Consider the following 59,486-nt stretch of genomic DNA (forward strand, 5'->3'; position numbering starts at 1 on the left):
GCAGTTTATATTTTTGTAAGTATTCATCTATTTCATTCAGATTGCCAAATTTATTGGCATATAGTTGGGCAAAATAGCATTTAATTATTGCTTTAATTTTCTCTTCATTGGTGGTGAGTTTGCCCTTTTCATTTTTGATGTTGTTAATTTTGTTTTCTTCTTTCTTTTTTTTTTTAAAATCAATTTAACCAAAGGTTTATATGTTTTATTGGATTTTTCATAGAACCCGTTCTTAGTTTTATTAATTTATTCTATAGTTTTCTTACTTTCAATTTTATTAATCTCTCCTTTAATTTTCAGAATTTCTAATCTGGTATTTTATTGGGGATTTTTAATTTGTTAATTTTCTAGCTTTTTAAGTTGCATAGCTAATTCATTGATCTCTTCTTTCTCTATTTTATTCATGTAGGCATTTAGAGATATAAAATTTCCCCTAAGAGCTGCTTTGGCTGCATCCTATAAGGTTTTTTTTTTTTTTTTGGTTTTTGCTGGGCAATGGGGGTTAAGTGACTTGCCCAGGGTCACACAGCTAGTAAGTGTCAAGTGTCTGAGGCCGGATTTGAACTCAGGTCCTCCTGAATCCAGGGCCGGTGCTTTATCCACTGTGCCACCTAGCTGCCCCTGCATCCTATAAGTTTTGATATGTTGTCTCAATATTGTCATTCTCTTGGATGAAATTATTGATCATTTCTATGATTTGTTGTTGGACCCATTCATTCTTTAGGATGAGATGATTCAGTTTACAATTAATTTTTGGTCTATCTTTCCATGGTCCTTTATTACACATAAATTTTATTGCATCGTGATCTGAAAAGAATGCATTTTCTATTTCTGCATTTGACTATGAGGTTTTTATGCCCTAATATATGGTCAATTTTTGTGTAGGTGCCATGTACTGCTGAGTAAAAGGTATATTCTTTTCTATCCCTATTCAGTTTTCTCCAGAGGTCTATCATATTTAATTTTTAAAAAATTCTATTTACCTCCTTAACTTCTTTTTTATTTATTTTGTAGTTAGATTTATCTAGTTCTGAGAGGGGGAGGTCAAGATCCACCATTAATATAGTTTTGCTGTCTATTTCTTCCTGTAACTCACTTAACTTCTCTAAGAATCTGGATGCTGTGTCACTTGGTGCTTATGTGTTTAGTATTGATATTACTTCATTGTCTATGGTACCTTTTAGCAAGATGTAGTTTCCTTCCTTATCTCTTTTTTTTTTTTTTTGGTGAGTCAATTGGGGTTAAATGACTTGCCCAAGGTCACACAGCTAGTAAGCATTAAGTGTCTGAGGCCGGAATTGAACTCAGGTCCTCCTGAATCCAGGGCCAGTGCTCTATCCACTGCGCCACCTAGCTGCCCCCCTTATCTCTTTTAATTCAATCTATTTTTGGTTTTGCTTTGTCTGAAATAAGGATTGTTACTCCTGCTCTTTTTAAAAAAAAAATTTTTTTTCACTTCTGCTGAAGCATAATTTGCTCCAGCCTTTTACCTTTACTCTGCATGTATCTGCTTCAAATGTGTTTCTTGTAAATAACATATCATAAGATTCTGGTTTTTAATTCATTCTGCTATCTGCTTCTGTTTTATGAGAGAGTTCATCCCATTCACATTCACAGTTATGACCACTAACTGTTTTTCCATGTATCCTATTTTTCTCCTTGTTTATACTTTTCTCTTTCTTTTCCCCCTGTCCCTTCTCACCAGTGTTTGGTTTCTGACCACCACCTCCCTCAGTCTATCCTCCCATTCTATCAGTCCCACCTCCTTTTTGTCCTAGATTCACCTCCCTTCTATCAGCACCCAACCCTTTTCCCCCCCTTTCTCCTTTTACTTCCCTATAGGGTAAGATAAATTTCTATACCAAACTGAGTGTGTATGTTATTCCTCTTTGAGCCAAATCAGCTGAGAGTAAGGCTGAAACAATGCTCATCTTCCCTTCTTTACCTCTATTGTAATAGGTCTTTTGTGCCTCTTCATGTGATGTGATTTATCCCATTTGGCCTTCCTTTTCCTCTTCTCCCAGTATAATCCTTTTTGTTACCCCTTAAGGTTTTTTTTTTTTAATATCATAACATCAGAATCAACTTATACCCACACCTTCTGCCTGTACTCCTCCTATCTGCCTTAACAAAGATACAGTCCTCAAGCTCTAAAAGTGCCAGAGTCGCAAATGAGAAGAGTAGGGGTCTCAATTCATGTACTGGAGACAAATTTTAATCATAGGATCCTGAATTCATATATACTCTCAGATTCATGCAGCTGGTCAGTGTGCCTATGCCAGTGGAACCAACTTATACAATATAACATAGAACTTTCACAATAATGCATACAGGAACAAAATATTCTTTATGGGGAATGGCTAGTTTTAACTGAAACACATTGTTCAGTGCATTCTATTTGATTAATATGTTCATTAATAAGTATCCTGGCTACAGACTTGGAGTCACATTGCCGGTCTTCCAGCTGGTGACCCTGAGGTATGTTGCTCAGGTACAGTAATCATGCTATATTTTGTTAACCCATTCCAATTTATCCCCTATATACAAGTATCTTCTTCCAGTGTAGTGTTAAGGGCTAAAATTCTGTCTAAAATATCTAATGAGTGGTCACCAATAAATTATAAGCTTTAGCAAGAGTTAGGCTTTAAGCATTTATTAAGGAGAATAAGAATTTGGTAAAGAGAGAGAGAAAAGGCCTAGATTCCTATCTATTAAAGGGAGAGTGCATTTCTAGCTCCCTTCTCCACCGGAGTCCTCAGGAAAGAGCCCCAGACTGAGCCCCAGTCTCTTCCCTCTTCCTCCCACTAGCCAACGTCACTTCCTGACGCCAGAGAAAAGACTCCTGGTCTTGCCCTCAAAGACCTTGGCTTCATGGGCGGAACTTTTCTACAGTAAGTCTCCAGCAGGTGGCGTCATTCCAATCGTTACACCACTACAAAAAGAGCTGTTATAACTATTTTTGTACAAATAGGTCTTTTTCTCTTTTTGGGGATGTCTTTGGGGTATAAACCTAGCAGTGGTATTGCTGGATCAAAGGATATGCACAGTTCTATAGCCCTTTGGGCATAGTTCCAAATCACTCTCCAGAATGGATGGATCTTTTCACAACTCCAACAACAGTGGATTAGCATCCCAGCTTTCCCACATCCCCTCCAACATCCAATATTTTTCTTTTGTTATATTTGCCACTCCGATAGTTGTGAGGTGATACCTCAAAGTTGTTTTAATTTACATTTCAAGAGTAACATTTTTGAAAATAAAAAAGTAGGATAGATAAAATAGGGGCTGGAGAAACATTGTATATTAAGAAGGTAAATGCATGTGGGTATGTCCACATTAAATAAATGAAATAAAACACCTAGAAATGAGAGCCAGGAACCATGACAGAGACTATTGGTGTGAAGATCAATAGAGGGGGAAACAGAAGGGTTTTTCTCTTTATAGTACACCACAGCCCATCTAGCCAGAAGAGCTTGGGAAACAGATCTGACATCTGGCAAAAATGTGTGATATAGCAGCCATCATCTAGATGTGGTTGGAGCTTGCTCACTGCTGAGTGATCACGTCTTGACTTTCAGTAATGACAATTTTCCCATCCAAAAGGGAAAGGAGTAGGACAGCTAGGTGGTACAGTGGATAGAGTACCACCCTTGCAGTCAGGAGGACCTGAGTTCAAATCTGGCCTCAGACACTTGACACTTACTAGCTGTGTGACCCTGGGCAAGTCATTTAACCCCAATTGTCTCACCAAAAAACCAAAACCAAAACCAAAACAAAACAAAAAGGTAAAGGAGAGACTCTTTCCTCACTTTGGTTCTCACTACTAGTGTTAGAGTAGAAACAATAGGAAACTTGATGTGGAACCACCATTGCCTTCCAGAGTTTGTGATAAGGAAGCAGAGAAGAACTGGACATGGCCTGACATCTTCCCTAGACTTGAGGAAGCCAGCTTCAAAGGGTTTCACATTTTTGTCTATGATTTTTGCCAAGAACACCAAGTTGGGAGAGTCAGAGAACCCTGAGAGAGTCAGGTTCTAAAATGGTGTTGACCAGTTAAAGCACTGGGCTGAATCTCCTAAGATGAAATTCCACAGGGACCAATAGAAAGTCTTCCTCTTGGGTTGGAAAAATCCCCTTTACAAGCACAACTTGGGGGAGGCCCAGTTAGATGAGCATTCTTCTTAAAAAATATGGATTTGTTCAGTATGATGTGGCAACCCCAAGGCTCATGGATTTGGGACGCTCCTGGAATAAAGAGGTGGGGTCCTATTATGCTGTGATCTGATCAGACTCCATTTGGAGTACTATTCTGGGGGCGGTCATAGAGGAAGAGAGTCCAGAGCAGAGCAGTGAGCACAGGGAAGGGCCTGGGGATGGGAAAGTAAAGGAAGGGAAGAAGCATTTATGAGCATCTACTATGTACAAGTCACTGTGCTAAGCACTTGACAAATGCTATCTTATTTGATCCTCACAACAACCTCAATTCACAGTTGAGGAAACCGAGGCAAATAGAAGCTAAGTGACTTTCCCAGGGTCACACAGCTAAGAAGTGCATGATGGGGGCAGCTAAGTGGCTCAGTAGATAAAGCACTGGCCTTGGATTCAGGAAGACCTGAGTTCAAATCTGGCCTTAGACACTTGACACTTATTAGCTGTGTGACCCTGGGCAAGTCACTTAACTCTCATTGTCTCACACACACACACAAAAGTACATGAGGCTGGATTTGAACTCAGGGCTTCCCCCACTGTTCCTGTGCATCATGGAGAAGAGAAGACTCAGGGGCTACATGTAAGCCTGTCTCCAGGTATTTGTAGGGCTGTCAGGACAGAGGGATCCACTTGGCTCTATTTGGCCCAATAGCCTGGAATCATGAGAAACACTGCATGGAAACTTCAAAGGCCCGATGGGCAGCACAAGATCTTAACAGGCACCAAGCTTTTTTTTTTTTCTGGGTCTTCAGTGCAAACATATGAAGTGTTTTGTGTAAAAGGAACTACCTCCCTCCCCCAAAAGACAATACTCCCAGGAGATGGGCCAGAAAAATGGAATACAGCAGTTGATTTTCTAGAAAAAAACAGACCTCGAGAATTTAATTTTTGATTTTCTGTAACTAAAAGGCCCAGGGAGGCCCCACAAAGCACCATTTGGCACCTCCAGATAGACTTTGCCCACCTCGGTTTTTAAAGTAATGAACATATTTATTTATAGTTTTGAGTTCCAATTTGTATCCCTCCTTCCTTCCCTGCTCTCCCCACTTCCTGAAGTGACTTTGCCCACATCTTGAACAAAAAGTGGCTGAAATGCCACGTCTTAAAACATTCACTAGCAGATATGTTGCGGACAAGTATACTCTGGGTGACAAAGGTGATGGACACAGATACAAAAGGCTTTCCTGCACACATTCCACGGTGACTTCCTCACAATCAAAGCTGTCTACAGACAGGATGGATGCCCTTCCCAGGCAGTGAGTTCTTCAGGCCAAGGCCAGATGACGTGCTGTGGAGGGGCTTCCCTTGGGGGTATCGCTGGCACTAGATGGCATTCTGTGACCATGTAGCCTTCAGAAGAGGACGTGAGATCAGTTGAATGAGACATTGTTGTGATCTCACACTGACCATTGTGGGGCTAACAAATAGACCACCTCCTCTTCCTACTCCTACCACTATACAGTTTTCCACAGTGACTGGACCAAGGTCTCGGCTTAGGCTTTGTTCGGCTTCTGTCCATGGTGATGACCTGTGGGGGAGACAGAGTCAGTCTGTGATACTCCTGAGCACATGGTGAACAATGCGGGCTCTTCACCCTTAGTGAAACTCCTCCCTTCTTTACTCAGGGATTCTCTCTTCTGGCCTCTTTGCCCCTCTCCGTGGACAGGGTCCTCCGGGCTTGGACTGGTGGTCAACCTGAAGACAAGTCCCCTTTAGGGTTGATGGGACTAATGATAGCAGGACCGACAGGAATGTGAGCATGGACCAGGCATACTGCTGTCGCCAGCAAGAAAGGCAAGAGGCAGGAGGCTCCCAACAGACCCTGCTGGACGTGCCTCTGCCAAGGAGAGGTCTCTCTCTGACTCCTCACTTCCCCCTCCCCCTCGTAGAGTGGCCCAGCTAGGGCCACAGGGACTTTGTTCTAATTGGCCGCGTGGTGTGGTCACATCTGGGCGGCTTGGGGAATCAGCACCCAAGAGCCCCTGAGCTTCAGTAGAAAAAAATCACGTCTGTGCACAGTGAAGGCAGAGGATAGTCGGCCCTTGCCAGCCAGTCTTCCTTCCTTCCCTCCCTCCCTTCTGATCCTGAAGCACCACACTGGGATGACTTGGGGGCCACTTCCCATCGAAGAAGCAGGGCAAGGATTCAGGGGAGAGGAAAGCCAGTCTCTGCAGCAGGTAAGGCATGGCTTCCCAGGCCTCCCAGCTCCTTCCTTCCTCCTTCCTCTCTGAAATCATGCCCAGTGGACGCCTCCCTCACTGCACCTCCTCTGCTGGGATAGCCATGAGGGAGACGGGAGAGTTTCCATCTTGGGATCATCTGGCTGGCCACTTTAGGAGCCAGAGACCTGGCCAGAGTCAGGGTCTATCCACTTGGCTCACATTCTCTGGCAGCTCTCAGCATGTCCCCAGGATGGTCAGCAGTGTGCCCCTCCTGCCTGGTCAGTACAGAAATAAAGTGGGCCGTGGCTTCTGAGCGATGATGGGGAAATGCAGGGGCAGTGTTCGTGTGGGAATGTGAGAGGAACAGGGAGGAGGCAGCAGAGGTCTCTCCTTGGCTCCCCTGCCTTTGCCCAAGCCTCTGGCTCCAAACAAACCTTCAAGAAGCTGTGCTGGGAAGGAGACTACCCACAGCTCTGAGGGTTGAGTAGGGGCTGAGATTGATGGCCACCCACAAGGAAATAAGCCACAGGGCATTTTCATAGACTTTAGGTCCTGGCTGAGGCTGAGGGCTGAGGCTGAGGGCTGCGTTTACACCTGTGCCCAGAAGTCTCCAAATGGAGGTTTATTCAGAAGGAGAGGGGGAGAGAGATTTAGGTAGAGTCACTAGAGGACTTAGAAGAAAGAAGGTGACAAGCCCCATGTCAGGTGCAGTCAGGTCCTGGGACCAGCACCATCACCCACCCTTTCCTGTGCCAACAGTCCTGGGTCAACAATCAGAGAGTTTGGGCTGGAATCCCAGCTTTGTTTGGATACCCTCTGGTGCCCACTCAAGCCTCTCCTCTCTTCTGCTTTCTCCTGCCCTTTTTTCTTCTATTCCACCCTCTCTGCTGGCCTGGATTTCTCCTGTCATCCTTTCCCCCTCTCCCAGATCCCCACCCACTGCCTCTTCCCATCCCCACCCCTCTCTCCATCATTTGAAGTTCATTCATTATCCCTTTCAGAGGGGTCCCAGGCATTTGCCTTCTTTATGGGGATTGCATAGAAAATGAAGCTTTGACTCTGCATGTCTGTGCCTAAGGTGAAGGTAATAGAGCACCCCCAAAGAGGACAGAACTCCCCTTCCCCCCAGATCTGACCCAATCAGTGCCTGTCTTTCACCCTCCTGGGCCTGGTTCAGCTGGCTGGAATTCCTGTTTAACTTCTTCTTAACAACTTCCAGTTGGTGGAAGTGGCCTAAAGGGAGGGATTGGGGCTCCCACAGTTAAGTCAGAGCTGCTTCTAGCTGAGATGCAGAGTTGGGTTTCAGGGCTCCAAGTCTATCCATCAGGCAGAGGCCGAGGTCCACCACACAGAACTCAGCATCATAGAGGAGGCAGATAAAGGTCAGATGTAGGTATTCCCAGCTGGGTAGCCTCATATCCAAAGCCTGGGTCATCCGGACTCTGCTTGCAGGCCTCCAGTAGAGTTCTCAAGGGCACCCCCAGGGAGGACAAAGCCAGAGGCTTTCACTGGCGTGGCAGCTGGTGCTCCTGCAAAAGTCACACCTGGGTATAGTTTTAACTGGGGCAAAAACAGTTTAATAGTGTGTGTGTGTGTGTGTGTGTGTGTGTGTGTGTGCATACACACACATGTGCATATGTGGGCATGGGCATATATGTATATCTCTGTGTGTGCATACTTGTGTACAGGTGTGTGCATGTGCATGCGTTTGCAGGGAGGGGGCTGACAGAGATGCAGATTACAAGTCAGCAGAAGGTGTGACCGAGCTGGAAGGAGGTCCAAACTTCCCTCATGGTCATGGGGATGGGGGAGGGGCTGGAGAAGATGGACTTTGGAAGATGATGATGAGAGGCAGGACCATGGTGAGGATGAAGGCAGCATCTTAAGCCCCATTGCGTCTGACTGGGGGGGGGCTTCTTCCCCAGGTGACTGTGAAGCCCAAATGTCCAGGCCGTCACTTTCCTGGGAGCTCCTGAAGTGCATCAGCGTTCCAATATATCCCATGGTACTGAGGCTACGGTTGTTGCTCAGTTGTCTCTGATTCTTTGTGACCACATGGTGTGGTGACCATCCGCAAGATTTTCTTGGCAAAGATACTGAGGTGGCTTGCCATTTCCTTCTCCAGTGGATGAAGGCAAACAGAAGTTAAGGGACTTTCCCAGGATTAGGAAGTTAGGAAGTGCCTGAGGCCAGGTCTACCACTCTATCCACTGAGTCACCTCACTGCCTCCTAGATCAGGGTTAGCTTTCCTTAAAATGACCCTGGGAAGCCGGTGATGGGTCACTGTCGCCCTTTCACAAATAAGAAAGTTGAGGCTCTGAGAGGATAGGTGATTTGCTATGGGTCACAGAGTAAATAAGGACCACCCTGGGAAAAGCATAGAGTCCAGGCATGGGGTCCACTTGTCCCTCATCAGATTTCACAGAGTATCATTCTGGGACAGCTTGGATCTGACTTCTTGAAATGGGGATCCATTTGCCCAGTGGGCTACCCTTCTCTAATGCTTTATGATCCAACTTTGGTCCTTGACAAGGACCAAACAAGGTCAGGAGAGGCAGGGGGTAGAGGAAAGATGGCTTTTGAAGTAAAAAGACCTCTGCCTGTCCTAGCAGGGGGACCCTGGGTAGACTATGTAACTTCTCATGGTCCCAAGGAACTCTCCAAGAGGGGAGCTGGCAGAAACCAGTCTGTGTCAGGGAGCAGAGAAAATCATGTCTGGAGCCCCCCTCCGCAAGCTTCCTCGCCCCCCTCCTCTCTGATCATCTCTCTGCCTCTGTCCCACTGTTTTTCAGCCTTACCCCAGAATGAGGGGAGAGAACGTGACTAACGTCAGGGAATTCATCCTTGTGGGCTTCCCCACGGCTCTGTGGCTGCAGTATGTGCTCTTCGCTTTCTTCCTCCTGGCCTATCTCTTTGTCCTGGCTGAGAACACCACTATTGTCCTGGTGGTCTGGGCCAGTGCTGCTCTCCACAAGCCCATGTATTACTTTCTGGCGAGCCTGTCCTTCCTGGAGGTCTGCTACGTCTCTGACATCCTCCCTAAGATGCTGGACAGTTTCCTCTTCCAGCGGAGAAGCATCTCATTCGCAGGCTGCATGACCCAGCTCTACTTCTTCAGCTCTCTGGTCTGCAGTGAGTGCGTTCTTCTGGCCTCCATGGCCTACGATCGCTACGTGGCCATTGGCCAACCTTTGCGCTACTCAGCCATCATGACCCCTGGCCTCTGTGTGCAACTGGTGACCTTGTCCTATGCTAGCGGCTTCACCATCTCCATGATTAAAGTCTATTTCATCTCCAGTGCCACATTCTGTGGCTCCAACATCATGAACCACTTTTTCTGTGACATCTCCCCCATCCTCAAACTGGCCTGCACAGACTTCTCCACTGCCGAGCTGGTGGACTTTGTCTTGGCTTTCATCATTCTGGTTTTCCCGCTCATTTCCACCATGCTCTCCTATGGACACATCTGCATGGCTGTGCTGAGAATGCCCTCCTCCAGTAACCGGTGGAAAGCCTTCTCCACCTGTGCCTCTCACCTCACGGTGGTGGTCATCTTCTACATGGCCATGATCTTCATGTACGTCCGTCCCCAGGCCATTGACTCTCGCAGCTCAAATAAATTTATTTCGGCCATCTACACAGTCCTAACTCCAATTGTGAACCCTCTCATCTACTGCCTGAGGAACAAAGAATTCAAGGGCAGCCTAAAAAAGAGCCTGGGCATTGATCAGGCTCTGGGGGAGGAACCCACCTTCCACCATTAGAAGCACTGTTTGACCCAGAATCCCAACTCAGCCACATTAGCTAACATGCAGAACCATAGTGATAACAAAGATCTCGGTGGTGCTGGACGCAAGTGAGACAGGTGTGCTAAGGTTCAGTCAAGGACCAGGGATGGGTGTGGCGTTAGATTTCTGGTCTGTCACAACCTGTCAACCACTGTCTTCATTTCAGTGGTGACTTTGAGGGCCCTTCTATAACACATCTGATATTGCCATGCAGCAATGAGCGTGAGAGGACTTTTGCTGACAATGCAGGGAGCCCCTTCTTCTGTTCTCTTCATCTGCACCTGGAGAATGTCCCCAGAGCTTCTGATCTCTCTTCACTGTGTTGAGTATTTATTGTTACTCTTGATTCCTTTTGTTTTTGCTAAGCATAGTAACTTGTAAAGGTTTTCTAAGAGGGAGAAGGGGCAGCTCCGAGGAGGATTATAAACATATAAATGCAGCCCCACTTCCACACAAACCTCAGGGCAGGTTCCCTGATGGACAACCCCTCAGATTGTATGGAGAACACTTCACAGAAGGAGACTGCAAGAGGTCTTTGAGGGGCAAGTGTGGATTTTTGAACGGCAAACTGGAGACCTCTCTAGAAATGCAGACACATGAGGAAACGAGCCTTCGACTTGGTCCTGAATTCCTGTGCTTGCAACCTTAGGGTAGGTTAAAAGTAGACTCCACTTCTGCTTTAACTTCTTTGAGAATTGTCTTGATTTGTTCTTTTGTTGATTGTCTAGATGTAAGTGGTATAATGGATAGAGCACCCTGCCTGGAATCAGTTATCATTATGAGTTCAAATCTGGTCTCAGACACTTACTAGCTGTGTGACCCTGGTCAAGTCACTTAGCCTGGTTTGCCTCAGTTTCTTCATCTGTAAAATGAGCTGGAGAAAGAAATGACAAACCACTACAGTATTTTTGCCAAGAAAACCTCAATGGGGTCACAAAAAGTCAGACTCCACTGAACAACAACAGTCCTTAAAAATGTTAATATTGCAGATTAAAGAGCATGTGTGGGGGCAGCTAGATGGTGCAGTGGATAGAGTACCAGCCCTGGATTCAGGAGTACCTGAGTTCAAATCCGACCTCAGACACTTAGCACTTTACTAGCTGTGTGACCCTGGGCAAGTCACTTAACCCCAATTGCCTCACAAAACAAACAAACAAAAAGAGTGTGTGTGACACATCCCCATCTTCCTTGATATGCATTGCTTGAGCTGAGCAATACAAGGCTCAAAGAATGAAGTCATCACCAATCTGGAGGCCTGGAGTCATTTCAGTCATGTCTCATTCCTTGTGACCCCATTTTAGGGTTATCTTGGTAAAGAGACTGGAATGGTTTGCCATTTCCTTCTCCAGCTCATTATACAGATGAAGAAACTGAGACAGGGTTAGGTGACTTGTCCAGGGTCACACAGCTAATAAGTGTCTGAAGCCAGATTTGAACTCAGGTCTTCCTGACTCTAGGTGTGGCACTCTATCCACTGAGCCACCTAGCTGCCTTCTGGGGACTGTAGGTTAATGATAATAGTAATAACTGACATTTATAGATCCCTTTAAGATTTGCAAAGGACTTTATATCCATCATCCCATTTGAGCTTCACGATGCCTTTGCTCCTCTCCTCCCTACCCCTCAATCTCTCCAACTCTAGTTTGTGTTGTGTTTTTTACAATCTTGTTCCTAAGTTGAAGGGCCTATTGACTCCAACGTATTCTATGGTGTACCCTAATTTGTGTGTCTTCTCTGATTTCTGATTACTAGTTGCTTTGATAAAGATATATTTCCGACAGTCTTTTTGTAAACAGCATTTGGTGGGAGAGAACTAAGCTGACAAGAGGACGCCAAGTCTATGTTCTCCTAGAGAGTAATTGAGGAAAGCTGCTTTTATTTTAATTTTTTATACATGTACAATCATGTTAGACATATTTCCACCTTCGTCATCTTGTGAAAGAAGAATCAGAACAAAAGGGGAAAATTAAGAGAAAGAAAAAAATAACAACAAAAGTGAAAATAGTACACTTTGATCTGTATTCAGAATCCATGGTTCTTTCTCTGGATGAGGGTGCCCAAAGACTGGTGCTAAAGCTTCTAATTTAAGGCAACCACACATTAGATTTTTTAGACAACACATTTAGATTTTAAACATCACACACTATAGCACAGACCCACCTCCCAAATCTAAAGTTCCCTTGGACTTGAGTCCCGAGGACCCTGGATTTTCAGGTCTTCCCTACTGGGCTGGCTGGTTCCAAGCATTCTAACTCTAACTCTAAATTTATGACTGAAGCTCCTGGACCCAGTAGGGATTATCCCTGCCCCACCCCACCCTACCCTCACACCTAGGACCAAAAAGGACAGATGAAATAGTTAGTTAACCCTAAAGCTTGTTTCTTGGGGCTGTGAAGTAGAAGGAGGAAGTGGAAGGGAAGGTGGCTTTTTCCACCTCACCAGCTGTGGTCATGATGCCTTATGATATATGTGGGTGAACTTGGATCTTTACCCTCTCTGGACACTGAGGGAAAGAAAGGATAACTTCCTCAGTCTGGCCATGCATCAAACCAAAAGAGGCTAACTATATGGCAGAGGAACACAGTTTGTCTTTGCCTAGAAGTAGGGTGATATGGGCATGCCCAAAGCTAAGCCAAGTCAGACCCTGGTCACAGATACAAGAGGTGAAGGAGAGCTCGCCTCCACAAGTGGAGCCCCTCTACCCTCAGGCTGCTGCTGGTGCCAACATGCAGCTCTTCCTACTCTCCACAAAGGTAGGAATTGGAACTCCTTGGGTGGTGGGAGTGGTCCAGGTCCTAGATCTTGTCTTTCCTCGCCAAACACAGCTCAGCTGCATCTGTAGATGAGAAAGCTGCCAATCCCATTGGTTAAGGAAGGTGGTTGGCAGGAACTACCCAGCGACATATTTTATGAGCTGCTTGGTCCTATATGTTTCAGAATAAACCTTTTTGCTTTCCATCTGTCCATGACATCAGGAGCCTGGTTTTCATTGATATTGGTAGTCATTACCTTGGGTGTCTCCCTTCTTGGTGAGCCCCTGAAGCTGGGCAGCTCCTCCATTCTCAGTTTCTGGGGAGTTGTAGTCTGAGGGCAAGGATCTAGTTGAGTGAGTCCCACCCTAGCTGGCCCATGAGGTAGAGACTGGGAAGTTTGGAGCTTTTCTTTGACCCTGCCCCTTTCTGTAGGAAGAGGTAGGAGTGAGGAGGGCACAGCCAGCTCACTCTATTAGCAACACCTAGGGGCTTTACTAACAAGGAATGTTATTACTCAGGTAACTTTTCTTCACCTTCCTCCTATCCTGAGAAGGGGCTTTCCCCCTTTACTTAGATACCATGGTGGGGGTGTGGTGTATATCACATTATAGATTCAAGAACTCAACTCCCATCATGATAAGTGATGTGCCCATCATCTCCCATTATGTATAATGCAGGGGAGTAGTTGCTGGCCACTAATCCTTTTGTCCAACATGGGGACGATTGTGTTCTTACCCCTCACCCATGGTAAGACCCTTAGTACCCTCTGTTCCTCCCCCCAATAAAGGAGGTACAGGGGAGTTCAAGTCACCCAAATCACTCTGCCAAAGTAAGGCCTGTGGTAAAGGCCAAAACCCCCCTTTCCCACTGGCAGGGAATTTGATGACTACCAGCTGCCAAGTCCCTAGGCATAGCAGATAGATGTAACTCACTGTGGGAGCTTTGCCCAAGCTGGAGAAAGGGGAAGGAAAAGAAGGGATCAGAGGAGGGGAATGGTCAAGATGAGAACTGGGAGGAAGGAGGGAAAGTTGTCAGATGTCTGATGTAGGTTGGATGTCTGGAGTGACTTTCTCACACTCAGATCTATTCTAGAGTAAAAGGGACTGCCTATGAAGGTAATGAGCCTCCCTATCCCTGGAAGTGTCCAAGCACACAGTGGATAACCCCTTGTTGTGATGTGGGATGGAATTTGGAGTCAAATTGATTGTGAGTCATCCCAAAAGAATTACAAGACTCAGTGACTCAGTTTCCCAAGTTTTATTGCAATACTGTGGGTGTCCACAGGGAGAGAACCAGAATAGTGTAAAGGTATCTCTCGAATAAGGAAAGACAGTTACATTTATAGTATAGATAAATTGATTATCAGTCTCATTATAATAATTTCCACCTTGGGGAGGTACAAGGGAGGGCCTGTCCTACTCATAATATTCTCCACCTATGGGTGTTACAAGGGAGGGCTTATCTTCATTTGGAGTTCCTGGGGTCCTAAGCCAATCCCCAAGGTGGGTACCTTTTTCAGTGGAGGTGTGTTTTGGGGGTTTACACATCATAAGGTGAATCTGGGGACAAATTTGGCCTTTTCTGTGCATGTCTCTTTCTGATTCCCATGGCTAGTTTCAAAATATAATCATTTTTCATTAGAATTTCTATAGGTTGTCTTTTTCCTTTATTGTTATTTTGACCTGACCCGTTCTGATCCGTTATGGATGTTGATCACTATGGGTATGAGAACCTAACATAAGTTATCCATTAACTGAGGTCTGACTCCCTTTTAGAGCTTGGGTCTTGGGTTTTTCTATTAACCCCTTTTTGACTCCTACATCAGTTGTGGATGGTGTAGCTGTGGGCATTGTTGGTTAGATACTGGTCAGAATTAGGGGATACTGAGGCAGTTTTGTGATTCTTTGAGGAGGTAGGGAGAAAAGAACATTGGGCTTATATTACAATTTGAGGACTGTAACCCTCTCTCCCATAGACCATAGGCCCCTTCACCTTTTTCCCCCTGTGCCCTTACTTCACCCACTCCCTGTTCCATCTCAACCCTTTTGTCACCCACACAGCTACTATGGTATGCTAGAGTTGGGTTGATTATTAAATTTTCATGAGCAATTACACTTAGAAATAGACAGCCAAATTTGACTTTCAAATACAAGACCCCAGAGAACCATAAAAGCCTGGAGCTGGGGAACATACCTGGGGTCGTACAGTAGGTGACTGTCTTATGTTTGAGGCCAGGTTTTGGCTGGGATCCCCCTGGGTCCAGGGGTGATGCCTTGTCCACTGTGTCACCTAGCTAGGTGATGACACCCTTAGGGTTAAATTGAGGGGTGAAGGGAATGCACTGGGGGAGAGGGAAGGGCAGAGGTGAAATCCTACATGAAAGAAACAGGAGAAGGCTTATGGAGTGGGGGAAGAGATGGGAGAGGAGCAGGGCAGTAAATGAATTTTACACTCAGAAAAGGCTCAAAGACCTTAAACTCGGGCAGCTAGGTGGTTTAGTGGATAAAGCACTGGCCTTGGATTCAGGAGGACCTGAGTTCAAATCCAGCCTCAGACACTTGACACTTACTAGCAGTGTGACCTTGGGCAAATCACTTAACCCTCATTGCCCCACAAAAAAAAAAAAAGACCTTAAACTCATCAGAGCTACCTCAAGGAGGGACTAACACACACTCCCAACTGGGTGGAGTAATCTATTTAATCTGGGCAGTAAATGAGCCTAACATTCATCAGAATTGGCTCAAAGACCTCAATCTCATTAGAATTGGCTCAAGGAGGGAATAATGTAAACACTCAATTGGGTGAAGTAAACTCTCTAACCCTGCAGGAAAATAGGAGGGGAAGGGGATAAAGGGAGAGGGGCAAAAGAAGGAAGGGCAGAGTAGGGGAGGGGACAGACAGAAGCAAATCCCTTTTGAAGAGTGATAGGATGAAAGAAGATGGATAATAGAATAAATATCCTGGGGAAGGGAGTAGGATGGAAGGGAAACAGTTAACAATAGTAATCATGAAAAAGAGAAAAGGGGGAAAATTGTACAAAAAATATTTATAGCAACTCTTGGTGGAGGCTAAGAATTGAGAATCAAGGGAATGTCCATCAATTGAGGAATGATGGAAAAAGCTGTGCTATATGATTGTAGTGGAATGGTCTTGTGCTACAGGAAATGACAAACAGGATGATCCCAGAAAAACCTTGAAAGACCAATGAACATCCATGTGTAGTGAAGTGAGCAGAGCTGGGAGGACATTGTGCATAGTGACAGCAGTATTGTTCAATGAGCAATTGTGAATGACTTAACTACTCCCAGCAATGCAATGATCCAAGACAATCCCAAGGAACTAATGAGGAAGCTTACTATGCACCCCTATAGAAAGAACTGATAAAAAGAACACTTGTGGATTGTACATATATAACCTGGTTGCAATCTTGTGGAGGGGGGAGGAAAGGGAGGGAGGGAGGGAGAAAAATTTGGAACTCTAAATCTTATGAAAACGAATGTTGAAGACTACCCTGGAAAAAATAAAATGTTTGTTGCTAAAAAAAAAAAAAGGAAAGAAAGAAATAGACAGCCAAGGCCTGATTTATTCTTCTATCTGTTATGGTGGAAAATGGGCTACAGGTTTGGGGTGGGGGTAGGGGTTCTTAGGAATTCCTCTTTAAAGAATTACACCCTCTTGCACACAAAAGCAGTTAGAATAAGATGGTAGTTTATTTAGGGGAAAGGGAAGGGAAGGTGGGGAAGGGAAAGCATGTGGTATGGAACAAAGTATGTGGCTCTGAGATACCAATCTCCTCGATCAGGAGACTGGCAGCTACTTTTATAGGGGGCTGATGGGGGTGGACCATCTGCCTGTGGAAAGTTCCTTTAGTGAGGGAGGACCATCCCCCACTGGTGGTGGCTAGAGGAGTTGGGTGAGGGGTGGCTATGGATCTCTCAAGCCATCTCTCTCTTCAGGATGCAGAGGCTGCAGCCACGCCCAAAATTATCTCCCTAGGGGTAAGGGAGATCAGAATAAAGGGTGGAGGTCCCAGATCTGGTTCTGCTTATCTCTCTAGGTGTATCTGTCCTCTGGTTTCGTTTCTCCAGGAGAAGATTCCTTGGTGTGCCCCAGAGAACTTCTGGGGTGCTCTGCACCCTCAACATATTGATTGCCTGGAGTTATGAAAGAAAGTGACAAGAATGTGTTAATAATGCAGATTAATCTTAAAAGGGTGTCCCTGGAGGTGTTCAGAAGACCCAATGAAAGGCTGTGGGTAGTGGGAACTACAACCTCTTCCAGAGGAGATGTGTACATTGAAGGACCACTGCTGGTCCCCCAGGGTTATGAGGGTGCTAGGTCCTCTCTTTTTCCTTAAGGGACCTCTATGGCACCAGAGGGTCCTAAGCGTACAGTAGAGTGAGGCTCCCTTTTCTCATCCTGTTTACCCCAGGGGCAAATTATTGAAAGGCTAGATTTTGGTTTACACCCAGGGCCTCCCCAAAATTACTCAACACATGATATGAGTCAGATATGGGATAGCTATTTATTTCCTACATATCAAAGACACGCTCAAGCACATTTGACAGAAAACAACCTAAACTAGGAGGGAGTGGCTCTTCCAATCTGTCAGGGTGCCGGGGCATTTCACGCTGTGTGCTGTCCAAGCATGTCCCCTGCTGAAACGAGGCAGGCTCATGTCACTCCTCTTGATGGTGGTTGTCTTCTCCATGACCACTGATAAAGTGGCCAAGGACTCCTCTTCTGCCACCATTCAGCTCTGACCAGAAGGATTCCCAGAACTCTCAAATTCCCAGTCACCTCACCTCCAAGGCTGCACATGTCCATCTTGGGATCCTTACTCCCTTCCCTGTGATCAGGAAAGAACAAATGCAAAAGTGGACAAAGCAGCTGGAGGCCTTGTATCTGGTCACAGATACAAGAGGTGAAGGAGAGCTCGCCTCCACAAGTGGAGCCCCTCTACCCTCAGGCTGCTGCTGGTGCCAACATGCATGCAAACATGCCTCAGGTGGGGAGCTGGTCCCCAGGGCTTCCACCAGAAGCAGAGAAGAGCCCACCCAGCCCTAACCTATCCCTCCTGGCAGTCTGAGCTTCAAAATGCCCCGAGGTGTATTCAAGAAGAAGGGACTCCACTCCCTGCCCCACCCCTCTCACAGGAACCCCTCAGGGTCTTTGGTGCCATGCTAAAGGGACAAATCCTGCTGGGAGGGAGATTTGCCCCCTCCACATTGCTGGAGTTCCCATCCATTGGGAGGTGCACATTCCCCGGAATGGCTCCAATCCAGCCTCGACTCCAAATGCAAGAGGGAGAAGACACAAAGAGGGCCCTCTGCTTATGTCCCTTTCCCTTGGCCCAGTGCACCCCTGAGCCGTGCCCTGCCCCCTTACCAAGTTCTCTCTTTCTCTATAGCAGCAACCGCAGTCCCAAAGGGTGGTGGTGGTGGCAGTGGCGGCAGTGGTGGCAGCAGCAGGAGCAGCATCGGCCACACTTCCCACTGAGCTCTCTGTTTCTCATGATTCTGATGAATGTGTGGGCTATAGAAAGGGCTGGAGATATGACTGTCACTTGAACATCACCATGACCCTTGGTTACAACAGAGGCCTTGACTCCCTCTCCCTGCACTCTGCCCCTAGTTCTCACCACAGAGCACAGCAACATTTTGTCTCAGTCCTGGGTATTTTTTGTGACAGGTATATCTCTGCTCCTCTCCAGGCCTGGTGGGCCTCATTCCACCTGGGCAAGGTGACCCCATCCCTTCTGGGAGACCTGAATCTCTTCCTGAAACTTGGTTATGCTGAAGTTCTGTGAGTAAAAGGCCAGCACCTCAGGGTGTTGGTCCCATGTTAGTCAGGGGGATCGCTCATTGATGAGAGGGGGAAGAGGACTGAATGAGGACCCTCTACCCCTTACCCTGAGAGCCAAGAATAGAAATGAATTCCCACGGCTGACCAAGTCTAAGACAAGCACCAACCCTCTTCCCCTGGGGATGTGTCCTTTGGAAGGGCTGCTGATGTACCAAGGGTCTGGACAGAGACACAGCTGGGACTAATTTGACACTCTGATCCACTGGAGAAGAGAGAAATTGAATCAGAACCCCAGGGACAGATTTGGGGGCTTCGCAAGGCACTGTCCTTAGATGAATACCTATCTCTTCCAAGGGTTTCCCCTGGGTCTCCAAGAGTCTCTGGAGCAGTCATTAATTTCCATCCTGTTCCTCAAGCTGGCCTCTCTCCGTCTCTGGACCTTGGGCTGGGGCACTGCCCAGCCCAGGGTCTTAGGGTAGAAAGCGAGGTCCATTGTAGACATGTCAGGAGAAGCCCCCTGGTGGTCATCTTTCTGCAGATCACAGTCCGACTTGACCTAGATGATGTGGGACCCTGAGCCCCCACCCCTGTCAGGTCACTGTTCAGTTCCCAGGGCCCAGGACCCCAGACTCTGCTGACCCTTCCCCAGCCAAACTTATCCTTTCTCTGGTCCCTGTGCTGGCCTGTGATCTTTTGAAGGACTGACCTGACCTCCTGATCCTTATTCCCCAGGGACCAAGACACCTCCCAAGCTTAAGAAGACTCTAACCCACTTTCTTGTCCCTCTCTAGACACCATAGGATCTGTGTTTCATTCTGGATTCTGCCTCCATACTCACATTCTAGATCACCAAGAAACTCCTACCCTTGTCTTTCCTCCACTCTCCTTCTTCCCTCCCATAATCATTGTGTTAAGCAAACTTCCCTAATGCATGCTCCCTCCTGCCTTCCCTCTCCACCTTTGGCCATTGATTCAGAAGGTGAGAAATGGCCATCTTTGGCATGGGATACAAAGGGAGAAGATGGCTGGATGTGAGCTAGAAGATAGTACAATCAGATGGTTTGGGCATTGATGATTAATGAGAGTGGAGTCCCACAGGGCTCAAAGTGTCACTCTTGGCTCATAGACTTGGTCTATTTCTATTTATGCTGCACATACTTCTTTTTTTTTGTATGTATGAGGCAATTGGGGTTAAGTGACTTGCCCAGGGTCACACAGCTAGTAAGTGTCAGGCGTCTGAGGCAGGATTTGAACTCAGGGCCTCCTGAATCCAGGGCCGGTGCTTTATCCACTATGCCACCTAGTTGCCCCCTATGCTGCACATACTTCTATGAGCCCTTGACAGCTCCCTCATTTGAACATGATTGTAAGGAGAGGGCCTAGCACATAGTCAAGGTTGGTTGTTGGACTGAGAGCCAGATTAGAAAGCTGGTCTTGAAGGCACCACAATAGGAAGTTGCCTCATAGAGTTATCTCACCTGCAAATTCCTCATGACAACCAAATCACAGGTCCAGGCCCCATCCTGAGGGATCTTTGTCAGTGTAATGATGGAACAAACTTGTTTTCTATTTTTGGTGAAAAAAAGCTGAGAAATATGTCAGTTTCTCATTAGAAAGGTCTATTCTGCCTTTTCTAGAAACCATTACCCAGAACAAACCTCATAGGTAGTTCACTAAACTGAGATCTGATCAGGAATCCTTTCTCCACCATGTCCTGGATGATTCCCAGCATTGGTTCCTTGTGAACCCAAAGAGAATCTTACTCACTATCACATCTGTAAGGTTCAGTATCAAAAAAGAAAAAGAGACTAATTGGGCCAGTTGCACCTTCTCTTTCCTAAGGTACAGAGTGAGTTTGTCATTTTAGGCTTGCTCAGAGGACATAGACACTCTGAAACAGAAGGGAACATATGCAAGCCTTGGGGTCACCAGAGTTGCTAAAGGTCAAGTTTGTTCTTGTGGGAAAATGTTTTTCTCAGCGGTTCGTCTTATCAGAGCATTCTGGGTAAGTGGGACGTCTCTTAGATGCTTCTACTTTAAAATGGGATCCTTCTTGTTCACTTCAATGTAGCCAGTAAGAGGGGGAGGAAAGTGCAGATGCCCCAATTCTATTTCCTTGGTCTTGGGGGTTACTCAATTTGGGGATCAGATATTTCCCCAAATCCAAGTGTGCTCAGGTCTGTTCTCCACAATTCTCCCCTGGGATCCTTCCTCAGGAGTTTCATCAAATCTGAACTACTCAAGGTCTATATCTATAAAATAGGAAATCAGTTGTTTGTGCAGCCAAAGAGGGATCTTAGTCCAAAGAGGGCTATGGCAGTGAGGAAGCCAAAATCTATGAGGAACACATGTTCCAAAATCCAAAATGTTCTCTTCAAGGCTAAGGAGGAAATACGAAGCAATCAGTCATACTGCTATAAATCTGAAAAGAATAAGAAGGAAGCTTAAGCAAAACCTCTAAGCAAGAATGGTTGGAATAATTCCACAAACCCAGTCTTTCCTCCAAAAGTTTCTGAAGTAATTAAGTAAAAGTACTCACAATTACAGGGGGGAACTGGATCTCAAGAGTAGTATACATCTCTGTGGGACCTGAGGTACTCCCATATAGAGACTAAAACATTGTTACTAGCAATTGTGTGAGGAACTGGAACAAGGGGGACCTGGGTTTAAACTTCCAGTTTTTGTCTTAAATCTGGCGCCTAAGTACCCTTCTAAAAGGGTAAGGAAAGTCTAAGAGTCAAAGGGCAGTAAGCATAATTGTATAGTCAGGAGGACAAAAAGGAACACAGAATGCATAGTAATGCCCATTTAGACAATACAATCCTTGCTCTGGAGTCTTGGGTTTAGCTGTCTACTTTGTAAAATAGTCTGCTTCTGGAAAACATTTTCCCTTGCTAATTCTGAGTCAAAAGGGTCTGTCTTAGACCACTGTCCACAAAGTGTTCAGCTTGGCCCTAAGAGACATATATCTACGAATTAACACCATGAACTTTTCAATTGCAGTATCAATTGTTAAACAGCTCCTGGTATGGAACTTTCTACCTTGTTTCTGGGGCCTCTTTGTAGACGTATTTCTTCCAGCAGATTCATTTTTCTGGATTTAATCATGCAGTGCCTTTCCTGATGGTTTTCTAGGTAATGCTGCTCCAACCTGCTCATGATAAGACTTAATACAATTTAGTAAGGTCTGACCAAATCCAATCACATTGTCCTTCCTGTAATTAGCTCATGAGGTGAAAGTCGGTGCAAACTTTATGGTGTTAACCATGTAATCATCAAGTTTGTAGGGAGAATAATAGATCAGGGTACCTGCAACTCATCTAAGTTTCAGTTTTCACATACCATTTACTCTTTCTACCTTTCCCAAGACCTTTAGATGATATCAACAACAGTGTTTTCCAAAGTTGGAGGAAACATTTTAAAAAGGATCTTTGAGGACCAGATCTGTAAAGCATGCCTACCAGATAGGAAAACCCATAAGTGGACAACTCAACAACTACTAGAGCAATTTTTCATAGGAAAGAAGGCCTCAGTCTAACTCAAGAATTTACAGACAATTCAACGCATCCAATGCTCTTGGAATCCATCTTTGGCTGTTCAAATGGGCCTTCTGAAGGAGAATCAGTGTCTGGTTCCACCTTTTTCAGTCTTGTGTTTATTACTTCCAGAGTCAAATCTAAAATATATCATTTTAGAACCACTGTCTTTACTTGGCCTTTTGCCATTGTTTTCACTGGCACAACAGAGCAGAAGTTCTAAAGTTTCTATTATAATTGCAGCTAACATGAGTTCTTTTAGTATATTTAATACCTATTGGGAAACATTGAAAACCACTGTGATGTTTAAAATTTAATGTGTGGTCTAATGTGTCATTTCTGCCGCCCCCCCCCCCCAGTGTGGAAGGTAGAACTAGCTAAGTTTACTGATAAATTCGGCAACAATTTAGGCTTTTAAGCATTTATTAAAGTATATTAGGGGTTAGCCAAGAGAGAGAAAGCCGCCTTTACCTAGCTACCCACACTTCCAAAAAGAACACGTGAAGTTCTAAAGTTAGGAGATCTGTCTACCCTGCTTGCTTCTCCGGCCACATGTCATTTCCCAAATGAAAAAGGCCGATTCTCCGTGTATTCCAGTGGAAGCTTCCTGTGGACCAGAAGAAGGGTGGTCCCCACACACAGCTCGAAGATAAATGGCTGGTCCATTGATTGACATGACTTACAGGCAGTCTATGAATAGATGTAACTTCCAGACACCAGGCAGCTTCCAGACGCTAGTCACATGCTTTCTTTTCAGGGGGGTATCACCCTGGTTCTCACAATGTCTTTCTCAGCAGGAGGTGGCACCCTGATTCTCACAATAATCACATATCCGAGTCCTCAGGGGAAATAGTCTAATCTTATTGCCTTTCTCAAGGTAATGTTTACTGTTCCAATAAGAATTCTAGCCTTTATATGTCTTTCATCATTTCTCACCCTTTGAAGAATATATTGTAACCTCATATCTTAGCTTCAGGTCATAGAAAAGGGAAGGGTCACTTGGACAGAAAGAAAGTGGGATTCTAAAATCACAATGTTATACATATATACAACTATTAAACCAGTGAGCTAATGGTGTAGGTCAGGAAGGTGAAAGCAGTAATGGCCACAAAGTCAGAACAGCCGCACAACAAACATTAGGGTCAGAGAAGTCTGATGATTGGAATAATGAGATTCATCATGGAATCTTTTTTTTTTTTTTTTGTGGGGCAATGAAGGTTAAGTGACTTGCCCAGGGTCACACAGCTAGTAAATGTCAAGTGTCTGAGGTCAGATTTGAACTCAGGTCCTCCTGAATCCAAGGCCAGTGCTTTATCCACTGCACCACCTAGCTGCCATCATAGAATCTTTGAAGTTCTGCCACGGGCAGAGAAATTTGCTATGAAAGCAGAAGGAGGGATAAGGTGGTAACAATATCAAGACTGTCCTATCAGAATCCAGTCTAAAGTCACCGATTGATATGTGTGTAAGAGGATAAGCTTCGTTTGATTTCAGGTAAAAATCAAAAATACTTTTGTGGAACAGCCAATCCCGCTCTAAAATCTATGCTTTTATGCAAAGGGTCTGATCAAGGTTCACATTCTAACAACTGGGAAACTTCCCTGCTCAGAAAGAAAAGAGCATAGTGTCAAAACTGAGTCAAGAAGCCCCCACCATGACTTTTATAAGGCCAGTCCCTCAACTTCCTCAGCAACTTACATCCACCTGTAACACATGGAGACTACGTTTCTTTGAAGCATCTCTTGGCATTTCACTTGACAATTACATTTGGGGATTTTACTAATAAAGTGAATGTATTCAAACCCAAAAAGACCCTCAAAAATGTAACAGCGATGCATACTAATTAAATCACAATTTTATCCAGTGAATTTCCATAGATTACATAATAATCAGTACTCAGACAATTCACATATTACAAACCAATGTTGAATCCCCCCCCCCCGAATTTTGCCTGTGAGTGTATGTGTGTGTGTGTGTGTGTGTGTGTGTGTGTGTGTACGCATGCGCGCACGCCTGGTGTATGTGTTGTGGGGGGAGAGTTGGCTCCTCTGTAAGCCTTAGTCTCAGGGCAGAATTTGTACAACCCTTCCTGCCTCCTCTTTGGTCACAGAGCTGATGAGCTTTTATGACCTTACCAAAGTAGAAGATTCAGAGGGGCTGGCAAGTTGATGGAACTTCTCACAATGAGTCTTCCCAAGATAGCAAGTTAATTTTGATGACTGAGGATACATTTAAGACCATTTTTAACCAGAAGAATATGCTGCCTTCCAGACAGGAGTTGCTAATAAGTGATAGCTCACAAAATCACAGCATTATGATCAAAAGAGGAACAAACCTCCTAAGGATACAAATGCATCACACTCTGGGTATCATCCCACAAACTAATGGTGCTTCTACATAATGATTTTCCCCAATCACAATGCAAGAAATGCATCCACATAACACTAACATAAAACAATATTGTGGACTCAGAGCATAAAACACAAAACAAAACTTATTGCCAAAGAGCATTAATCCAGTTGAATGCTTCTCCAAATGACTGTTACAGTACTCTATCAATTTTACCTTCTCTATGGCTGGCATTCAGAGACCAGCTCTGAGTCCTTCTTACTTTAACTCAGAATGAACTAAAAGCTATGGCACCAATCATTGCTATTCAGAGCCTAGATCAGCAATGCTAGAAATAACAATTTCCCCTAATTAATTTATTAAATCAAATACAAATATGTATTGCAAATAGCTCAATTTTAAAGCTCAAAACATGATTCCAGCTACTTTTGATGTCCACAGGAAACCCAGAATCTTTGACATCAAGCTCAGAAATGATGAGAAATCTAAACCCTAACTTCCTAGGGAAGGAATCAGCGGGTCTCCAAGGGAAGTGCACAGCTTGACAGGTCTGTCTGTCTTCCCATTCTCTTATCTCAATGATAACTTTCTACAATGCTTTCCCAAGCCCTGGACTTTTCTTAGGGTTCATACTGGAGATTCTAATCTCTGGCAAATCTTTTAGTATATGGTGAAAAATGACAAGTTCGATATTCCTGCTCTTTGGAAATCAACATTGAGGCGAATTTGGAATGTTTCTACTTTTAGGAGCATACTGTTTTAATTGAATTTCATGTCTGCATTGTTTCAGTGTAGGTCACCTCTAATTCCCCTCTGCCCTCTGTTTTTTTTTTCCTGTACACATCCATTTCCAGTTTATTGTAAGCTTTTGTGTGAATACTAGTTAAAATGAATTTATCTGAAACTATTTAAACGAGTAAATTATTTGGCATAGCATCTTCAAAAAGATTAATCTTTGTCATTTCCTTCCATTACAAAGGCCTTTAACCTAGTAAAGAAAATTAAAAAATAAAAAGAAACCCAAAACCTTTTGGGTGATGTATTTAACTTTGAGTTGAGTATTATCAGAATTAAAAACCAAGCACTTCCACAGATCAAGATACAGGAGAATATTTTAAGGAAAATAATAAGTAGGGACCCCTCTCCCCACCCCCACCCCCAGCTCTGGAACAAGAAGGCAGGATGAAAATGAGCTCCTCGGTGCAATCCTTATTTCTGACTGAGAGAGGGATGAAAAGCCTAGTTCCCCATGAGAATGAAAACGAGACCATTCCAGTGTATTAAAAATTAAGTGGAATGAAAGAGGTCGTTTTCTTGTTTAAATGTGGACAACAGGCCCTACTCTTGGGAGGGGGGCGGGGGCCCTGAGTGCGTTAGTTCTGGGTCCAGGTCCAGAGGTATAGGATCACGCACACTGGCAGGATGATGGGCAAGAGAAGACTATAAAAGCACAGACTGGTCGTGCTGGTGCAGCCGTGGGGGAAGTTCTCATCTACAGAGGCCGAGTAGATCAGGCCGGCCAGAGAGATGAGGGGCACTAGGACCGTAAGCGTGGGCAGCGACATCAGCATCTTCCTCTGCTGCTTGCTCGGGCTCCGGGCTGGGCTGGGCTGGAGGAAGGTCCACGACTCTTGCTCTTTGCCCTCCTGCTGTTTATTCTGATGTTTCATCCGAGCTGCCTGCGCTGTCATATTAGGAACAGCATCCGTGATGAGATGGGTACCAACCCCAGCTCTACACTAAACACGAGCTTATTTGATGACATTTCATACCTGTGTGGCTCCGAAAAGCCGTGGCCGAGCGGAGATCCACGTCCAAGACGGCGAGAGGCGAGGCCTGGCTTCACCTTAGGCTGACTGGCACCCCCTTGTCCTCTGCGGCGGCCCTGCCGGGCGATGCCAGCTGCTCCCTCCTCCGCAGCGCTGACGCAGCTCTGCCGCACCGTCGTCTCTCTCTCTCTCTCTCTCTCTCTCTCTCTCTCTCTCTCTTTCTCTCTCTCTCTCTCTCTCTCTCTCTCTCTCCCCACCTTTTCCCTCCCTCCTCTCCTCCTCCTTCCCTCCCTTCTCTCTTCCTCCCTCCCTAATCTCCCTCCTCGTTTCTCCCTCCCCATCTCTCTCCCTTCTCTCTCTCCTTCCCTCCCTTCTCTCTCAATTACTCCCTCTGACCATTCCTCTTTTCTTTTTCTTCTTCCCTCCTTTCTCTTTTCCATTCTCCCTCTCTGTTTCTCTTTCCCCCCGCTCTCTGTCTCTCTCCTCCACTTCTCTCCCTCTCGTTCTCCCTGTTGCTCCCCATCCCCCTTCCCACAGTGGCAGGGATGAAAATCTTTTACTATGGTTCTAACCTCCCATTTCAGAGACTACAAGCTATATGCCAAGAACAGAGATAGTCTCTTTAACTCAAAGATTCGCAAATAAAATCAAGTATACCAAAATAAAATACTGGGGTTGGGTGGGGGGGTGTCTTACTAGATAGCTTTTTTTTTTTTAGTTTCAGAATTTACATTGTTCTTATTATTTGAATAACCTCTCCAGGCTGCACCAAGTGTGTGTCTTACTCGGGATGCTTTTCAAATTTTATTTTAGACTTTTGTTTTCCAAATTACATGTAAAAGCAAATTTTGACTAGATAGCTTAATTTAAAAATAATCATGCTTGCCAATGGAGTCCCAGGAAAATTGTTTATTGTGTTTATCCTTAAAACAAGTTGCATGCTCTGTTGACTTCCAGTGACTCAGTCTATCCTCCAGGCTGAACTAGAGTTTCTGTCCCCAGCAGTACACTACAGTGAAACTGCTCTTAAGCATGAAGTTCCACAGGCTTCCCTTCAGGCTCCAGAAAGGAAACAATGGTGGAATTAGCCTCCTGGTCTGGTCTTGCTGCTTTAAATCACCACTTACTAGCCATCTGTTCCTAGCACTCCCCTCACACGATCTGGTTCATTTGTAAGGGAAGAAAAGAGAGACTGCAGGGCATGAGGTTCAGAGCAAATTTTATGACAGGCTTTATCTGGGTAGCAAGCAGTTAGGATGACAAAGAGTCCCTACAATCCAGGCATGGGGATTCCTGACCCAGTCCTTGTTCCTTACTAGTCCTGAAATGAAGACTTGAGTTAGTTAGGTAGCTAGACTCAGCCTTGGGCAATGCTTTATATGTCTAAGAGTTTCCTGATTCCATGTCAAACTAGGACACCAACAAGAATCAACCAGGGTTTCACTCTGGCTGGGAATTGGGGTTAGAAACAGAATTAGTTTCCAACTTCCTTTTAGATTAGAGTCCCTAAATCTTTCAAAGTGGTTTGTCTTTACATATTGTTATCACAGTGGGCAGCTAGATGGCACAGTGGATAAAGTACTGGCCCTGGATTCAGGAGGACCTGAGTTCAAATCCCACCTCAGCTGGGTTTTGTCTCTGATCCCCCTGGGTCCAGAATTGGTGCTTTGTCCACTGTGTCACCTAGCTGCCCCATGATGATATCCTTAGGGTTAAATTGAGGAGTGAGGGGAATGCACTGGGGGAGGGGGAAGGACAGAGGTGAAATCCTACATGAAACAGGAAAAGGCTTATGGAGTGGGGGAAGAGATGTAAAAGGAGCAGGGCAGTAAATGAATTTTACATTCATCAGAAAAGGCTCAAAGACCTTAAACTCATCAGAGTTGGCTCTAGGAGGGACTAACACACACACCCAACTGGGTGAAGTAATCTATTTAATCTGGGCAGTAAAGGAGCCTAACACTCATCAGAATTGGCTCAAAGACCTCAATCTCATTAGAATTGGCTCAAGAAAGGAATAATGTACACACTCAATTGGGTGGAGTAATCTCTCTAACCCTGCAGGAAAATAGGAGGGGAAGGGGATAAAGGGAGAGGGGCAAAAGAAGGAAGGGCAGAGTGGGGGAGGGGTCAGACAGAAGCAAATCCCTTTTGAAGAGTGATAGGATGAAAGAAGATGGATAATAGAATAAATATCATGGGGAAGGGAGTAGGATGGAAGGGAAACAGTTAACAATAGTAATTATGAAAAAGAGAAAAGGGGGAAAATTGTACAAAAAATATTTATAGCAACTTTTGGTGGAGGCTAAGAATTAAGAATCAAGGGAATGTCTATCAATTGAGGAATGATGGAAAAAGCTGTGCTATATGATTGTAGTGGAATGGTCATGTGCTATAGGAAATGACAAACAGGATGATCCCAGAAAAACCTGGAAAGACTAATGAATATTGATGTTTAGTGAACTGAACAGAGTTGGGAGGACATTGTGCATAGTGACAGCAGTATTGTTCAATGAGCAATTGTGAATGACTTAACTACTCCCAGCAATGCAATGATCCAAGACAATCCCAAGGAACTAATGAGGAAGCTTACTATGCACCCCTATAGAAAGAACTGATAAAAAGAACACTTGTGGATTGTACATATATAACCTGGTTGCAATCTTGTGGAGGGGGGAGGAAAGGGAGGGAAAAAAATTTGGAACTCTAAATCTTATGAAAATGAATGTTGAAAACTACCCTTACATATAACTGGAAAAAATAAAATAAATGTTTGTTGCTAAAAACAAAAACAAAATCCCACCTCAGATACTTGACACTTACTAGTTGTGTGACCCTGGGCAAGTCACTTAACCCTCATTGCCCTGCAAAAAAACAAAAACCAAAACATATTGTTATCACATTATAAACTATACTCTTAATTCTGCTAACCATTCTGCATCAATTTATACATGTCTTTCAAGGTTTCTCTGAAACCATTGCCTTTATCTCCCTTTACAGCACAATGATATCCTATCACATTTTTATCCCATAATATGTTTAGCCAATCCCCATTTGATAGTCAGCCCCTCAGTTTCCAATTCTTTGACACTACAAAAAGAACTACTATAAAGATTTTTGTCCACTCTTAGTTTTTGTTTTGGTCAAGACAAATACCATCTGCAATCTACCCTTTCTTTTATTGCTCCCTTTCCCTTCTTTCCATCCTGTTTCCCTGTTGAGAGAAATGTATTTCTGTGCCCAACATGTATGTGTATGTGTCTCTCTGCGTGTATTCTTCCCTCCTTTGACCAGCTCAGATGACAGTGAGGTTCAAGTGTCACCCACTCCACCATCCTTTCCTTCTTTTTTGTGTAGACTTCTACTTCTGCACCCTAATTGTATGAGGTATTTTCCCCTACCCTCTCCCCCCCAGCCCATGGTACATTCCTCTTCTCTTGCCTTTCCATTTTTCTTTTAAGATCATTAAGACAAGGGAATGAGGGATAGAATTTAGAACTCAAAACTTTAAATAAATCTGTTTATTATTATTTTAAAAATCATTGAGACATAATAAAACCACTTAAAGGTCTCATCTAATTAGATTCTATGACCTGTGATTATAATTGGGTTCAGAGGTGAATCATGTATTATCTCCCCATTTTGGTATGTAAGTTTATCCTGGGGCAGCTAGATGGCGCAGTGAGTTCAAATCCGGCTTCAGACACTTAACACTTACTAGCTGTGTGACCCTGGGCAAGTCACTTAACCCCAATTGCCTCACTAAAAAAAAAAAAGTTTATCTTATTTCCTTATGATTGTCTACTCATGCTTTTCTTGATTTCTGTGTTTGTATCTCAAATTTTCCATGCACAGCTCTGATTTTTTTTCATAATAAATACTTAGAAGTCCTCTGTTTCATTAAAGATCTATTTCCCCCTTCTTTACTGAAATAGACTTGGATAATAGTTGTGGCTGATAGGTAGCTAGACTCAGGATTGTATTCAGTTTTGCTACATAGGATATTCTTGGTTGTAAGCCTATATCATTTGCCTTCTAAAACATTGTATTCCAAGCTCTAGATACCTTTTTGTAATGTCTGCTAAATCTTGTGTGATCCTGGCTATGGCTCCTTGGTACTTGAATAATGTCCTTCTGGCTACTTGAATTATTTCTTCTTTGAACTGGAAGTTCTGGATTTTGACTATAATATTTCTGAGAGTTTTCATTTTGGGAGTTTCTTTTTTTTTAAATAGCATTTTATTATTTTTTCCAATTACATGTAAAGATAGTTTTCAACATTCATTTTAAGTTTTTTGTGTGTGAGGTAATTGGGGTTAAGTGACTTGCCCAGGGTCATACAGCTAGTAAATGTCTGAGGCTGGATTTGAACTCAGGTACTCCTGAATCCAGGGCCGGTGTTTATCCACTGCGCCATCTAGCTGCCCCTCAACATTCATTTTTATAAGATTTTGAGTCCCCAATTTTTCTTTCTCCCTTCCTTTGTTCCCCCCTCCTGAAGTCAGCAAGCAATTTGATATAGGTTATACATTACAATCCTGTTAAACATATTTCCACATTAGTCATGTTGTGAGAGAAGAATCAGAACAAAAAGAAAAACAACACAATAAAGAATAAACAAAAAAAGTGAAAATTGTTTGCTTCAGTCTGCATGCAGACTCCATAGTTCTTTTTCTGGATGTGGAAAGCATTTTCCATCTTGAGTCTTTTTGCATTGTCTTGGATCATTGTATTGCTGAGAAGAGCTAAGTCTATCACAGTTGATCATCACACAATGCTCTTGTTACTGTGTACAATGTTCTCTTGGTTCTGCTCATTTCACTTGGCATCAGTTGATGTGAACCATTCCAGGTTTTTCTGAAATCCATCTGTTCATCATTTCTTAGAGCACAACAGTATTCCATCACATTCATATACCACAACTTGTTTAGCCATTCCCCAATTGATGGGCATCCCCTCAATTTCCAATTCTTTTCCACCACAAAAAGAGCAACCATAAATGTTTTTGTACATGTGGGGCCTTTACTTCTTTTCAGGATCTCTTTGGGATATAGACCTGATAGCGATATTGCTGAGTTAAAGGGTATGCACAGTTTTAGAGTCTTTTGAGCATGGTTCCAAATTTCTCTCCAAAATAATTGGATCAGTTCATAACTCCACCAACAGTGCATTAGTGTTCCAATTTCCCCACTTCATCTACAACATTTGTCATTTTCCTTTTTTGTCATATTAGCCAATTGGATAGGTATGAAGTGATACCTTAGAGTAGTTTCAATTTTTATTTCTCTAATCGGTAGTGATTGAGAACATTTTTTCATATGGCTGTAGATAGCTTTAATTTCTTCATCTGAAAACTGCCTGTTCATATCCTTTGGCCATTTCTCAGTTGGGGACATTTGGGGGTTTCTTTCAGAAGGTGATTAATGGATTCTTTCTATTTCTCTTTGTCCTATAGTTCTGAGAGATCTTGTGAGTTTTCTTTTGTGATTTATTGTGTTTTTAAAAAAATGTAATAAAGATTTTTATTTACAGTTTTGGGTTCCAATTTTTATCCCTCCTTCTCTCCCTCCCCCCTCCCTGAGGTGACAATTAATCAGATATGGATTATACACATATGATTGTGTAAAACATTACCATATTTGTCATTTTGTATGAGAAAACTTGATTAAAAGAAAAAAATGAAAGTGAAAAATCGCCTGCTTCAGTCTGTTCCATCAATATCAGTTCTTTCTTTGGAGGTGAATAGTATGTTTCACCAATTGTCCTTTGGGATTGTCTTGGATCATTGTATGGTTGAGAATAGGCAAGTCATCCACAGCTCTTCATCAAACCCTATTGCTGTCTCTGTGCACAGTGTTCTCCTGGTCCTGCTCACTTCACTCGACATCATTTTATACATGACTTTCCAGGCCTTTCTGAAGTCATTATGAATTATCTTTTAAAAATTTAATTTAATATTTTCTCTTTTTAAACTTTTTATTCATTTTGAACTTTAAATACAAAAAGCTAAAAAAAGAACATTTCCTTGTACACACTATATAAGATGATTCAATATAAAACCATAAATTTCCATTTCATACTTTTACCTTCTGAAAACTATATAATGCTACACATCATTTTGTAAGCTACCCTACTCTTCTGTGCTCCCTTTTAATTTTTCTTTTGTTCTTTGCTCTGCAGTTTTTTTCTCTTCCTTCTTAACCTACCCTAAAGAAGGCTACCGTTAGACACACACACACACACACACACACACACACACATGTATGTGTATAAAATCACAGCATTCACATTCTATTTATCAGTTCTTTCTCTGTATGTGGATAGATCTTCCTTGATAGGTTCTTTATAGTTGGTCTTTAAAAGTTTGGTAGACTTCTTCTGTGTTCCTGAGCTGTGGTTTGGGTTGGTGGTTCTTGGTCCTGGCTCAGAAGGAGGGGAGGAGAAGAGAGGGGGGCGCCGGGGAACACCTGCCTGCCCCCCTGCCCTTCTCTATGTCTCTCCTCTGTTCCTTGGCTACTCTCTGAAATGGGGCGAAGACTCACGGACCCTGGCAGGGGACTCAGTGATGTTCAAGGATGTGGCTGTGGACTTCACCTGGGAGGAGTGGGGCTACCTGGACACTTCCCAGAAGGAGCTTTACTGGGAGGTGATGCTGGAGAACTACAGGAACCTGGTCAGCCTGGGCCTAGCAGATTCCAAAATGGACGTGATCTCTCAGCTGGAGGCAGGAGAAGCACATGGGATTCCAGTGGATAGTATCCTAAGAACCTGCTGGCCAGATTGGGATGTCAGGCCTCATACCAAGGAGTCACCTCCAAAGTTGAGTGTTTCTGTGGAAGACTTATCTCAGCAAAGGTCTTTGTGGGATGATTCATGCAGCTCCAGTATAGGAGAAGCCTGGGACTTTTACAATGAGGAGAAACATTCTAGACAAGGAAAAGTAATTCAAGCAGAACCTGTCAATGAAATGAGAGCCTCTGAACACAGTAAATACAGCCAAACGTGTAGCCTGGAGCTAGTCAGTTTTCTGCACCAGGGAATATCCGTAGTAATGAAATTCCATGAAGGTGCTATTCAGAGAGAGACCTTCACCATGTCTTCAGACCAAAGTCAGTGTAATCAAATGTCTTCTCAGAAGAAGCATTCTAAATTTATCAAATGTCAGGAAAGCTTCAAGAAAAAATATGCAATTCATGCTGAAGAGAAACTTCATCAAAGTAGGAATTCTTTCCTCCCTAAAAATGAGCATACTCGGGGCAGCTAGATGGCGCAGTGGATAGAGAACTGGCCCTGGAGTCAGGAGTACCTGAGTTCAAATCCAGCCTCAGACACTTAACACTTACTAGCTGTGTGACCTTGGGCAAGTCACTTAACCCCAATTGTCTCACCAAAAAAAAAAAAGAAAAAAAAACCCTAAAAAATGAGCATACTCTACATCAGAGAAGTGATACAGGAAAAAAGTGTTATATATTGAGTAAATGTGGGAATATAGATCTTAATCAGCATTCTAGTATTCAAGATAAAAAGAAAGTTTATAAATGCAGTGAATGTGGAAAGGACTTCCAGCATAAGGTAAATCTTAGGCAACACTGCAGAGTTCATACTGGAGAGAAAACTTTTGAATGCAATCAATGTGGAAAGGCTTTTCACCAAAAAGGAGATTTTAGAAGACACTGTAGGATTCATACAGGAGAAAGGCCTTTTAAATGCAGTGATTGTGGGAAAGCCTTTTCCTGGAGAACAGCATTGACTGGACATCAGAGAACTCACCCTGGAGAGAAACCTCATGAATGCAAAGAATGTGGGAAGACATTCAGAGAAAGTTCTCAACTTTCTGTGCATAAGAGAATTCATACAGGAATAAAACCTCATGAGTGCACAATATGTAGAAAGCTATTCTCTCTAAAGTCACATCTTATACAACACTACAGAATTCATACTGGAGAGAAGCCTTTTAAATGTAGTGATTGTGGGAAAGCCTTTTCCTTGAACACAACTTTGACTGTACATTAGAGAATTCATACTGGAGAGAAACCCTATGAATGCAAAGAATGTGGAAAGACATTCAGAAAAAGTTCCCAAGTTTCTTTGCACAAGACAATTCACACAGGAATAAAACCTCATGAATGCACGGTTTGTAGGAAGGCATTCTTTCAAAAGTCAACTCTTACAAGACACTATAACATTCATACTGGAGAGAAGCCTTTTAAATGCAGTGATTGTGGGAAAGCCTTTTCCCGGAACACAACCTTGACTCTACATCAGAGAATTCACACTGAAGAGAAACCATATGAATGCAAAGAATGTCGGGAAACTTTCCAATCCAGCTCCGAACTTTCTGTGCACCAGAGAACTCATACAGGAATAAAACCTCATGAATGCACAGTATGTAGAAAGGCATTCTCTCGAAAGGCACATCTTACAAGGCACTACAACATTCATACTGGAGAGAAGCCTTTTAAATGCAGTGATTGTGGGAAGGCCTTTACCAGGAACACAACCTTGACTAAGCATCAGAGAACTCAACACTGGAGAGAAATCCTATGTGTGCAATGACTGTGGAAAGGCCTTCACCCAGAAAGGTCTTTCATTACATATTAAAAGAACACATTTTAGAGAGAAGTCTTAGGAATGTAATAAATGTGGGAAAGTTTGTGATGATGAGAAACCTCATTAATAAAATCCTGGAAAACCATACTTTTGTCTGAAAGAGACTCCTTGACAAAATTATTTAATATTAGACAGAAATCATAGGCATATAGTGCTTGTGGAAGGCCCTTCACATACTCTGGTGTGAACCATTTCTCTTCATTAGATGGGTCATTGACTAGAGTTTGCAAGTCAGACACATATTTTCAAAAGTAACCAATGTGTTGCCTTATTTTCCTATCTTGACAATATTTGTTGGAAGGAAACTCTTAACTGAGAAGGGGAAATTCAGTATTGGATGGCAACAGTGTATCTAAAAGGAAAGGAAAAGGGTAGTTCTTCAGGCAGAGCACATAGTGTCCTAAATATCATCGTGCTTCAAGATAAAGAGGAGACAATAATATAGTAAAGAAAGTGAGGTTAGAACAGTTTAGGTGCTGCTTGATTAGCTATGAATGTTTTAATTGTCACTTGGAAATTGGTCAGCACTCAAGTACTTTAGGAATTTGTGGTGAGCCCTAATCCATTGAACATTTTTATGAGTCTTGAGATAATCTGTAAAATGCTTGTAAGTTTTTCTGTTGCTGAATAGATGGTTTTATTTATTTTCTTTCCATTCCATCTTCTCCCCTGTTCCCAGTTGAAAAAGAAAAATTCTTGTAACAAATTGGATAGTCAATCAAAACATTACCACATTGGCCGTGCTGCAAAACATTCATATTTCTGCACCTTGAATCCTACATCTTTCTGTCAAGAGAGGGGTAGCATGCTTCATCATAAATCTGGAATTATGATGGTTATTGCATTGATAATTCTAAAGTCTTTCAGAATTGATATTCTTTGAAAAGAACTGTGAATTCCTCAGAATATTAAGCATGTGCTGAAGAACTTGGTGTGCCAATGCAGATAACTCCCTGCTCTGCACACTTATCCTCTTAAACTTGCCTGGAGCCCTTGAAGTGTTAAGTTACCCACACCCACAGAAATAAGGAGTTGGAACTTGAATGGTTGTCTTCACCTGCTCTGCCACACAATCCCTGCCACAGATAACACAGCATTCTCAACAAGACACAGCTATGACCAGCTGCCTTGCTATTTTTTCAACACAACACTCCATGACCCATCTGTCTATCCTTACTGGATGCCAACTGCCATGCTTTCTCACAGCTGCCTTCTGAGCTCACAGGGCACATCCCTGCCCTCCACTAGGACAGTACTGTACCCCTCAGGGGCCAGTGACTTGGCATGACTTTCCCTCTGCTCTGTATCTATCTTCTGTGGACCTAAGCAGTTTCAGGTTGCCCCTCCTATTATACTCTAAGATCCTTGGGAGCAGGGAATGTTTTTGCTGTTCTACTTACTGCTCTTAACAGGGTGATGAATGCTGGATAGACTTTTTTGTAGTAGCTAAGAATTTTAAATCAAAGGCATGCCCATGGATTGGGGAATGACTAAACAGGCTGTGGCATATGATGGTGATGGAATATTATTGTGCTATAAGAAGTAGGATGATTTCAGAAAGGCTTAGAAAGACTTACATGAACTGATATATAGTAAAGTGAGCGGAACTAAGAGAACATTGTGCACACAGCAATATTTTTTGAAATACTGTGAATGTCTTAACTTCTGAACAATACAATGATCCAGGACAATTCCAGAAGACTAATGATAAAGCATACTACCCACCTCCAAAGAAAGAACTGATATTGATGAAACACAGGCTCAAGCATGCTATTTTTTTTTTTGTGTGTGTGAGGCAAAATCCAATCCAGCTCCAGGGTCACACAGCTAGTAAGTGTGTAAAGTGTCTGAGGCTGGATCTGAACTCAGGTCCTCCTGAATCCAGGGCCGGTGCTCTATCCATTGTACCACCTAGCTGCCCCTAAGCATGCTATTTTTCACTCTTTCATTTTTTCCCTTTTATTCAAGTTTTCTTATACAAAATAACTAACATTGTAATGATAAAAAAAAAAAGTTTGGTAGAATTCACTTGCAAATCCATCTGATGCTTTTTTCTTAGGAAGCTCATTTATAGCCTATTTAATTTCTTTTTCTAAAATAGATTTATTTAGATGTTCTATTTCTTCTTCTATTAATCTAGGTAGTTTATGTTTCATAAATGTTCTTCCATTTCCTTCAAATTGTTAAATTTATTGGCATATAATTGGGCAAAAGAACTCCTTATAATTACTTTGATTTAATCTTTACTACTGTTATATTCACCCTTTTCAATTTTCATACTAGTCATTTGGTTTTCTCTTTCTAAAAATCATTAAAAAATGATTAATCTATTTTATTTTTTTATAAAATCAACTCCAAGTTTTATATATTAATTCAATGGTTTTTTAAAATTCAATTTTATGATTCTCACCATTAATTTTTAAGATGTGTAATTTGGTATTTAATTGGGGATTTTTAATTTGTTCTTTTTTAAAAAAGTTATACATGTGTAATCATGCAAAAACATTTCCACATTAGTCAGATTGTGAAAGAAAACAGACCAAAAAACTTAAGAAAAAGAAACTAAAAAAATATGCTTCAATCTGTATTCAGACACCATCAGTTCTTTCTCTGGAGATGGATCAAATTTTTCATAAGTCCTTCAAAGTTGTCCTGGATCATTACATTGCTTAGAATAGCCAAGTCATTCACAGCTGATCATCTTATAATATTGCTGTTACTTTGTACACAGTATATTTCACTTTGCATCAGCTCATGTAAGTCTTTTCAGGTTTTTCTGAGAGCATCTTGCTCATCATTTAACAGTTACTATTGCTAACTGAATTTACCACCATCCTACTCCCTCCCCATGTTATTTATTCTATTCTCTATTTCCTTTCACCTTTTCCCTCCTCAAAGGTGCTTTGCTTCTGACTGCTCCCTATCCCAATCTGCCCTCCATTCTATCACCTCTTTCCACCTTATTCCCTTCTCCTATTACTTTCCTGAATGGTAAGATAGATTACTATAAATCTCTATAACTCTGCAGGAAAATAGGAGAGGAAAGGGATAAAGAGAGAGGGGCAAAAGAAGGAAGGGCAGAGTGGGGGAGGGGACAGACAGAAGCAAATCCCTTTTGAAGAGTGATAGGATGAAAGAAGATGGATAATAGAATAAATATCATGGGGAAGGGAATAGGATGGAAGGGAAACAGTTAACAATAGTAATCATGAAAAAGAGAAAAGGGGAAAAATTGTACAAAAGTATTTATAGCAACTCTTGGTGGAGGCTAAGAATTGAGAATCAAGGGAATGTCCATCAATTGAGGAATGATGGAAAAAGCTGTGCTATATGATTGTAGTGGAATGGACTTGTGCTACAGGAAATGACAAACAGGATGATCCCAGAAAAACCTGGAAAGACTAATGAACATCAATGCATAGTGAAGTGAGCAGAGCTGAGAGGACATTGTGCGTAGTGACAGCAGTATTGTTCAATGAGCAATTGTGAATGACTTAACTAGTCTAAGCAGTGCAATGATCTAAGACAATCCCAAGGAACTAATGAGGAAGCTTACTATGCACCCCTATAGAAAGAACTGATAAAAAGAACACTTGTGGATTGTACATATATAACCTGATTGTGATCTTTGGAGGGGGAAGGAAAGGGAGGTGGGGAGGGAGAAAAATTTGGAACTCTAAATCTTATGAAAATGAATATTGAAAACTACCCTTACATGTAAATGGAAAATAAGAAAAAAACCAAAAACCAAAACAAAACAAAACAAAAAGATAGATTACTACACCCAATTGAGTGTGTATATTATTCTCTCTTTGAACCAATTCTGATGAGGGTAAGGTGCATGCACTTCCCAGAACCTTCCCTTTCCCCTCCACTGTATAAGTCTTTCCTTGCTTCTTTTATGTGAGATACTTTACTCCATTCTACCTCCCCCTTTCCCTTTCTGCCAGTGCAATCCTCTCTCACCCCTTAATTTTATTATTTAAAATTTTTTTAAAGATATCATTCCTTCATATTACACTCACACCTGTGCCTTCTGTCTAAATATACTCCATCCACCTGCCCTAATAATGAGAAAAGTCTTATGAGTTACAAGTATCAACTTCCCATGTAGGAATGTAAACAGTTTAACCTTTTAATATCCCTTATGATTTCTTTTTCCCATTTACCTTTTTATGCTTCTCTAGAGTCTTGTATTTAGAAGTCAAATTTTCTATTCAGCTCAGATCTTTTCATCAAGAATTCCTGAAAATCCTTTCTTTCATTGAATTCCCATTTCCCCCCTGAAGGATTATACTCATTTTTGCTGGGTAGGTCATTCTTGGTTGTAATCCCAGGTCTTTTGCCCTCCAGAATATCATATTCCAAGCCCTTTGATCCTTTAATGTAGAAGCTTCCAAGTTTTGTGTTATCCTCACTGTGGCTCCACAATACTTGAATTATTTCTTTCTGGCTGCTTGCAATATTTTCTCCTTGACTTGGGAGCTCTGCAATTTGGGTGTAATATTCCTGGGAGTTTTCATTTTAGGATATCTTTTAGGAAGTGATCATTAGATTCTTTAAGTTTTTATTTTACCTTCTGGGTCTAGAATATCAGGGCAATTTTCCTTGACAATTTTTTGGAAGATGATGTCTAGGCTCTTTTTTTGATCGTGGCTTTCAGGTAGTCCAATAATTTTCAAATTATCTCTCTTGGATCTATTTTCTAGGTCAGTTGTTTTTCCAATGAGATATTTCACATTGATTTCTATTTTTTCATTCTTCTGGTTTTGCTTTATTGTTTCTTGATTTCTCATAAAGTCATTAGCTTCCATTTCTCAATACTAATTTTTAAGGAGTTATTTTCTTCAGAGAGCTTTTGTACCTCTTTTTCCATTCAGCCAATTCAGCTTTTTAAGGTATTCTTTTCCTCGTTGGCTTTTTGTACCTCTTTTCCCATTTGGCCTAGTATTTTTTTTTTTTGTGGGGCAATGAAGGTTACACAGGGTCACACAGCTAGTAAGTATCAAGTGTCTGAGGCCAGATTTGAACTCAGGTCCTCCTGAATTCAGGGATGGTGCTTTATCCACTGTACCACCTAGCTGCCCATAGATTGTTTTTTAAGGTATAATTTTCTTCAGTATTTTTTTGTATCTCATTTACCAGGCTGTTGACTTTTTTTCATGACCCTCCTGCATCTCTCATTTCTCTCTCCATTTTTTTCCTCTATGTCTTTTACTTTATTTTCAAAGTTCTTTTTGAGCCCTTCTATGGCCTGAGACCAATTCATATTTTTCTTGGAAGCTTTGGATGTAGGAGCTTTGACTTTGTTATCTTCTTCTGAGAGTGTATTTCGATATTCCTTGTCACCATAGAAACTGTCTATGGTTGGCATTTTTTTTCTGTTTGCTCATTTCCCCAGCCTATTTCTTGATTTTTAACTCTGTTAAAGTGAGGCAGTGCTTCCAGGGCAGAGGGTGCACTGTCCCAAGACTCAGGGGGATTGTTCAGCTGTTTTCAGAGATCCTTCTAGGGATTTGTAAGTTTTTAGTTCTTCCAAGGTGGTATGATTTAAGGAGAGGTATATTTGCTACTCTCCTTGTCTGCCAGGATCTGGTATGTGAACAACCATAGGCCTGCTTTTCTGCCCTGGAACTATGAACAGAGTCCTGCTCTGATGTGGCTGTGAGCTCTTGTGTGCTTGTGCTCCTCCCCTCTCTGGGACTGCCATGTCACCCAAGACTGTGACCTAGATCTGAGTATGGGCAAAACAACAGAGTCCTGTCTCAGTGCTAGCAAAGAGATCCCTGTAATCTCCTTCTGGCCAATTTTTCAACCCCCTTACCTTCTGTTGGCTGAGTTCCAGAAGCAGTTGCTGCCCCTTGCTGATTCAGAGCCTCCCAAGTCCTGCTCCTGGTTTGCTGGGGCTGGGGCTGGGTTTGCACTGGCATGGGCCTGCATTGAACTATGCTCCACTCTCACCTGGGCACAACATACATTTCCTCCTGGCCTTCTAAGTTGTCTTTGACTGGAAAATTATTTCACCATGTCTTTTTGTGGGTTCTGCTGCTCCAGAAATTGTCTTATGGCATTATTTGAAGGAATTGGAGGGGTCTTGAGGAGAGCTCAGGCAAGTCACTACCTTTCTTCTGGCTATCTTGGCTCTGCATCCTTTTCTTTTGCTAGTTTTTAAAATTGCATATCCAATTAATTGGTTTGCTCTTTCTCTCTCTCTATTTTATTTATATAAGCACTTAAGGCAAATAATTTTTCCTTTGGTTTTGCTACATTCCAAAGGTCTTGATATGTTGTCTCACTGTTGTCATTCTTTTTTTGTTGTTGTTGTTAGTGGGGCAATGAGGGTTAAGTGACTCGCCCAGGGTCACATAGCTATTGTCAAGTGTCTGAGGCCAGATTTGAACTCAGGTCCTTCTGAATCCAAGGCCTGTGCTTTATCCACTGCACTACCTAGCTGCCCCAATTGTCATTCTTTTTAATGAAATTGTGGATTATTTCCATGATTTGTTCTTCAACCCACTCATTCTTTAAGATTAGGTTTTTTTAGTCTCTAATTAGCTTATTTTTTTTTTCGGGGCAATAGGGGTTAAGTGACTTGCCCAGGGTCACACAGCTAGTGTCAAGTGTCTGAGGCTGGATTTGAACTCAGGTACTCCTGAATCCAGGGCCGGTGCTTTATCCACTGCACCACCTAGCTGCCCCTCTAATTAGCTTTTAATCTATGTTTCCATGGTCCCTTAGGAAATGTTATTCTTATTACATTGTGATCTGAAAATTATGGACTTGTTATTTCTGCTTTTCTGTATTTAACTATAAAGATTTTATGCCCTAATACACAGTCAATTTTTAAAAGGTACAAAGTACTGCTGAGCAAAATGTGTATTCCTTTCTACTCCCATTATGAGAACCAGGCCTATTTTCTCCCCTGAAAAGAAAGCATTGCCCCGCAAAAAAAAAGAGAGAGAGAGATCTATTCTCACCCTCTCTCTCTTCACTAACTTCTTATACACTTTAATAAATACTTAAAAGCCTAAACTGTTTCCAAATTTATCAGTAAATCTTAGCTAATCCCCCCCCCAAAACTGGGGCAGGGGTTGGGGGAGCAGGCAATCACATATTAGATTTTTTTTGTTTTTTGTTTTTGCTGAGGCAATTGGGGTTAAGTGACTTGCCCAGGGTCACACAGCTAGTAAGGGTCAAGTGTCTGAGGCCGGATTTGAACTTAGGTACTCCTGACTCCAGGGCCAGTGCTCTATACTACACCACTTAGCTGCCCCCACACATTAGATTTTAAACATCATAGTTTGGCAAGCCATGAAGCTCAGTGTTGAATGCCCCAATCTTCTGATCTTCAAGGTGGGTAAGAAACTCTGTCTTTATGTGCCTGTCCCTTTAAATCTTGAATTACCTGCTAAGTACCTAAGTATTTCCAAAGTACTCTGCTTCTAATTTTAGCCTCCTATTTCCACTTGCCTGTCCCTTTACATTTTCAAATGGATCTTCTTAACCTCTTGAGTACTTTGGTCTGACTACTCACCCAGGCCAGGATTGAGATCAGGTTTACACTTAGTATGAATTTGAATATTCTATTCCTATTTTTACTTTTACTTTTCTTTGAGTTATAGTGAGGAAATTTTTGAATTACAAAGAGGGGACTAAAAATATCAAAACCTACCATATAATACAAGGGTCTCCCCTAGAAAGGATACTCACAGCATGGGATTCTTATAAGTTACTGATTCAGCCAGGCATGAGAAAAGCAGAGCTTATTAAACTGTGTTTTATGTGGCATAAAAATTATTTTATATTACTAGAGAACCAATGGTTAAAGAGTGAATCTTTTGATCCCTTAATATTAAAAAATCTTCAATTGATCCTGCACTTTAATTCCCCCAAACTTATTGGGACTTCTGGAATATAGTGTGCAAGGAATTGAAAGAGAGAGAATCCAAGCCTGAGCTTGAATGGAAGCCTGCCTCTCAGGCTAAAATGCCAAATGACCCAACTCCTATTCCCTCTCCCTCTGTTTCCTCTATGCCAACCAAAGAAATAAAAAAGAAAAAACTAGAAAATTTGCCTTTTAGAGGACCCAACTCCTATTTCCTCCCCTCTATCATTAAAAAAATTTTGTGGGGCAATGGGGGTTAAGTGACTTGCCCAGGGTCACACAGCTAGTAAGTATCAAGTGTCTGAGATCACATTTGAACTCAGGTCCTCCTGAATCCAGGGCCAATGCTTTATCCACTGTGCCACCTAGCTGCCCCCTTTTTTTGGTTTTGGTTTTGTAGGGCAATGAGGGTTAAGTGACTTGCTGAGGGTCACACAGCTAGTGTCAAGTGTCTGAGGCTGGATTTGAACTCAGGTCCTCCTGAATCCAGGGCCAGTGCATTATCCACTGTGCCACCTAGCTGCCCCATCCCTGAGCATTTTGATAAGTTGCAGGAAGCAAGGGAAATTTTGTTGAAGGCAATGGAATCCTGTGCTTGTAAGACTGATAACTGTCAAAAATTTATAGATACAGTTCAAGAACCTAATGAAAGACCTAACAGATTCTATGCCAGACTGTGTCAGAGTGCCAAACAATATACTAGATTGAACACATTAGATTCTAGAGATGCCCATTTTATCATTAGCCATTTTGTGTATCAATCCCTGCCAGAAATAGGGAAATATTTTGAAAGGCAGTGTACAGATTGGAATGCCTTGAGTACTAACAGAATTAAGGAAATAGCAACATATATTTATGAAGGAAATGAGAGGGAAGAAAGGAACAGACAGGGCATTTTAGCTCCAGTACAGGAAACCATGCAGCAGCAAGGCCAGGCAGTTGAGAATCGCTATCAACCCCATAGATTTTGCTCTTACTGCAATAGACAGGGGCACATAATGAGGTACTACTATAGGACTGTGCAAAGGGAACTGAATCTAAACAGATATAGTTTCTCTCAGAGAATTACAGAGAAGCAGAATCAAAATAGATATATATCTTTTCAGGGGGTACAGAGAGATGGAGTCAAAACAGTTATAGGCCTTTTCAGAGAGATATAGAGGGGCAGAATGAGAACAGTTACAGGCCCTCTCAAAGGGGTACAGATTGGAGAGATATAGTGGACTGATGGTGTAGGGGAGGGGAAAGGATGGTGGAATCTGAAAACTTTACCTTTCCAGACCCTGAGATTTTTAGCCCTCTTGTGCCAGTCCACTCACCTCCCCAAAGTAATGAGCCCCATGTAACCCTTAGGGTTGGGGATACATATTATGATTATTTATTAGATATAGGAGCTTTAAGATCAGTCCTACTGAGCAAACCTGACCCTGAATGTACATCTATTGGATCTCTAAATGTAGGCCTCCTTAAAGCTGCTGTGCCTATTACCACTAAGACCAAAGGTGGCCCAACACCATCTATTCCTCAATAGTCCTTATCTAGGGAAGCCACTGAGGGAATTACTTCTATAATTGAGGCTTTGACATCATTCCCTGGAAGAATGGACATTCTTCCATTTTGCCAGTTAAAAAGCCCAAGCCTGAGTCAGATGGCAAACCTGTTTATCGTTCTGTACAAGATCTGAGAGCAATTAACTCTTCTATTATACCTAGACACCCAACCCTGCTACTCTCATTTCCTCAATCCCATGTGAGGCAACATGCTTCACAGCGGTAGATCTCTGTTCTGCTTTCTTTTCAATACCAGTACACCAAGATTCCCATTACCTGTTTGCCTTCACCTGGAAGAATAAACAGTGGACTTGGACCAGACTCCCACAGGGGGTAGTTGACAGTCCCACACTATTCTCTCAAATTTTGCAACAGGATTTAGCCTCCATTACCTTTAAAGGTTCCACTTTTGTCCAATATGTAGATGACTTACTCCTGGTAGCACCTAATGCTGAGATTTGCCAGGAAGACAGCCACCATCCGTTATTAGAGCTGCACCAACATGGCCATAAGGTCTCTAAGTCTAAAGTGCAATGGTGTCTACCTCAGGTGGAATATTTGGGTTTTATTTTGGCTGCTGGCATGTGACCCATCTCTCCTAAGTGTGTCCAGACTATTCAACAACTCTCTGCTCCCTCTACTAAGAAGCAGCCAAGGGCTATTCTGAGAGCAGCTGGATATTGCAGACAATGGATATCCTCTTTTGGGGAAATTACTAAGCCTCTTACTGCTTGTGAAAATATTTTAAATGACTAGCATAATTTGGGGGGCCTAATCTGACTGGAGGACTAATCTGGGGACTTTTGACTGGCTGGCTATCTGACTGCTATTAACTTAATATGTGCTGTTTAAAAAGTTCCCCACACTGCTCCCAAATTGATAAGCAAAAGATTAAGAAGCCTCTTTACTAAATAATCAAAGCAGAGTTTATTTATGATATACTATTTAAAATTAAGAATACAGGGAAATAAAATGAACAACCTGACTGCGTTCTGACACGTCTCTTTCCATCTTTCGTGCCTGGAACTTTTTTAATACAATAAGGGCCATTGCTGCCTCTTACCTTAGGGTACGTTTCACTTTCACTGCTCAGCTACTTTCTTCTAACATTCCTCTTAATCTTTTGGCTTCCTTCCAGTGTCTCTAGTCTCCGGAGTCCCTCCTTGTAGCCCCTTTCTGTCCGTTCCTCTTCAACCTCTTAACCTTCTGGCCTCTCCCTTGCTCCTAGTCCTTTAGCCTTCCCCTGCATCCTTCTTCGTTCCCTTAGTCTTGTCAGCCTACTCTCTGTTCTTCTAATCTTGTCAGTTCCCTTCACTGTCTAACTCCCAGGTCTATATATATATATTCTATCCACTGCCCCAGCAATATTGTTTTGAGAATGACTTTGGCGGGGCAGCTAGATGGTGCAGTGGATAGAGCACCGGCCCTGGAGTCAGGAGTACCTGAGTTCAAATCCGACCTCAGACACTTAACACTTACTAGCTGTGTGACCCTGGGCAAGTCACTTAACCCCAGTTGCCTCACTTAAAAAAAAAAAGATATTGCTGTTACTGTATAAAATGTTCTCTTGGTTCAGCTCATTTTGCTTTTCACCATTTCATGCAAGTCTTTTTTTTGTTTTTCTGAGACAATTGAGCTCCTTATTTCTTTTTTTTTTTTTTTTTTTTTTTTTTAGATATTTTATTTTTTCCGTTACATGTAAAGATAGTTCTCAACTTTTGTTTATACATGCTTTACAATTTCAGATTTTTCTCCCTCCCTCCCTCCCCTCCTTCCCCCCTCCCCTAGACAGCAGGTAATCTGATATAGGTTATATCTATATATATCTATACATATACATATAGATATATATATACACACACATATATATACACATAATAACATTAATCCTATTTCTGCATTAATCCTGTTACAAGAGAAAGAATCAGAGCAGTGATGCAAAACCTCAAAATAGAAAAAAAAAAACAACAGCACCCAAAACAAAAGAAATAATATGGTTCAATCAGCATCTATACTCCACAGTTCTTTCTTTCTTTTTTTTTTCTTGGATTTGGAGATCCTCTTCTATCATGAGTTCCCTGGAACTCTTCTGTACCATTGCATTGGTGAGAAGAATATAGTCCATCACAGTAGGTCAACACTCAATGTTGATGATACTGTGTACAATGTTCTTCTGGTTCTGCTCATCTCACTCATCATCAGCTCACGTAAGACCCTCCAGGTTTCTCTGAACTCTTCCTGCTCATCATTTCTTACAGCACAATAGTATTCCATTGTATTCATATACCACAACTTGTCCAGCCATTCCCCAATTGATGGGCACCCCCTCAACTTCCAATTCCTTGCTACCACGTAAAGAGCAGCTATAAATATTTTTGTACATGTGGGTCCCTTTCCCCCTTCCATGATTTCTTTGGGCAAAAGACCTAAAAGTGGGATTGCTGGGTCAAAGGGTATGCACAGCTTTATCGCCCTTTGGGCATAATTCCAAATTGCTCTCCAGAATGGTTGGATCAGCTCACAGCTCCACCAACAATGCATTAGTGTTCCAATTTTCCCACAGCCTCTCCAACATTTATTATCTTCCTTTTTTGTCATTTTAGCCAATCTGATAGGTGTCAGGTGGTACCTCAGAGTTGTTTTAATTTGCATCTCTCTAATCATTAGAGATTTAGAGCATTTTTTCATATGGGAATAGATAGCTTTGGTTTCTTCATCAGAAAACTGCCTGTTCATATCCTTTGACCTCCTTATTTCTTATAGCACAGTAATATTCTATCACAATCATATACTACAACTTGTTCAGCCATTCCCCAGTTGATAGACATCCCTGAAATTTCCAGTTCTTTGCCATCATAAAGAGAACTTCTATTAGGTTCTTTTCCTTTTTTCCCCGTGATTATCTTTGAAAATAGAGCAAGTAACCAGCAATATTGTTTTAAGAATGACTTTAGGGCAGCTAGGGGGCACAGTGGATAAAGCACCAGCCCTGGATTCAGGAGTACCTGAGTTCAAATTCGGCCTCAGACACTTGACATTTACTAGCTGTGTGACCCTGGGCAAGTCACTTAACCCCAATTGCCTCACCAAAAAAAAAATTGAGCAAGTAGTGATTTCACTGGGTCAAAGGGTATAAGTAATTTAATAACCATAATTTAATAACCCTTTGGGCATAATTCTAGATTGCTCTCCAAAATGGTTGGATCAGTTCACAATTCTATCAACAATGAATTAGTGTCCCAATTTTTTCATCCCTTACAACATTTGTCACTTTCTCCACTCATTTTAAGCAATATGGTAGGTGTAAAATAATATCTCAAGGTTGTTTTAATTTGCATTTTTATAATCAGTAATGATTTAGAGCATTTTTATATGACTATAAATTCTTTTGATTTCTTCGGTGGAAAATTGCCTGTTTATATCCTTTAACCATCTATCAATTGGGGAATGACTTACTCCTTTATTTTCTAATTATTCTGGCTCTTTCTCTAGCTAATATTTCTTTCTTTTTTGCAGGGCAATGAGGGTTAAGTGACTTGCCCAGGGTCACACATCTAGTATCAAGTGTCTGGGGCTAGATTTGAACTCTAATTTTGGTGGGCTAAAGCTGACTGGAGGACTAATTCTGGGACTCTTGACTATTTGGCTATCTGACTGCGTTTAATTTAATATGGGCCGTTTATAAAGTTCCACCACACTGCTCCACTCCCAAATTGATAACCACAGGATTAAGAAGCCTCTTAACTAAATAACCAAAGTAGAGTTTATTTATGAGATACTATTGAAAATTAAGAATACAGGGAAATAAAATGTACAACCTGACTGCTTTCCTAACGTCTCTTTCCACTACAGCTCTTTCCCACCTGCTGCGCTTTGAACTTCTTGAATACAATAAGGGCCTTATTCACCTCTTGCCTCAGGGCACTCAGGTACTTTATTCTAACTCCTCTTAATCTTCACTTTCTCCAACCTATACCCTGTGCTGACTGCTTCTGTGCTCTCTGCTGCCTCCTGTTCAGTCTGTCTTCTGCCGCCTTTGCTCCTAGTCCTGCGTTGCTGTTCGTCTCATCCCCCGTCTCTCCTTTCTAATCTCGTCAGCTGCCCTCTTGACCTCTTCTCAGCCCCCTGTCTCCTCGTCGGAACCGCTCTGTCCTTGTCCGTGCCCCCTCTAATCTCCTCAGTTCCCGCCCCCCACCCCTCCCCGCAGTCTAACTCCCAGGTCTATATATACCTTTTCTTCTCTCCACTCAAATCTTGCGGCTTTTTGCACCCCCACAGACCAAGATAATCCACCAGCCAGGGCTGCAGCTGGTGGGGGGTGGGGGGGAGGTGCTCTCAAGCCTCAGCACAGGCTACGCCAGAGCCCAGCATCTCTCAGATACCTCCACTCAGGTTGGAGGGAGCTGGGGGCTTTTTTTCCCCCAGCTGTCTGACCTGGCATCTTGTACAGCCCAGGGGGCTTTTTGGCTCAGCTGAAGCTGAGGGGGAGGGGAAGAGACCCTGAAGGCCTAAGGCTTTCTAATCTCAGCCTAAAGGTAGGGTCCCTAAATCAAAATAAATTTCCACAGTGCTTTATCCACTGTGCCATGTAGCTGCCCCTCTATCTAATGTTTCCAAAGCTTAGTCACATAATCATTTTCTTGGAACACTCTGCTTTACTTTTCCCCAAGAGTTATTGGTGGACGAGATATGGCTTATGGACACTCAGAAGGGGTGGCCAGAGTCATTGGAGGAGAAACAAGGTGGGGAGCAATGTTATTGAAGCTACAGTGTATTGGAGAAAGAGTGAAGCCCATTGGCAAAAGCTACAGAGCTCTAATATAATGAGGAAGGAGGAGATCATTGCTAACCTGGAAAGAATATTTCCCATCAATGGTGTGTCTGAAGCCAGATTACCTGAAGTGGGAGGTAAGGAAGTGAAGGCACTGAATATAGATGGCTGGGAAAATGAGATGGGGGTACTGCAAGGTCACCCAAGAGGCAACAAACATTGCAGAGGAAATTGAAAAGGTAGGGTTAAAGGGGTGAACTATGGAAAGAGATAACTATTCTCAGCAAGGATCTAAGACAATTCCAAAGAACTATTTTTTTTTTTTTGGTGAGGCAATTGGGGTTAAGTGACTTGCCCAGGGTCACACAGCTAGTGTCAAGTGTCTGAAGCTGGATTTGAACTCAGGTCCTCCTGGCTCCAGGGTCAGTGCTCTATCCACTGCACCACCTAGCCGTCCCCCAAAGAACTACTGATGAAACATACTATCCACCTCCAAAGAAAGAACTGATATTGATGGAACACAGACTGAAATATGCTATTTGCCATTTTTATTTTTTCTTTTATTCAAATTTTCATGTACAAAATGATTAATGTGTCATTTACATAATCATACATGTATAATCCATATCTGCTTGCTGCCTCAGGGAAGGGGAAGGGGAAGGGGAAGGAAGGAGAGATAAAAACTGGAACTCAAAAAACTATGAATAAAAATGTTTATTACTTTAAAAAAAAAAGTTAGGGGGCAGAGCCAAGATGGCAGATGAAAGACATTAAACTCAAAGGGCTCCTGATACAATAACCCCCAAAATAGCAATAAAAGAACCCTTGGGGCAGAAAAACACACAAAAATACGGGCTGAGAGTTTTCTCCAGCTATAGATAGATTTCAGGGGGCCGTGCTGGGCCACGATCGGGCTGACACAACAGACACCCACCAGAGGAATTTGCCCCAGTGCCTCTGAATTGGCAGCAGCAAGAGCGTCTTCTGGAACTGAACGCACGGTCAGACTAAATGGCTGGGTGGGTGGGGGTAAGTGCAGGGGTACCAGTGGACTGGGGGGGAAGGATTCGACTGTCCCACCCCAGCAGGCAACCAGGAAGAAATCCTGAGTGGCGGGAGACCCAGGTGGGGGAGGGGAGCAGGGGAGCAGTCTCATCGGAAGCTGAGAACCACACCACAGAAAGCTTTGCTGGTTGGTTTCTTAGTAAATAGGCCTGAGGTTATCTCTGGACCTGAGAACAGGCCAGGTGAGATTAAAGCCTGCCCCCCCTCAACCCAAAACACCTGGGACCCTCTGAAGCTGAGAACAGGAGTGGAGCCGAGAAGCAGCCCCCCCCCCCAGTGGAGAGTTTAAAATCAAATAAAAGTGAGGTCAGCCAGGCTGAGAAGAAGCCCAACCATCCCCCGGGGCCATGCTGTAGCTTGAACAGTGTATCCTGGAAGCAGCACCACACTTAAAGAAGGAGTTAAAAGCCAAGAAATAGTAAGACATGATGAGCAGGCAGAGAAAGCAGAAGACCATCGAAAACTTCTTTGGGGGTAAGGTAGACCACAATACAACCTCAGAAGAAGAAGATAATAACAGAGTCAAAGCTCCAACATCCAAAGCTTCCAAGAAAAATATGAACTGGTCTCAGGCCATAGAAGCTCTTAAAAGGGACTTTGAAGAGAAAGTAGGAGAAATAGAAAGAAGATGTAGAGAAAAGGAGGAAAGAATGGAAAGGGAAATGAGAGCGATGCAGGAGAGTCATGAGAAAAAAGTCAAAACTTTGAAAAGCCAAATGGAAAAGGAGATTAAAAAACTGTCTGATGAAAATAACTGCCTAAGAATTAGGATTGAACAAATGGAAGTTAGTGACTTTATGAGAAACCAAGACACAGTAAAGCAAATCCAATTGAATGAAAAAATAGAGGGCAGTGTGAAATATCTTCTTGGAAAAACAGCTGACCTAGAAAATAAATCTAGGCGAGATAATTTGAAAATCATTGGACTTCCTGAAAACCATGACCAAAACAAAAGCTTAGACACCATCATCCAAGAGATTGTGAAGGAAAATTGCCCTGATATTCTAGAAGCAGAAGCTAAAATAGAAATTGAAAGAATCCACCCATCACCTCCTGAAAGAGACTCCAAAAGGAAAACTTCCAGGAATATTATAGCCAAATTCCAGAACTCCCAGGTCAAGGAGAAAATACTGCAAGCATCCAGAAAAAAGGAATTCAAATACTATGGAGTTCCAATAAGGATAAAGCAAGATCTAGCAGCTTCTACATTAAAGGACCGAAGGGCATGGAATATGATATTCCAGAGGGCAAAGGAACTGGGACTTCAGCCAAAAATCATGTACCCAGCAAAACTGCGTATAATTTTTCAGAGGAAAAAATGGGATTTCAATGAGAAAGAGGTCTTTCAACCATTTGTGATGAAAAGACCTGAACGGAATAGAAAATTTGACTTTCACATACAAGATCCTGGAGAAGCATAAAAAGGTAAACAGGAAAAAGACTTCATGAGGGATATTAAAAGATCAAACAGTTTATATTCCTACATGGGAAGACAATACTTTGAAATCATAAGAACTATCTCAATAAGAAATTCAGGGGCTGCTGGGTGGCGCAGTGGATGGAGTGCCAGCCCTGGACTCAGGAGAACCTGAGTTAAGGCGTGACCTCAGACACTTGACAATTAATAGCTGTGTGACCCTGGGCAAGTCGCTTGGCCCTGGTTGCCTCACCAAAAAACAAAACAAAACAAAACAGAACAAAAATTCTTCACAAGAAATTCACAGAAGACAGGGCTGAACTGCATATGAAGGGATGATATCTGTAAAGCATTTATGTTTTGTTCTTTGTAGGGCAGATGGGGAGGGGTGTCTTAGGTCTGGGGCTGGATTTGAGCTTGGGGGGCCTCCTGGGTCCAGGGCTGGTGCTTTGTCCACTGTGCCACCTAGCTAATCCATGATGACATCATTAAAATAGGGCTGAGGTGTAGGAGGAATAAACTGGGGGAGGGAGAAGGGGAGAGATGGTCTGGGGAGAGGTATTTCACATGAAGGAAACAAGAAGAAAGCTTATGGAGGAGAGTAGAAGAGAGGGAAGGAGTTGGAGAGTGAGTGAACCTTAATATCATCAGAATTGGCTCAAAGAAGGACTAACGTACATACTCAAGTAGGTATAGCAATATACTTTTGCCCAGGGGGTGGGGGGGAGGGAGAAAAGGGCTGGGGGAGAAGGGAAGGAGGAAAGGACAGATTGGGGGAGAGAGCAGTAAAAAGCAAAACACTTTCAAGGAAGATGAAGATGTTCTGCATGACTGCACCAGTATGACATATGGAATTGCTTGATCTCATAGAGAGGGTTAAGGAGGGAGGGAGGAAGAAAAATTTAGAACACAGAATTAGCTCAGGGACCCTGATCTCATTGGAGTGGGCTCATGGAGGGAATAGCTTTCATACCCAATTGGGAGGAGCAATCTATTTAACCCTGCAGGAAAATAGGAGGGGAAGTGGACAAGGAAGGAAGGGTGAAAAAAGGGAGTGCAGAGTGAGGGAGAGGATAGTCAGAAGTAAGGCACTTCTGAGGAGGAATAGGTAAAAAGAAGATAGAGTAAATGTCATGGGAAGGGAGTGGGATGGAGGGAAATGGTTATGATGATTGATTATAATGGCAAAATGTATGGTACCTACTTTGCTGGGCTTTTGTGAAGAAGATTCTCTGTCAAGCTTAAGGTACTATATAGAGGTTGTGATGAATAGGATGTTATCAGGAAAACCTAGAGAGACCTACATGAGCTGAAGCAGAGTGAAATGTACTGTTTACAAAATAACAGCAATAGTGTGAGATGATCTGCTGGGAAGCATGTGGTTATTTTCAGCAAGGCAATGATCCAATATAACCCTGAAAGACTTAGGAAGATTGCAGCCCATCTGCAGAGAAAGAACTGATAGTATCTGAAAACAGATGGAAACACATTAAAAAAAAATTTTTTTTTCATTTCCTCTTTGACAATTTCTTAATCTGAAGTTTTGGGTTTTTTGACTGTTTTCTCTCACAACTAGCTTAATATGGGAATTTTTCCATGACTACTCATGTATAACTTATTTTGAATTGATTGAGTTCTTGTGGGTGGGGGACGTGAATGGAAGGGGGAAGAGAAGTTGGAACACAAAGTTTTTAAAAAATTGATGTTAAAATTTTGTTTTTACATATATTTTGGAAATTAAAATTCTATTCAGAATAAAAAAAAAGTTAAATGACAGGGCATGAGGCAAACAATAAAAATCAGAAACAAGAGATGTCTTCAAAGTGACTGGTGGTCAGGGGTGCCATGTACTCAGCCCATGTCCAGAGTTTGGAGAGAGCAGTCTCCTCAAGATGTCTGCTTTGGGAGTGGCTTGAAGTGGGCTTTGAGGCCATCACCAGTTTTAGTAGTCCACTGGATCTTTCTTCAGATGACCCGGGAGTACATTCCCTCAAATTTGGCAACTGGGAGTAGTCAGAAGGACCTTGTAGAGGGTCTTAGATTGAAGGGGAGAGTGAAGAGAAGCAAATTCCCTGAATTCAGAAAGGAGGTGTCCCACTCCACAAATATCTATAAACAAGGGAACATGGAAACAAATGATTGATTAGTATTGGGTCAGTTTTCAGATAAGTTGTATGGGTGGCTTGAGATGTACAATTGTGAGGAGGCTCCTTGCATCAGTCTTTGGATCTGAATTTCTGGTCAGCATAACCTAGGTCCTTGGTTAAGGGTCTCTAAAACAGCACATAGAGATAGTCCAGTTTTCCAGCCAACCAGGTTAAGGTTAAAACAATGCAATAAGGTTTTCTACCAATTCCCACAATTGAATAAAGTTTCTCACAAGACAGAAGTTGGACTAAACCTATAATTGAATAGAAACTAAGCTAGCTCCAGAACTGAGACACAATATGGAATCAATGCAATTCCCTTTATCACTTGCTGTCCTAATCCCCTCATTTTACTCAGTTGTCTTCCTTTTGCTTTATGGGGGAGTGGACGACCTATTTCCCCATGTACCACTTATTTGTAAGCCAATTGTATAGGGGTTTCCATAAATTCATAATCATAATTACCTGTTAGCTAACAGATCAAATTTCTTAGAGGGCTTACAACAGATTAATTTTGAGAAGGGAGATTCACATATCACCAAAGTAACCAAAAGAACTTAAAAATAAACACTATGAAACAAGAACCAATGTAATGGTAATTATCATTGATATTAATGAACATCAAACCTCCTTGTATCCTAGTAAACCATTCTCAATGTCCATTTAGTCAGCACATTTTGAATCCCAGATGTCTCATGTAGTCATCTGGTCGCAAGATATCTTTTCCTGGACAATGGGCTTTATTATCAGGACAACTCTGAAAGGGTGAGGGGATAGGGGCAGAGGAATGTGCTTCTCTGGTTTGAAATCTAGATGTTCCTAAATAATTCTAGTAACAAGACAAAACGATTTGGCAAAATCTCTTAAATTTGATTCTCTAATCCTGAAACCAGAGAATTTCATTTAAAATATATATATATATATATAACTCTCCTAGCTCTGTTTGATTCCAGGAATAAGTCATATCTGACAGCCAATCATGTAGTCACAGGATATTAAGAGTTAGACTCAGGAAATTACCTGGTTAAGGTAATTTTGGGGAAACAGTCAAGAGAATCCTATATTAGACCATGTCAAGTTCATCTCCAATACTTTTACCAGGCACAGAATCCACCCTTAGCAGTACCCAGACTGCAGCACATGCCATTTTCTACTATTGGCTTGCTGACAATTTAGATAACTATTCTTGGAATTAAAACTCAAAACAATAGTAAATTATAATCCCAAATTTTTTTTTACCTCAAATAGCAAAATTTCACTAACCACATTTGAGGGCTGGGATACTTTTACTTATGTTTCCCTAACAATTAACATTTATTTATCTTTTACTTATAAACTAAAACTAACCATATTCTGGGTTATACCTGATAATTGACTCATATTAATGCATTGAAGGAACATACATTTTCATAATTTTATAGGTGATAGCCACATTTTTTCAAATGAAAATTCACTATTGTAGTAAACCTATTGTTATTATTATTCACTTTAAAATAAAATATATCATAAAATATTTAATATTTAAGTTTTCAAATATGTATTTTTATCACATTCTTTTAGAAGCTCAATGCATAATCTAACAGCATCCAGATAAAAGAAATGCTTTTCTGACCATATTTCTGAAAGAATGGTTTTCCATATTTCACATATAAGAGAATTTAGAAATACAATAATAACAAAAACAGTATCATGTATTTAAAACACAAAACAAAGCTTTTTACCAGTCAGATGACCCAACTTCAGCTGAATGCATTTCCAAATTATCCCAAATTATCATATAAAGATCTTAAATCTTATTACCTTTGGTATTTTATACTAGTCACATTTAAAATCTGGCATGCAATTATATTTAATTAAAGAAATAATAGTAACGACAGTCATCATTTATATGGTGCTTACCATATGGCAATCACTGTATTTTACATATCATGATCATATTGTTTTGATCTTCACAATGACCCAGAGAGATGTGTACCATTATTTCTTTTCTTACAAATCAGGAAACTGAAGCAAAAAGAGATTAACTTGCTTAAGATTACATAGCTAATAGATTTTTGCAACCAGAAGTTTCCCTTCATTTCCCCCCACCCACACACACCTTTATTTGGAAACTTGACCTGAGATGAGAAGAGTTAACAGGGTTAGAGGGAGAGGGTCTCTGAATGACTCTGGTCACAGAGTCTCTCTGGTATAAACAAACTTTTCTTTCATAGTGAAGGAAGAGTTACCAAAAAGTGACTATAAAGTGAAACAGTGTGGGATTACTTCTTTTTTTTTTTTTTTTTTTTTTAGTGAGGCAACTGGGGTTAAGTGACTTGTCCAGGGTCACACAGCTAGTAAGTGTTAAGTGTCTGAGGTCAAATTTGAACTCAGGTGCTTCTGACTCCAGGGCCGGTGCTCTATCCACTGTGCCACCTAGCTGCCCCTTGTGGGATTACTTCTAAACAAGCTGCCTTCTTCATGGCACTAGAACAATAAGGTTGTCAATAAGAAGAAAATATCTAAGTACCATTTACTTTGAAAACTTTTATAGAATTCTTTTTCCTACAGTTGTACCCCAAAACTCTCTAAGATATCTCAGAAGAGGGGGCAGCTAGGTGGCGCAGTGGATAGAGCACCGGCCCTGGATTCAGGAGTACCTGAGTTCAAATCTGGCCTCAGACACTTGACACTTACTAGCTGTGTGACCCTGGGCAAGTCACTTAACCCCCCCTGCCCTGCAAAAAAAAAAAAAAAAAGATATCTCAGAAGAGGCCAAGTTCCTGAAGTTACCCAAAGTCTGAGGTGTTCTCCCCTGCAATTTTAAAATGAATCATCTCCAAAATCTAGCATGCTTAAAAACCATGGGTTTTCCTTTCTATGACGATGACTTTATTTCTGTAATTCTAATGTAGCCAAGGCTGAAATGACCCAAAAAATGTGTCCTGCAGGTTTCCCCCCCCCCCCTTATAGCTTGATTTCCCCTGGAAAGTTTTAAATGGAAGTACATCCTGCTTACTGTGATAATTGCTCCAAGAATGAAACTTCATTGATCTGCTCCAGTATTCAAACTATTTTGGCTGCAGTCTTTCTACAAACATTTTCCCTTTAAAAATTCTACATTTTGGGGGCAGCTAGGTGGTGCAGGGGATAAGGCACCAGTCCTGGATTCAGGAGGATCTAAGTTCAAATTCAGCCTCGGACACTTGACACTTACTAGCTGTGTGACCCTGGCCAAGTCACTTTGCCCTCATTGCCCTGCAAAAGAAAAAAAAAATCCTACATTTTACAAAGACAGAAAAACACAGACAAAATGATGACAGACACATAGGCAAACTATAAAGAAGAAAACACTTTTATGGAGAGGGGGAGAAACCATCACTTAAAGCTGCCCAGCAAACCCAAAAGTTCATCTGATCAGAATGGGATTTTTCAACATCTAGTCTTAATTTTTAAAACTTGCAACGATGATAAAAACTCAATTAGATATTAGAAATTCCCCTTATGGTGACATTATTTTTACTCCAAGGAAAGAGGCTGGAAAGCCCTGTGGGGTTTATGGGGTGGTCAGCCATTGCAAGGGAAAGATTCCCAACAGGGGAGGCAGATATTATGAGAATATACTAGTTTTAGTCTTTGTCCCACTGTCATCCTCAGAGCCTAATAAATGCCCATTCCAATTTGGGCTTTTGGGGAGAGGTTTCAGAGGCAAATGATGGGAAACATCCCTGGGCCCAGAGGGGGAATTAGGATCACAGTGTACTGAGAAGACAAGGGGCTAGGGTCTCCCCTTGTGAGCCTTTAAGGGACATTCATTTTTCAAATGTTTGGGTTGATTGAAATGGTGTCAAGTTCTCTAGACTGAATCTGATAGACACCTACTGCTGGAGTCTTCTTGTTCCCCTCCTCCCTCCTGTTGATGACACCAATTTCTTCCTCCTTCCTGCTCAGCCCTTTGTAACTGATTAAGCTGTAGGAACACAGTCTTGTTTTTCATTTTAATCTCACAATCTGACAAAATGGCCTGATGAGAAGTTCCATCCAGCAGGACCACAGGGTTGGCAGTTTGCCAATCTAGCATATTTTTCTTGATTAGGTCTCCCAGATCTTTTTGGAAGCCACCAAATAAAACCAAATTCAATGTTAAAAGATTTTCTGGTTTATTGTGATCCAGCCAAGCTAGAATTGAAGACAAGGAGGAAGTGATCATGAATGTCAAAGACTGCCTTGCTAGACATCTGGTGGCAAGCCTTAATCTTACTCCAGTCTACAGGTTTTGGAAAGTCTCTGGGAATGGCTTCCACAAGACTTGGACCCATCTTTTCTGCCTCATCCAAGTGGTCCTTATTAGGCAGAGCCAGATCAGTATCTTCAGGGGATGTTTCCAATCAGTAACTCCACACCAGTGTTCTGCTGTCCTGTAACCCACAAGAATCTGTATTAGTTCCTAAATGTCAGGGAGACTGGACATATAAATAGAAATGGTAAACTGGAATTCTTGTGCGAAACCACTGGAGTCTTTCCAGACCTTTGGAAACTCTTTGGTTATAGCTGGAAGTTCAGCTTTGGTCCAAGGTGTGAGAGTAAGCCAATTTGGGCAGCTAGGTGGCGCAGTGGATAGAGCACTGGCCCTGGAGTCAGGAGGACCTGGGTTCAAATCCGGCCTCAGACACTTGACACTTACTAGTTGTGTGACCCTGGGCAAGTCACTTAACCCCAATTGCCTCACTTAAAAAAAAAAAAAGAGAGTAAGCCAATTTGGTGTCATCATCCTTCTGACCCTCCTTTTTTTTATCTTAAAGGGAAGTTGAGGCACAGGGGACAAAGCTTCAGGGACTTACCTTGTGGAAACCCTTCTTTCATTGTACCTCACTCTCAGAACAATGCCAATTAATTGTAGGCATCAGAGAGGACACTGTACCCTGATAAGTACCTTTCCCACCACAGATCTATACCCTCTCTTGTTGACCTGCATGCTCCCCCCAACCCCATTTTTCTGGACATCTCCTGTGTCCAGGCTTTCCCACTCTTCCAGGTGCCAGTTGCCCCCACAGGATCCAACTCCCTCCTCCTAGGACAAGTAGGCTTTACAGGTATCAAATCGAGTGTAAAGTCCTCATCTCCCTTTATGCACAGGAACTTTCATCAGTGGAAACCTCTCCCACCTCCAAAGTAAGGCCTTATTCTTTTCCCCTTTGTTAGTCTTTCCCCTCTCCTGGTTACCTACTCCTCTGTGGCCCTTCTCTGTTTTAAAGTAGAGGTTATCAGGGCAGCTACATGGCATAGTGGATACAGCACCAGCCTTGGATTCAGGAGGACCTGAGTTCAAATCCGGCCTCAGACACTTAACACTTACTGGCTGTGTGATCCTGGGCAAGTCACTTAGCCCCAATTGCCTCCCCCCCAAAAAAGTAGAGGTTATCTCCCCCTCATTGCTAGCCCTTGATTTTATCCTGGGGGACCACTCCCTTCTTTCTATCCCTCTAGTTCACGCTCCCTTTCTACCCCATTTTGTACTTTGTAACAATTGGAATGACGCCACCTACTGGAGACTTACTGTAGAAGAGTTCCGCCCATGAAGCAAAGGTCTTTGAGGGCAAGACCAGGAGTCTTTTCTTTGGCGTCAGAAAGTAACATTGGCTAGTGGGAGGAAGAAGGAAGAGACTAGTGCTCTCTCTCTCTCTCTTTCC

General features: G+C 42.4%; 1 protein-coding gene and 1 long non-coding RNA gene across 2 annotated transcripts; one reads left to right on the forward strand and one right to left on the reverse strand.

Annotated features, from left to right (window-relative positions):
- The first annotated feature begins 9,176 nt into the window (after positions 1 to 9,176).
- LOC122739689 (olfactory receptor 6B2-like) lies at positions 9,177 to 10,136 on the forward strand. Its single transcript, XM_043981336.1, has one exon. The coding sequence runs from the start codon at positions 9,177 to 9,179 to the stop codon at positions 10,134 to 10,136; it is 960 nt and encodes a 319-aa protein (XP_043837271.1).
- Positions 10,137 to 16,634: 6,498 nt separating this feature from the next.
- Positions 16,635 to 26,614, reverse strand: LOC122741660. The gene is made up of 4 exons (XR_006354864.1): positions 26,376 to 26,614; positions 18,302 to 26,287; positions 17,490 to 17,762; positions 16,635 to 17,067 (listed from the first exon to the last, which is right to left on the reverse strand). It is a non-coding gene; the product is annotated as an uncharacterized LOC122741660 (long non-coding RNA).
- Positions 26,615 to 59,486: the final 32,872 nt, after the last annotated feature.

This window comes from Dromiciops gliroides, chromosome 2 (assembly GCF_019393635.1).
Source record: "Dromiciops gliroides isolate mDroGli1 chromosome 2, mDroGli1.pri, whole genome shotgun sequence".
Classification (NCBI taxonomy): Eukaryota; Metazoa; Chordata; class Mammalia; order Microbiotheria; family Microbiotheriidae; genus Dromiciops; species Dromiciops gliroides.

Bases quoted from the DNA above. Each gene is read 5' to 3' on its own strand.
- LOC122739689 (XM_043981336.1), top strand. From the start codon at position 9,177: ATGAGGGGAGAGAACGTGACTAACGTCAGGGAATTCATCCTTGTGGGC.